Genomic DNA, 71,780 nt, shown 5'->3' with positions numbered 1-71,780 from the left:
GATTTTTTTTTTTTCTACACGAGTTTATCTTCATGAAGTCCCCTTGGCTGCTACCGTAATAGGTATTTAAGAAAGAAGGGCAGCATCTGGGTATAGTCATCTTTGTAATTCCCAGGGTGCCTAGCATTCTGCTGGGCAATTAGTAAGCATCGGTGGACGGATGAGTGAAATCTCGGCAGTGATTAACAAGTACAAGTTAATTGGAAAGGCGATATAATATAAATATTTATACGGATCTGTAGGTAGACGAAACACTGCTGCCCCACACTTCATACTAAAAATATGTCTGGCTTTTCCTTTCCTTGTGAAATCTGTGTCTCTCAATCAATGAATTTGCAATGAAAGGGTGGATCTGCTCCTCATTTGGGCCACCATGACCCCAACTGCCATCACACTGGGACTTCCCCATATTTAAGTCTCTATTCTATTTCTGCCATTATAGAAGCTGCACAAAATATTGCTTTCTGTCATTTCTCCCTCTCCTCTCACACACGATTTCATAATGTAGCTGATATCTTAAGGACAAGCTAGGAATTCGGTGCAACACATAGACCGAGAAAATCCTAACTGTGGTGTCACATTTAGGAGATACATATGAATAAGGTACAGTCTTTGCCCTTGAGAAGAATACTTTCTGGCAGAGGGTTAGTCAGGACACCGTAGCTGCAAATGAAAGAAGCTCAACTCGAAATAGATTAGGCAGAAAAGTGTGTTCATTGCCTTATGAATTGGGTTGTCTAAAAATGAACGTCTGGTATGGCTTGATCCAGATGCACAGACAACAGCATCAGTGTTCTCTCCATTCCTCCACTCCAAATATCTTTGTTTATTTTTTTTAAGATATTATTTATTTATTTGACAGAGAGAGATCACAAGTAGGCAGAGAGGCAGGCAGAGAGAGAGAGAGGAGGAAGCAGTCTCTCCGCTGAGCAGAGAGCCCGATGCGGGACTCGATCCCAGGACCCTGAGATCATGACCTGAGCTGAAGGCAGAGGCTTAACCCACTGAGCCACCCAGGTGCCCCCTTTGTTTATTTTTGCATGTGGACTCACTCTCTCTTGCTATAGACACTCTGTACAATGAGGAAAAGATATTCACTACCAAATGTACATTTACACATTATGATCCAAAGAAAGAGAGGTCATCTGTCTCCAAGCTTCATTTACAAAATCTCAAAGAAGATCTCAGGTTGACTCTGTGAGTCACATGCCAATTTCTTGGGCCTATCTGCGTGGACAGGGGAATACCTTTTATGATAGATCAGGCATGAGTGGTGGTTGGGATCTTCATTAGCAGATAAATGGAAAGAAAGGTATTTATGCCATAAAAATTGAGGATGTGGGATGGACATGGCTGATGGATGTGGGAAGAAGGAAGGGAAAAAAAAAAAACGAAAGATCAGTCTGAACTTTTGATTCAAGCACCTGAGACAAAAGCAGCATCATAAATAGAAATAGAATAGTTAGAAATGGACACTGTTTCAGTGGGAAGTTCATATGTATGTTAACCAGAGTTCTCCAGAGAAACAGAACCAAGAGGCGTGAGTGCGTGCATGCGTCTGTGTGGAGAGAGATTTTAGAGAACTGGCACATGATTGTGGAGGCTGACAAGCCCAAAATCTGCAAGGCAGGTGAGAAGCTATAGATCCAGTTAAGAGTTGAAGAGTTGATGCTGCAGCTCAGGTTCAAAGGCAGCCTAGAGCAGAATTCCCTTCAAAAGGGGGACTTTTGTCTCTTGGTGCCTTCAACTGATTAGATGAGGCCCACCTATGTGATGGAGGATAATCCACTTTACTCAAAGTCTGCTGATTTACATGTTGTTCTCATCAAAACATAGCTTCAAGCAATGTCTACACTCATATTTGAACAAATATCTCAGCACTGTGGCCTATCCCAGTTGACATACAAAATTAACTGTCACAATACATGAATAGGGAGGTACTTCTGGACTATTTGGGTGTGGTAGGAAGTGAGTTTGGGACTCAGAAGACAGGTCAGGAGATCCAATTGTCATCTACCCAAGAATGAAAGTAGAAGTCGCTAGAGAGGAATGATACATAATGGGGCAACACAGAAGAAAACAGGCTGAGGGCAGAACCTGGCAGAACCAGTCCTGTCTGGAAAGGAGACTGAAGTCTTGGCAAGGACCGTGGAACAGCAAGAAGAGCCTGTGGCCGTGGAGGTGGTGATGGAGACATCGGAAGCCAGGGAAGGCAAAGGGTCCAGGAGAGCCCTCAGCGTGGGCAGAGGAAGGCTCCTCCAAATGTGACCAGCAGAGCCCCGCCCACCAGGCCACACACTGCCCCGCCCCAGGTCCACCGCAAGAGTGAGGTGGAGAGCAAGCCCTTCACAGCCCAGTGGCCATTAGAGGGGGGCCGTTTTATATCCCTGGACTCCATAATAAAGACAAGAGACAAGGCTTGTATTTCAGACGTCTTTTTTACTCCATTTCTCTAGTAACGTATTGCTAAGTATCTTACACCACAACGGACTGGTGTGTTGTAAATGATTTGGGAATGGAAAGTCCCAGTACGTCCCCATCGAGAGCCTGAGGGGCCCTGGCCTGAAGGGTGGGCCACAGAGTGAACGGCAGAAGCCAAAGAGAGGAGGCCCGCTTGGGAGGTCAGGCTCCGGACTGCTCACTCTGGCCCTCTGGCCATGGCGAGCGGAAGAAAGAGAGCACTCGGCCTGATGCGGGGGGAAGAAGTGGTGCCCAAGGGAGGGCCCAGAGGAACTAGGGGGTATAGTGGTCCCTGCTCGCTCATCCACAGTTATGAAGGAGGAAAGTCCTGAGTTCTTTCACAACTCATTTGGCAGCCAACCCTGACCTGGCTTGGCCCAAGGTAATGCATATTCTTTTACCCAGCTTGGCATGAGTCTTTGTACATCTTCCTGCTGAAATACGAATGAGTTTGCCTACGGGAGGCTGGCCCCGGGCCCACTGGGAACTGTGTAGTCTGGGGGATAGGTCAGTCTGTTTTTTTGAATCTGAAGTATTCGGAATCCCATAACACGTCTGGCCTCTGGGTTTTTGAACAAGGAACTGTGGCTCTCTATTTAGGATAAGGAAGGCCTGAATGTACCCGGAAAGAGCAGGATATGAGAGATCCGGGTTAAAATGAGAGAAGGGGGAGTGGGAAGCTGAGTCCCAGGGTGGGCTTAGGGGAGAAGCAGAAGCACAGCCCTGACTGGGCAAGGAGGAAAGAGATTTGTTTTCCTGGTGACCAGAATGGCACGGGAGATGGCTTTTGAAGATATAAGAGTGATTTCGATGCGACGATATCTGGATCAGGGGAACATGTGGCCTCAATCTTCTAGAGGCAGAATGAGCAGAAGCCTCGCTTCTTCCCCCAGCTCTCTACCCACTCTGAAGACCAGAAGCTCCCGAGGCCGGTCAGAGCATGAATCACGAGAACCACCGGCACCAAAGTTCTAGAAACCCTTCACAACACCCCCTCTTCTCCACCCCCTCGTTTGAAGTCTCAGGGTGCCAGGACGTAAGCAAATGATGGAAGTTTACACTCAACCTCCGTAAGCCCCTGTGGTGTGAGTGAGGGAGCCTCAAGGTCTCGGGCAACCTCATTAATTAGCAGGGCTCCCCCTCGGCTCTTCTTCGAGGAAGAGAGCTGCTCTGCATTTCTCCGCTTCAGCGGGCGGAAAGGAACGCGCCGTCCACACTCCACATGGCAAGTCAAGGGTGGACGCCCGTGTCTCCACCGCCGCCCCGTGCCCAGCCCACGCTGGAGAGGCATTCCTCTCGCAGACAAAATAAAAGATTGCTGATAGCTGGAGCAGTTTGTTTGCTTTCTAAAACGAATCAAAGTCTTCAAAAGCTTGGCTTGAACAGTGCCGGCTGAGCTGTGTCCCCACACCACATTCCTCCAGTCCTGTCCTCCCCCCTCCAACCCCCCCCCCCCAGCCAAGTCCCCACATTACTCGGATTCCTTCCCCTCTCTCTTCAGCGCCAGCTGGCGGCCACTGAGGCTGGCCAGACAGGCCCAATGCCCTGGGACGGGGCCTGCTGGATGCTCAGTGGCCCCAGCTGGTGAGGGCAGCAAGGGACAGGAGGCCACCTTCCTTGGAGGACTGGGTTAGCTGGCTCCTTTCAGGGCCAGTGTGGGCTGGGGAGGAATGCATCCCCAAACCCTGAAGAAATGCTTTACCCTGTGCCTTCCAGGAAAGTGGTCATCTGGTGTTTAAAACCCCCACCCCACCCTGCTCCCTGATTCTTGCCCAGCCCACCTCCGCTTCTATCTCCCCCCTGCCCACCCTCACCTGGAGCTAGGCTGGAGGCTGGATGCGGAAGGTGAATTTTAGCGGCCAGTGTGTCTGGAGAAATAGACTGGCCCCATCCAGGCACGTCGGGCTCACAGTCCCTAAGCGTCTCTGTTTACTACGCCTGGACAGGAGCACAAAGCGGAGGGGCAACAGCGTATCATGTCACGTTATCACGTCACGTCGTAGATACAGATGCGAGGAGAGAACAGGAAGACTTCAGACTGGAGAATACATAAAGGAAGAACAAACGGGAGCAGGAAGGAAGCTTGGTGCATTTGTCCTCGCTTACCGGATACGTAGCGCATAGCAATGTCCTTGTGGCGGGTAGTGCCTTCTGGAAGAACAGGCCATCCACCTTCTGCCCAGGCGTGGGATTTCTGTCTACATGTCTGTGGCAGATCACCTTGACCTTTGTAAAGATCCGTGGTCTGCCGTTTCTAGCAGCAGAACAGACTTCAGTTTTGCATAATGAATCGTTTATTTGGACAACCTGAAGCGTGAAATAACAGGTACCTGACAACAAGAGAAAACGGGAGAGAGCCTTGCCTGCAGCCTGCACAATTTTACCAGTAAAGCCCTTTTGTGCCACCAAACATCATCCTTGCGCCCAAGTGGAAACATCGAAAGAGCGGAAATGTAAACTTTCACACATTCGTCTTTCTCATCATATCAGCCCTAAATTAACTCCCCAAATCCTTCACGTGGAGAAAATCCTAAAATGCTAGAATGGAGCCTCATCCTTGCCTATCGTATTTTACTAGACTTGAGCAAGGTTGCTTGACATATAATTTAATCTGTTTTGTTTTTTATTCTTTGCGGGGGGAAAGGTAGTAATTAAGGATTCCAAAGTTATAATAACACTATTACGGATGTATATATAAAACATCAAAAACTTCACAATTACAGTTTTTCCAAAATCACGTCCAGGTATCACCCCTAATCACCAGGGGCAATTTACAAGGGGTCTATGTAGGTTTTTAGTAGCGTGTTGGTGGTGCAGGATTTCACGCGTTCTTTCATAGGTTTATCGAGGACTGATGGGGTCTAAGACACGCCATTTTAGCACTTCACCCTCAGGAAAATTAAAAGCCACCTCGAAGAATCTGTGACAGATGGCAGAAGGCAGTGGGAGATGGGGTAGGGGAAAGAGGACGGTTGATTTTTTATAAAGGAAGGTCACAATGACACACTGTTAAACTTGGCTCAGTAAAACAGGGCGGTGAGACCTTGTAAAGTCGTCACAGTGTGGGAATCCACCACGTCGCGTTGTAAAGAGAACTCTGGAGGAATCATTCCTATTCTCTGCCGTTTAGAGTCCTACCCCTCCCCAGTGGATCGTCGTCACTGAGTGAGAGTAAGATGTCAGAGAGCACCAAATCAGAAGTAATTTGGGGATCATGAGTCAACAAGCCTTTTTAACAAACAGCACCTTCCATCTGCAGAAACAAATATTGTAAGACAATGTTTTGAACAACTCTTTCAGAAAACAGTCTGTCCTTCAGACACTATTGTTAAAAGGGAGGGGGTAGGAAGAAAAACTTAAAAAATAATCATAATAAAATCATTGTTAAGGGAGGGGGTGGGTGGGAAGGGTTAGGATTGGGTGGCCTTCCTGGGTCTCTTTCACCAAAATATCAGAGGCGAGAAAGCGAATGAACACTCCATTTCCCAGCACACGAAGAAACAAGTGTTCGAGACTGTATCTGGAGCATCTCTTGAATAATAGACTTTCATTCATTCCAAGAACTTGACCAGCTCAACAGATAAAAAGAAAAAAAAAAAAAAAGCTGTTGCCTGGGGCGAGAGATGTCCTTTCCCCTGCTGGTTGAAAAGTGACTTATTTTTTCCATGTTGGTATCAGTGCAGGCTGGGAGTGTGGACAAAGCACAGGCTCTGGGAAGATGCACCACAAGACTCAGTTGCCTACATAAATCCTTCCCCAAGTTGCTTGAAATCTCATCGCAGAAAAGCAGCTCTTTCTCCCAGGAGAACCAGTAAGGGCAACACCTAAGCACTAAATGACAAGCCATACATACAACACTGTGCACGCAATCATCTGGGAGATCTTTTTAAAAATGTGCAAATGCCAGGCTCCCACCCCAGGCCCACAGAGCATTCATAATTGCTTTGAAGGGGATCAGCTTTGGAAAGCACCGACCCAGGGCAGAGGTAGGGAGAGACCCAATGGCTAGGGAAGAGATCCGCAATGGAAAGGAAAGGTCTCATGAAGGAGACGGGGTGCAGGCAGGGGAAAGATGGGATCTAGAGAGGCACGATGATTAAGGGAGATGGTCTAGACAAGCAGGGCTCGATAAGCTGTCACAACTTGACAGCTGGCTTTTTAGTTGGGTTTAGTCCCACTGCAATGGACAAGCTACCTTATTGAACTGACTGACAAGCAGGGGCTCAGATAATGAAGACTCCCAGGGGATGTTGGGGGCCAGTAGGCATAATGGCAAGGAGCCAGAGAGCCTGCCTTCCCACACTAGACCCCCACCCATCCCCCTGTAACCTTGTGCAAGGTATGTGACCTCTCTGGGTCTCCAATTTTGTCACCTGTAAAATTAGGGTTGTCATATTAGAGAAATATCCAATGAAATCATGTTTGTGATATGTGGCACTTTGGCCTGGCAGCTGGGAGGGTTTCCATCAAGGCTGAGTACGTCAGGGGTCCGTTGGAAGACTCATGGTGGCTCGTCTTTGTTTAGGGAGGTTTCTGGAGATTTGCAGAATGGAAAAGTTGCTGCGTTGGATTGTTTTTTGAAATAATTTTGGTTTGTGTAGATTGTTTTCAAACTAGAAATGGTAGCACATGGCCCTAGAAGGGGTATTTCTAAATCGTTTCTCTTAGATGTGGAAGGATCTATACTTGAGTCTGAACTCAAGGATAGACATATTTTGCAATATTCTAGACTATGGGTCAGCAAATATTTCCTGGGGAGGGCCAAACAATATATTGGTGGGGGGGGGCAATTTACAACGACCCAAGCCTGCCATTATAGCTCAGAAGACACCCTATAAAGGAAGGGATGCCTGTATTCCAATAAAACTTTATTTATAGACACTGAAATGTGAATTTCACATAATCCTCACATCTCCCAAAATATTATTCTTTTTATTTTTTTCCAACCGTTTAAAATGTAAAAGCTATTCTTAGCTCATCGGTCAAACAAAAACAGGAGGCCCACAAGCTATAGTTTTCAGACCAAACCATGTCCAAGAGCCAGAACCAGAAACAGGCCTTGCGTTGGTTCTGAAAAGTTGCCTCTTATCTCCACTGCTTATCCATGTAAGCCACACTACTGCCTTCAAACTCAAGTTTTCTCCATTCCCTTCCTGAGTATCACACAGAACTTCCAGACAGTAGACATTCTTTGAAGTTACTTCTGTCCTCATATTCGTCCATTCATGCAGCAAGCACATGAGTCCCTATGAGACAGAAGCCTGCAGGAGACACAGAGATGAGCGAGATACCACTCTGTCCCTCTGAAGCTCACCTTGAAGCTGGGGCCACACAGATCAACCAATATTATGGTACAATGTGGAAAAGCCTTATAAGAGGGCCATGTTCCAAGAACAATGAGGGCATAGTGAACGGAGGGAGGAATTAGTTCTGAAAGGAGGAGGTGGGCAGAGTGGGGGTTGTTGACGAGGAAGCACAAAAGGGGTAGTGTTGGCGCTCGGCTTGATAGCAGACGTGTGAAGGGAGGACGCTAAGCAGAGGGACCCATCTGTGCGAAGTCAGGACAGTACAAGGGTGTCTTGGAATCGGTGAGTCCCCCCAGTCTGGCTGGAGGGTGGGATGGGGGGGTGGGGGGATGGGAGGGGATGAGGCCAGAAAGGAAGGGGGGGCTCAAATTATAGTCTATGCCAAAGTCGGCAGATTTTGCTTTTAAAGGCATTGAAGGGTCCCTAGAGATTTTTAATTCCAGTAGCCATGTGAGGCGCTCTGAACTCTAGAAATTAAACAGGTAGCGATGTGGAAGATAGATTCCAGCAAGGAGAGAAAGCAGGCCGGGAAATGACTGGAAAAGATCAGATGAGAGAGACAGAGGACGGACCTGAAGCAGAGATCGCTGTTATGAGCCAACATCGCGGCACCCTGTGCAAGGCAGCCAGCCCTCGGAGTAGCTGCGTCCCCTTCCGAGGGACTGCTCTAGATTCCTGAGCTCGCTTCCTGACCTCCCACGTTCTGACCTTGCCCTTCACTCTTAGCAGCCACATGGGTTCCTCCCAAGTCGTGCATAGGAGAATCTCTTCCCTCCGGCATCCTCTTGATTTCTTGCCGTATGCACACCCGGCTCCAGCGGTAGCTGGAAAATCATCTGGACGGTGCCTGGTGCCATGTCCCTTGCTCCTGCCTGTATCAGCATCTGGGGAAATAGAGCCCCTGGCCGGCCAGCAGGCAAGTGGCAGGGTTGAGGGCTGCCAGGGTGTTGGTGAGCACAGGGTAGCTGTTAAAGTAACAGCTATCTGCATTATGTAAGCTGCATTAAGACCACAGCTGAATATTTTAACCAATAGCCTGCTGCCCTTGAGTGTTTACACAAAGGGCAAAAACACTGAGAAATAGATCACATCATTCTCTGCTCAGATCAGGTCGATGACTTACTCCGGCGCTCAGGAGAGAGTGCGGCTGCCACCACCCACCTGCCTGAGTCTCCTCCACCCGAAGCCCAGGTCCCCAACTCCAGGTACACTGGCTTGGATGCTGGTCTTAAACATACCAAGTTCACGCCCTTTCCTCTGCCTGGAATGTTCTTTCTCCAGATCCTTGAGTGGATCCCTCATGCCATTCAGATTTCTGCTTCAATATTACCTCTCCAGAGGGGCTTCCCTGACCGCTCTCTAAAAGAAGATGCCTCCCCACCCAACCCTCATCTGTTTTCTTTTAGCAACTTTCCCTGCTTAATTTTTCTTCATGGCACTTATTACTCCAAAACTGTATTACATCTTCATTGACTTCTTGTCCCGCTCTCCCAGTAGACTGTAGGCTCTGAGAGGGAAGTGACTTTGTGCGTCTGGGCTGCTGTTATCACTTCCCCACCTGAAACAGTAGCTGGGAGGTGCTCAGTCGAGCTGTGCTAAGTTAGAAAGCCGTTCTCTACCTTTTACTGAATGCTTATCACACTTAAAATATTGACAGCAGTCTAACAGTCATAACAGTTGTAATTAATATAATTAAATAAATTTTGATATATTTATATATCATAATAACATTCTATAATATAGCAATAAAATAATATGTGATGAGTTTAAGACGAAATAATAACAAAATATTAATAAGCAAACATTAATTAAGATCTTACTGTGTACTGGGAACTATTAACTTCTAGGCACATGATCTCATTTTTTTCCTTAAGATTTTATTTATTTGTCAGAGAGACACAGAGAGAGTGCAAGTAGGGGCAGAGGGAGAAGCAGACTCCCCGCTGAGCAAGGAGCCTGAAGTAGGACTCGATCCAGGGACCCTGCGATCATGATTTGAACTGAAGGCAGATGCTTAACCCACTAAGCCACCCAAGTGCCCCTATGCATATTATTTCATTCATACTCATAACTCCAGCAAGTAGATAGTATTATTTTTTCTAATTTATATTCAGGGCACCGAAATCAAGACATTAAGAAAATTTGTTGAGATTCTAACACAGTTTACCCGACTCCAAGGTAACTAACACCAACCCGTACTGCCCTAAAATGAACTTCGGGTAGATTTAAGGAGTCTTACCCAACAGGAGAGAAACAGGAAAGCAAGAGGGCCACTTAGCATGAATTAAACTTTCTAGCAAGAGAACAAAATGACAAAAAGCCCCAGCAAATGCTTTGGGGAACCGTTCGAAAGCCCTGAAAAGGAGTGAGATAGTGTTCACGTACTCAATGGTACTCATCAAACGAAACGATTCAGCTTTACCGCTTAGGAAGCCAAAGGAATGTTATCTCGATCTTCTGGAGGCCACAAGACTCATCTTACAGATGAGAAGGCCTTTGACTGATCCAGGCAGACACCAGAAACAATTTCCTGCAAACTAATGATTCGCGCAGAAGACTGTGGGACAGTCAGGAAGATCCTTCGCAGTGCGGTATGCCACATGCTTAATTTGTGTTCAGAAAGACCTTGCAAAATCACTCAGGCTCATTTTCACTCCAAGGCTAAATGAGGAAAAGCAAAGTCCAAGCTGAGGCCCGAACGGGTGTGTCAACCTCATTATGACCGCTGGGTGGGGGGGGAGGGGGGGCTTCTGCTCACATCCAGGGAATCGGTGCCATATTAAACTGATCTAAAGCTATGAGCCCTGTATCTGGAAACCACTTTTGCAGGACAGCTGCTCTCCTGTTCTTTTTGTTTGGATCATAAAAGTAAAATTTTAATCCACTGGGAATTTGTGGGGGAGGGAAATCAAACTGATTCTGATCCAACTAGGTCAGGAAAAAAATACGAGCCGATTTTTCCATCCCAGTCGTGTAGTCTGGTTGGAGCCCATCCCACTCAGGGACAGCTATTGTCTGCAATCACCGAGTCTCAATCCTGAGACCCAGTGAAAAGGAATTTTCCCCTCTATCGGCTCTACCCTTCTGCAGAGTCGCTAAAGGTGACTGTTTTCTGTCTTCTCCTTGGTGATCTCTTTCTCTATAGAAATCATGAGGCTGAGCCAAAGATTCTGTGCTTCACTGGACAGACTGGTCTTTCTTAACCAGGCTCATCAAACAGTGGGCATTTTTTGTTCCCCCGATAATAAGTGTTGGTGGGTTAATGGGTCATCTTCAGGAGAGAGGTCAGAAGGAAAGCACTGCAGTGTTCAAAGCTGGGGCTAGAAATGCCAGCCATCAAAGGACACAGGGCTCAGTGGACAGCGATGATGTATAGGGCGTGCACTGGCCAGCCTCTTCGGGATAGGTCACATCTAACCTTTATCCTCCACAAAGCCAGAGGAGATCGCTGAATGCGCTTGACACTCAGCCCTCTGAGGCCCCGGTGAGAAGCCGGCCAGGGAAGCCCGGGTGCCTGTGCTAGGGGAGCTCCTTTTCACTGAGGGAGAATTGTATTCTGGTTCCTCTGCAGACTGACATCGCAAGGACTTTGAACATTGAAAAGAACAAAAAAAGCAAAGAGCCACGAAAAGGGGGAGGGGGGGGAGAGAGAAAGAGAGAGCGGTATCAGCAGGGGTAGTTAGTAAAAAGGGGCCCGGAGACAGAAAACCTTTTGTTCCCCGAATTCGTTTCATGTAGAGATCGGGAGGTGAATGGCTCTGAGATGAAATGGGTTCACGAAGGAGTTGGTAGGTCACGGAAGCACGACTGTCAGACCGCTCTGTGAATTCGGTTTCTTTCAAAGTTAGGTTAATCTGAAAAAGGATATCCTTTTCCCGGTTTGTTGTTGTTTGTTTGTTTGTTTGTTTTTCTTGGAGGGGGAGAACGGGGTGTAAAGCTCGAGAGGGTTCCCCACTTTGTTTCATTTTCCACCCTTTCTGCTAGTGTAAAAAGAAAGAACCACAGGACAAGCTGCTTTGTGGGTTTTCCGAAGTTAAGAGGTGGGCGGAGCTCCGCACTACCTTGGCCCGCCAGCCAATGGCGAGCGGTATGCAAATGATGTCGGCGCTCGGTCGGTCTCAATCAAAACAGTGAGCTCAGAGGCTGCTCCGGAGCTCGGCGCGCTGCGACCGGCAGAGCCGCCCGGGCCCGGGCCGTTCTCACTTTCATTTAGCAGTGCACTCCATGGAGGGCCGCACTCGCCAGGGCTTCATGCCGTCTCAGTAGTGTAGGAAACCGGCTCAACTCTCCGCCGCCGAGATGAAGTATAAGGTAAGCGGGCGCCTCTTCCGCAAGGTTTCCGCGTGCGCGTGCGTGTGTTGCCCACTGTGACAACGCCTGTGCAGGGACCCCCACCGCCACCACCACTTCTGTGCCCCGGAGAGATGGGTCTCCGTCACCGAGGCTGGCATGCAAGCAGGCAGGCGGACACCCAGTCTCTGAGCCCCACTCCGGGAGTTCACGGCATACCATGGTCCATCTCCCCTGAAAGTTTTGGGAATTCGTCTTAAAGGCGCCGCGGGAGCCACTGGAATTCGGAGGGTGTCTAGCTTGAAGGGGAATTCAAGTCTCCGGGGCTCCCCCAGGCCTGGCCTCCACTGTCCCGGAGCCATAATGAGGGAGGAATCAGAACCGCTGAGTGTCTCAGACTGGCTCTTAACAGCGGTTTTCAGCCTTTGCCTTAAGCATTTGGGATGAGAAGCAGTTTGCCTTACGGATTTTTGGTGGGAGAAATTAAAAGCCGCAAGTGCTGTTACACAGCCGATGGTGGAGACTTCTGACATCCTTAAATGATACTGGATGTAAGAACAAATAAGTATCTGCCATTTCTTGAAAATACTTTCATTTGTGTTTGAATGGGCTGAGGGTCTGAAGTGTCCAGCCAGCTTATTGTCCCCGTAGTTTACAGAATGTCATGCTACCTTCTTCTCCCGTGCATTTTGCTCCCTTGTTGTTGTGTATTCTTGGGGAAAGGATTATAACTTGCTCGGAATATCCTTATTTTGTTTAAGGCTCCCCCATCCAACCAGGCAAGCAGCTTCCAGACATACTGTACTTAGAAGCACATTGCAGTGAATTGGGTGTGACTTCTAGAATAGACACAAGACCTAATGCTTTTAAACAAACATGCTATTATTAAAATGACGGTTGGCGAGGTGGCTGTGCTTTCGGACTGACAATTTGTGTTACCTGTCTAACCTTCAGGTTTATGCTAGCCGGGAGCAGCTTTGCTTCCTTTCTGAATTATGTAGCTTCTGGCCCATCCTTTTTTAATGTGAGGTTGTAAATACCCGGTTCTGGCTAATAGCCACTGGCTAACCTCGGTGATAAATCTTTTCTTCAAAAGCTATAAATCTCGTTGAAAAGCTCTAAATCAAGATGTCGAAAGTCTTTATTAGAAGGCATGAGTTATGGTTCTCCGTGGAAAGGTTACAGCTATGGGAAGACACAGGTATCAGTTATCTCTGTACTATTAGCTTTCCATTATTATTATTATTATTATTCCATGATTTCTCCATAGGAAAGAGCAGAGGAGTGAATAATCCTGAAGATTCTTAATGCTTTTGACTTTAGGATGGAACCAGGAACAAATCCTTCTACCTGGCAGGAAAGTTCCCCTTCTTGAAGTGGTTCACCCCATATTTCCACAGTCCCTTATTTTGAACAGTGATTGGCCTAGAGAGTCCTGAGCCTACAATGATTCTTTCCCCCTCCTATCCCTATTGTTGAATGCCTTTAGTCTCATAATAACCACCTTGCAGGGAGAAAACAAAGAGAAAATATGTTCATACGTTTATGATTAGAAAGCATAAATGGTGGAAATCGACGCAGAGTACCTTGATCTAGAAAGTGACAGAAGTGACAAAGTCTAGGATCACTTTTTTTCAGTGATGTCATCGTGTTTCATTTTACTCTTATGGAGAGAAAAAGTCATGGCAACTGATGACATAAATTGGGATTGGCATTCATGGGGAAAAAACCCTTCTCTTTGCGAGCTCCTACCAGTGTTGAACACCCTGCCAGGTGGTGTAAATATATGGTTGTGATTGGCGCATGTTAATAGCTTTTTGTCACCAGAAGAAAACACTGATTTCTCTGATGGGCCAAATGCCAAATTGACACCTTGGGATGACTATAAAATAAACCAGTGACTGAAGAAATCTACTGTCCCTGACTTACAAAGCCTGTTCTCTTTCTAATAACAGACAGAGTTATTATTATCTCTATTTCAGGAGAAGATTTTGTCATTTTAAGTAGAGGACATGATGCAGAGGTAAAGGGATAATAAATAACATTAAGAGTTACCGTGATAATACAGGATTGTCATATTTAACTCTCCCAAAAACTCTGTGAGGTGGGTGTTACTCATTTTCAAATGTGGAAATTGTGGCACAGAGAGGCTAAGTGGTTCGTTGAAAGCCACACAGCTAAAAAGTGGGGGAGCTATTAATTGAACCAAAGCAATCTGGCTCCAGGACTTGTGACTTTAAACCACTATTAAAGAAAGAAAGAATCAGCTGTCACCTCCCTGAACTGTCCTGTGTGACTGCATTTTTTGTCCCCCAGGGAGTTTAAAACTATTTCATCTCCAGGATTCCTGCAGGATAGATTCTTTTTGTTGTTGTTGTTCAGCTATAACTCAACAAAGCAAAGTGTACCACACGTTTGGCAGTTATTTGTTTAATTGGAGCTACTCCGGTAGTAAAGCCAGATAATTATTCGATTGTAAAATCCTGGAGTCAGGAATTATCTTTGAAACCCTGTGTCGCTCTGCCCACTATAAATGTAGCACAGTCAGACTTCTGTTCACCTGAGAGATTTATAATTCAGCCGCTATAAGATTTTTTTTGAACCAGATTATCTGGTTTGGCTGCTTCAGGAAACATAACTAGAGGGCAACCAAACCCCCAGTCATTCTGCACTTCTCCGCAGCTCCAGGCCTGCCGGCTGGCCCTGTATTCAGAATAATCTTGAGAAGTGTGGAATGTAAGCTCTTCCTGATGAACACAGCAGTTCTGCGGAGCACACATCTAGCCTAGCCTGATTGCATTTCATGGTCTCTAGGTGGTGGTGTTCTGGGGAGGCTGCTGTTTCCTATGCACTTTCTGTTCCGTTTGTCTTAAGAGGCTTCAGTGCGGGGTTCTGTGATGGGAAACAGTACATCGGGCCGCCTGCATTCATTAAGAACCGTCCACAAGCCCGTCCCCATAGGAAGGCAGGTCCTGCAATGGGGATAGGGCTCCGTGCCTCGGTGGTGGTGGCTTGCCCAGGGAAGGCTCCCCCCGCCCTACTTTTTTTTTTATTTATTTATTTGACACAGAGAGACACAGAGAGAGGGAACACAAGCAAGGGGAGTGGCAGAGGGAGAAGCAGGCTTCCCGCTGAGCGGGGAGGCGGATGCAGGGCTCGATCCCAGGACTCTGGGATCATGACCTGAGCCAAAGGCAGCCACTTAACCAACGGAGCCACCCAGGCAAAGGCTCCCCTTCTAATGGGCTGGAGGCACATCGTCGCCACCATCCGCCAGGAGAGGGACTGCAGCCTGCATGCCCAGCTGTGTTTGATGGGAGGCCCCGAGACCCCGCCCACTTTGTGCAGGCCCAGGCCTGGTCAGAGCTCAGCTGGCCTTGCCTCTCTGATCTCTAATACCTGAGCAGTTTCTGTGGCTTTGCCCAATTTCAGAACCCTGGGTGCCTGCCCTAAAACTCTAAATTATGTATCGAGGCTACCAGTACACAAATTCTTTTTTTTTTTTTTTTCACTGAAGTATGGTTGACAACAAATGCACTCTTAAACGTTTTGAGATGGGGGGGAAGTACAGGCGGAGCTTATACTACAGATAAGAAAACTGGATTCGGGAACGCTCGGGAACGCAGCTCCGTGTGTTCTGGTCGGCTGTGGGCAAACAACGTGTGTGCCATGAAACGCTTTTGAGGGGGACTTTGAAAATCCTCTTATTGTCTTGAGCTACATGGAAGGAAAAATGATCGAGGGTCTTGAGGCGAGTGGACACTGTCATGTATGACTTCAAGAATCCCCCCTTCTTCGCTGTGACACGTCGGCTTTGAATTATGTCTTCTCTTGGATTTGTTGCCCTCCATCTCTGGTCCCTCACCCTCCTTTTTAAATCTTAGGTGAGAGGGGCACCTGGGTGGCTCAGTGGGTTAAAGCCTCTGCCCTCGGCTCAGGTCATGATCTCAGGGTCCTGGGATCGAGCCCTGCATCGGGCTCTCTGCTCGGCAAGGAGTCTGCTTCCCCCCCTCTCTCTGCCTGTCTTTCTGCCTGCTTGTGATCTCTCTCTCTCTTTGTTAAATAAATAAAAAATCTTTAAATCTTACGTGAGATCTAGGAATTTTAAAAGCACCTAAAGATGTTTTAATGGTAACTGAATTGTTGATGGATGGATGTATTTATTGAGCAAACCCATTGTGAGAGCTGCAGGACTTGCCCACGTAGAGATGAAAGTCTTTGGAGAACTAGAGGTGCTCGGCCCATACCAAATTTAGCAAGTTGCACAGTGCGGGACATACCAAGGATTCCTTTAGCATCCTTTCCTTACTGTAATATACATCAGTCCTTTTCTCAGAATTCATCAGTGGCTTCCTGTCTGCTGCTCCTCCCACCGTGCACCAACCCCCGCCCCCAAACTTCTAAAAAAACTTCCTGTCAACTTTTTCCCCTTTGCAAATTCCCTCCCCATCGTGTGCCCCTATGACCTCATCATCTCTTTTCATTCACCCAGTCCGTATGTGACTCTAATACCAGACTCGCATACAGCTCACTTCCCCAACCCACGTAGACAAGCCACCCTTTTTTTTTTTTTAAGATTTTATTTATTTATTTGACAGACAGAGATCACAAGTAGGCAGAGAGGCAGACAGAGAGAGAGGGGAAAGCAGGCTCCCTGCTGAGCAGAGAGCCCGATGTGGGGCTCGATCCCAGGACCCTGAGATCAAAGGCAGAGGCTTAACCCACTGAGCGACCCAGGTACCCCGACATGGCACCCTTAAACCCCACCCTGTTACCCCCTACCTCTCACCTCTCTTTTGACTCCGCCGTGGGAAAGCTTGGTCTCTGGCTGCTCCCATTCACTGGCCCCGTCTCTCTCTGGGTGTACCCTACTGGGTTATCCTGTCACCTCCCAAAGGCCTACACCTTTGTCTGCTCAGCTGACAGTAATCCCTACAACAGGCCTTCTGTTTTCCACCTCCGCCCTGCTCTGTTAGTGCTCCCCTACTTATTAACCCCTTCCAATTGAGTCACTATCAAAAGGATACCTGTAACTCCCATTGGGTCCCCCCACCCCGCTCCCTCCCAGAGGCATCCCATTTGAAGGAAGCCCCACTGAAAATTTGGAGGTCGAGGCAGACTGTTAGGCAAGTGCTCGAATAAAAAGTGTGACCTGGGATCTGTTACAGCCTGGAGGGGCATGGCCTTGACCTTATATGTACTTGTGGATAGAGTGGGGCTTTGGAGAAAGGCATTTCTGTTCCTTGTGACTTATGACTCGATAGCCTCAGGCAAGGCAAGCTCTCTGAGCCTCAGTTTTCTTATCTGTAAAACAGGGATAATAACTGTGTCGGACTATTGTTCTAAGGGCCAAACCAGACAATACATGGATGTAAAGTACTTATACCATGCTCCTGGCATACAGTAAAGGAGACCATGCCTCAGTCAGCCTCAGCTCTCTTTGCATTGACAGGTGTGGAAAGGGTAGTGTGGCCTCAAGACTTAGTGATCGGATTATGTCGAAATCCCAGTGACTAGGTAAAGGTGGTTGAGTATTGTCTAGTGTTCCATGGGCCTGGTTGTGTAGTGTGGAAATGCAGATGCCAGACAACGGGGGGTTGACCAGGACACTGATGAGCCTCCTTGCTAACAATTTATGAGTGACAGGACCTCCATTGTTAATAAGATTTGATATACCTGAAACTACAGGACCTTGCTCGTAGTCAGCACTCCACAGATACTGAATTCAGTGTTGAAGGACATAAAATATTTGCACAAAGAGCTATTAAAAAGAGGTGGGTGTTGTGGTTTTTTTTTTTGGCTTTGTTTTGTTTTGGGTTTTTTTGCCACTAAAAAGAGTCAATACTGTATGGCATAGTGGAAAGGACCCGGGTTTGTTGCAAATCCCACTTTTGCTACCAGGCCTCTGTTTCCTCGTTTATAAAATGGGAGCAATAGTACCCATCTTATCAGATAATGGCAAGGATATGGAAATCATACATTTTTGGCAATAGGCATGTGAAAATGGCAATTATTATAGTATGCATTATAAGACATATATAATATATAGATATAGAGGCATTATAGAGATAAAAATTTAAGAGGAAGCATTTGCTAGAATCACTTATCCATAACAAAAATATTAGTGAGTACAAGAGAAAGTCACCAGTGTACAAAATTGAAGGTAAAACACGAAGGAGGTTGGGGCACCTGGGTGGCTCAGTGGGTTAAAGCCTCTGCCTTCAGCTCGGGTCATGGTCCCAGGGTTCTGGGATCGAGCCCCGCATCGGGCTCTCTGCTCAGCGGGGAGCCTGCTTCCTCCTCTCTCTCTGCCTGCCTCTCTGCCTACTTGTGATCTCCCTCTCTCTCAAATAAATGAATAAAATCTTTGAAAACACGAAGGAGGTGATGTGGGGGGTTACAGAAGCTCGGGGAAACTCTATCCCTTATCCTACTGCAGGGGATGTAACGTAAGAGGTCTTGGTGATCTATCTTTAGATCGTTTTAGGGTTAGAAAGAAACCTAAACAAATTGGTTTGAGATGCCAGCCCCTGGGCCTGTGGCATTACTCGGCAGTAACATACAGATTTAATTACCAAGCCTCGTTGCCAAGATAAACAAAAAGGGCCACTGGGAAGAAATGCTGTATTTCCAACTTAAAGTGCAGAGGATAGCTGCTGGTTTCCTAGGTGATGGATGATTGCAAAGAATATGGGCATAGAAGGGGACCTCCCCTCCCACTCCCCCCCAAAAAACCCTGTTCATACTCCATCAACGGCACCCCCCTCCATCCAATTTACTTAGAACATTCCAGTCATCTCCCTGCAGTCATTCGTACTGGTTAATGAGGACGATGCAAGCCTGGGGAACATTACAGCTTGGCTACAAAAGTCTGTCTTCCTGAAGAATGGTCATTTTAAGGAAAATGGCCTTGGTGGTGACCGCTGCCATCATTCACTGGAAAGAGTGATTCTTTTAGAAGGTAGTTTTTAGTTGGCAGTGAGATCCAGGGGAACTGAGGCATATACTTTGCAGAGAATGGAACAGGCGCTCCAGAAAATATGCATGCGTTGTGACAGCGTGTGACAGTGATGTTTTCATGCCTGCAGTGGGGCTGGGGCCGCTGATCATGGAGATGTGAAACTTGCCAGTCAAGTGCTCTCGAGTACATTTGTCTGCCCGGGCCCCATTACAGACTGCTAAATACCAGTTTATTCTTTTAAAAAAGCTAGCATCTTCCCTTCTCCTCCCCAACCATTCTTGATACTGAAGGATGTTTAAGTAGGCAATTCGGAATCTTTCCTCCAAGGCTGGGTCCACCGCTTAGGAGGTGTCTTCTCTTTTTGTAAATCATGGTGTATATGTCGCAAATGAGACCTCCTCCTGACATTTCTAATATGGCAAGGTACTAGTTACATTTCAGCAAATGTTTCTTAATGGAATGTTGATACTTTCGATTACCAGAAATAAAGACTGAGCAACCATGACTATGCAAAGGTACAAGCATTGCACAAAGATGTTTGATAGGATCTGTGGAGTTGAAGTTGAATTCCTTTCTTTACTCCTTGTGTGTATGTGTGTGCATCAGTGTGTTTCCGGGGGGAATCACTCGGGAAGCTTGATAGAAAGTTGCAGGAAACCAGAAAGTGTATAAGGTTCAGATTTAAACCAGATCTTTCCTATTTATTAAAGCAATGTGTATTTACACAGAATGCTGTGCCCTTAGTATTTTTTTCTAATCTTTGTTTTAGTTATGTGGAAACTTTATGCTCTTATGTGAATTAGCCTTAATCTCATTGATTTGTAGTAGTCATTTCGTTATTGTTAACTTAGCACCTCACTCCCAGGGGGAATGTGGCTAACTGGGGACTCATCCAAGCTTCTCTGTCACCCAGCCCTGCGCTCTGCTCAAAGAACAAACTAGGATTCACTCCACCCCCACCCCCAATAACCATAACAAAAAAACCAACACACCGGGAAGCTGGTAAAGTGGACTCCTAGATGCTCCAAGCCTTCTTGGTGTTCACAGTCTTTAGTGTGTATCAGGACAGGTCAGTAATGTGTCGATGAATTGTTTGTTTGTTTCTTTCTTTTTTGGTTACCAGTCGTGTGTGGTATGAGTCCGAGTTTGGCAGGAAATGGGTTAGTGGACCAGCAGTGTTGCCTTACCATCACAACGGCAGTGGCATGAGCAAAATTCTGAAGCCGTCTTTTCCTTGAATGCTCCTCTGGGATAGAACTTCATGTTATTCTCTGATTCTCCAGCCTGCTACACCTGGAGCTAAGTGTGTTGAGCGGACCTTGAAATGGGGGAAGGGAAAGGACCAATTAGGATACAGTCAGCTCAACAGCATTCTTTCTCTTAACCCCATTCTCTGGGAAGCCAAGTCTTCTCCAGGATCTCACAGAGGCCCAGGCGGCCTGGAAATATTTCTCATTTCCTTATGAGGATCATCTTGTCAATTAGAGGGCATGTCCACTGACTGAATCAAAGACTCTTATCAATACCCATCTTTTTTTTCCTCCCAAATCCTAAATTCAACGAAGGCAGACCCATTAGCAAGGTATATACTTGCATGCCTACTTTTTATTTTTAGCTTAAAATATATATAACCTCTGTGGCTAGGCACCCATGTTTCACAGCCCAGCAACGGGACATATGGGAAAGATATGCCTGACAATGGGAAAGATACTTGAAACTGGGACTGTCTTGCAAAGTTCGGGAACACATGGCCACCCTAGACAGTCAATGTGAGCTGCTCCAAGGATCAACTGTGGAAGGTGTCATTGCTTTCCACTTTATCTCAGCTTTTGACGGGAAATTATCTAAGAGGTGCTTTTTCTGAATTCAGGCGAATTTTTCACATAATCAGTACACTTTACTGGTAAATAATTACTTGGTTCTTTTCTTTTCCCTTGCAGAAATAGGCATCTCTAAAAATGAAAGGCATTTTTTGAAATAACGGACTTGTGGGGCACATGGGTGGCTCAGTCGTTAAGTGCCTGCGTTCGGCTCAGGTCATGATCCCAGGGTCCTGGGATGGAGCCCTGCATCAAGCTCCTTGCTCATGGAGAAGCTGGCTTCTCTCTCTGCCTGCCACTCCCCCTGCTTGTGAGCTCTCTCCCAATGGCAAATAAATAAAACCTTAAAAAAAAAAAAGAAAGAAAGAAAAGAAAAGAAATAGGCCTTGTGCGGAGAACACCTGAGAGCGAGAAGCAGTGAGGGAGGTTGTATTTCAATTGTTCTTGCTTCCAGCCCAGCAGGGCGGCTCTGCCTCCTGGCCTGCGGCGGCATCAAGCCTCCTGCCTCCCTTATTAAGATCTTAATTACAGACGCAGCTTACTTCGTTGCTGCAAGGAAAGAATTTAGTTTCTCTGAACTGTGTCTGTTTTTTGGTGTGGCAGGTGTAATCATGATGAGATCATTTCTGGTTTGTTTTCTTTTCCTGGAGGAATTTTTTTTTTCCAAGGGGGAGGAGTACAGTTCTTAACGCACAATTTCATGAGCTCATAATAGTGCAGTAATAATAACCGTGCTTTGATTTTATAGAGACCCTTTCTTCTGAAGAAATCAGTGTTCTGCATATATAATTTCATGACTTCTCATGATATTAGAAAGAACGTGTTCGCTATCCCGATTTTGCAGGTGGGGAAACAGAGGCACAAAAGGTGTGATTTCTTGGCCATTACTCGTACAGTCTGAGGACTGAGACTAGATTCTCTTAATTCAGGCCGTTCCTCTATGCAGGACTCTCCCCTCAGCGCTGCTAACTTTTAGAGCTCGATCATTTTTCGTGGTGGGAGACTATCCCAGGCATTGCAGGATGTCTAACAGCTTCTGGCCTCTCCCCACCAGCCGCCAGCAACACACACGCATGGTGACAACTAAAAAATGTCTCCCAACATGGCCAAATGCCCAAATCCCCCCTAGTTAAGAATCACTGGTCTCATCTCCCCTACTTCCTTTTGCTTAAAAAAAAAATTGCCTTACTGGTTCTGTATGACAGAAGCACAAAATACAAGCATAGAACCATTCGCCATCATTGTACCATGACGGACGCCGAGCTTCATGTCACAGGCCCTCAGAAAAGGTGCAACTTCCTCTTACATGTGTGACCCCAGTGTGTTCAGATGAATGCCACAAAATGCTAAGAAGCATGAGGTCTCACTCAGGCCACGTGCAAAAGCATCAGACCATCTCTAAGGCAACCTTAGTTCTCTGAAGCCTTCCTCTAGCCTCTGTGTGTGTGTGTGTGTGTGCGCGCGCACGCATGTGCAAGTGTGTGCATGCGTAATGGAGATATATAATTTTATATTGACATATATAAATAGTGGAACATGCGTTCACAACGGAACTTTGAAGAAAGCCATTTTATTCTTATAAACTGGTATATAATACGTACATGTGGGAGCTTGTCTCTATACCTGGCCACTGAGCCATTTCATTTAGAGGTTTTTCTTCCAGTCCATGTGCTCCTGCTGCATTTCCTCCCTCTTCTAGCTGAGAAGCTACAGCATCTGAAGGTTCTTTCTTGAGACCCCACTGCAGGTGCAAGGCTGGCAGCATATGGTACCTTTCGGCCAAGTATACTGGTCCATTTTTGTTTTTCTATTTTTATTTATTTATTTGAGAGAGACAGAGATCACAAGCAGGCAGAGAGGCAGGCAGAGAGAGAGGAGGAAGCAGGCTCCCCGCTGAGCAGAGAGCCCGATGCGGGGCTTGATCCCAGGACCCCGGGATTATGACCTGGGCCAAAGGCAGAGGCTTTAACCCACTGAGCCACCCAGGTGCCCCTACTGGCCCGTTTTTAAAAACTCTTTGAGGACCTCAGGAGTGAAGTGGGATAACAATAATCAGGCGGCGAACCTAGGTAAGGGGACATCTCAAAGAGTTGTGGGGAGCATCCAAGGCACGTAGACTGGGTCTGGCTGGGGGGGCAGGCCGGGGTTGCTCGTGGGTGTACATATCGGTGTTGGTAGATTTAGATACGTGGGAATGGAAAAAAATAAGAAGATCTTTCCCCTCTTTCAAATACTTTATTAGATGTTATAAGTCTCGTGCTTTGACTTTTGAGAAAGGATCCTGTTTGGGGAAATAAACCGTAATATAGTGGGCTGCGCCTCCTACTCCTTTATAACTTAATTCTCATTTCACTTCCCCAAGTACCTGGATGTTGGAGGGAATCTGTCTAGACAGGCAGATAGATGTGGTCCAGTGCCAACACTGTAATGTTGGCTGAAATCCAGCTGGTTGTTTTATTGTTAATAAAAACCTATCTTTTGACTGAGTGGGTGTCAGGCCTTCATCATTATATGGCGCCTGTCAGATTTATCTAGGGACAGAACTCTGAAAAGAGTTTGTGCCTGCCCATGGTTTTGATCCTTTGCCAATATACTCTACTTAAATCTATCAAAACCAGGCAACCTGGGACAAATCCTTATGAATTCCAAGGCCTCATAGCAACAGTGCTAAATTCTAAGATGGAGAGGTTCTCAGGAAGCACATCCTGGTCCGGTGGAAAAAAATCCTACATTAAGAGGGGAGCCAGATGCTAGTTCTGGCTCTGCTTCTGACCTAATTGATAACCCTCTGGCTATAAAACTAGGTCGGGTTAGAATGATCTCTAGAATCCCTTCTTAGAGATTCTAGACTGATTGGTTCTGGTAAGGCTGTGGGGTAACTTCTGGTTCTAATACATAGAAGCCACGGTGTTCTTCCATCTTCTTTAAGACCCTCAGGAGTTGCTTTAAAAAATCTCAAAGACAAGGGACGCCTAGGTGGCTCAGTTGGTTAAGCGGCTGCCTTCAGCTCAGATCATGATCCCAGCGTCCTGGGATCGAGTCCCACATCGGGCTACTTGCTCGGCGGGGAGCCTGCTTCTCCCTCTGCCTCTGTCTGCCTGTGCTCGCTTGCTCTCTCTCTAACAAATAAATAAATTAAAAAAAAAATTCTAAAAAAAAAAAAAAAGAAAAAAAATTGATAAAAAATCTCAAAGACCACAGAGGAGTAGAAAACGGAGCTCCTGAAGACACGTGTATTATTTCTGATCCTGAGACTTCAGAGGAAATGCTACCTTCTCCCTCCAGTCAGGATTCAGATTCATCCTCTACAGTTGCCTAAGAAATAACACAAGTTGACTATGAAGTCTCACACACACACACACACACACACACACACACACGTGCTTCCCTAACCACTCATTTGTAATTTTTTTTAGATGAAACAAAGGATTTGCTCCAGGCTTTTCTTGGTTTTGTGGTAAACAAATCCCATCATACGGATGTTTTTGTCCTGCATCAAGCCTCTCAAGGGAAAACAGGTGGCATTCACTCTAGTCCAGAGAAGGAAGGAAAACCAGCACTTATATAAGAAGAAATTCTTATATAATCTCACATCTATGCTGTCCATATGATGTGACCAAATCCAGTCAGTTGGAAAATTCGTTCTGAGTTCCAAATATCCTAATTGGCCAAGAGCCTCAGAACTTCTCACCAACTCTGAAGGGGGTAGTGTCACTTTGGAACATGAACCCCCAAAATAATGCAGGGTTCTAAATGATGTCTCCTCAACAGGAATGGGCCAATAATGGAAGAGATGTTAAGATTTCCAAATCTGGGTGCTTTGGGTCTTGACCACACATGGGGTGCAGCCCCACAGTGGCCGTCAGGGCTGCTGTGTGTCAAAGAGTATCTTTGGGAGACAAGTGTCTAATGCCAGATTTCTTAAAGCACCTTTCATCCAGAAATGCTCAAAAGAGAATGCTCTGGGTGAAGTTCACAAGGCTAGAAAATCTAAGAAAATCTGAGAACCTGGGGCAGAGTAAATGACATGACTATTCAGAAGGTCCAAGATATTCAGGTAAGCTTTGTGACCAACACAGAGGTTGAGAAGGACTTTCCAGAAAATGAAAATCATTGGCTGACATGTTGTCTTGGTGCCAGAGAAATCTTCACAGCACATGTTGGATGCCCCTCTCGGGGTGTCAGAAGTATGACTAGGGAAATCCTCCTGCTGTCTTTCCGTGGCTAGTTCAGATCACATAATGAACACCGTGTCAGACTACACTTAAATATTGCTGAGAGAAAAAGCTGGAAGTGATATGTATCCTATCTTCTAACTCCTGAACTTTCTTGAAAAGTCTCACGTCTGCTATTTAACCACCTCCAGAGGATTCAGCTCCAAAAATTCAACAGCCCAGATCATCTGCTGAAAAAACCCAAGTGTAAACCAAGTGTTCCAAGAACGGAAACCAGACACTTGTAGATATCCATGGATTCTGACTATTCCCTTCTTGGGGGGAACTCCACATTTCCCTATAACCTAAAGATGATGGTGGGGGGAACCAAAGTGGTTTGATCGCCCTTAGACCAAACCTGATTTCTGCTAGCAGGCACAAGAGCACGTGAGCCTTCCTTTCCCGTCCCCGCTGTGTCCTGAGACTGACCTTGACGAGGCTCATTCCTTAGAAACTTCCTTTAGGACCGATTTTCTTGACAATGGCCGTTTCCTTCCCTACTGTGCCTGTTTCTCAGAATCTGTCCACTGTGCGTGTGTGTCTGTGTGAGTATGTGTGTGTGTGTGTGTGAATGTGTGTGTGCATGCCCACGTGTGCGTGTGCACCCCACCAGAGTCCAGGGCAAAAGTTTGGGAAGTTGGATACAGGAAAGTCATGCTGCTGAAGAGTGTGGCAGCCCCAAGGTCTTGGCAGGAGCTCCTACGTGATAAATATAGAATGAAGTAAAAATAATAAGGGGAAGTCGGGCCATTGATGATGCTATCAGTCCTAGCAGGGTGACACGTCAGCCATTGTGTGTCTCATTTCTCTTCAAAGAACAGCACGAATGGTCATGGAAATTATAAGTCACACCTCTCCGTATTTGGAAAAGCAGATAGTTTCCCTGGCAGTGGGAGTACTAATAAGCTTTCTTGACATTTTGATAGCAATGAAAAAAAAAAAAAAAAAAGGGCAGGGAAGAGTGGGGGATGGTGTGGAGACTATCATATGACCTAGAGCCCTCTGTACCCAGTGTTCTGGCTGGTTGTGCCGTATTTTATTCCCACTCCTCAGGCACAGCTGAACCAGGAACAGCAGAACGCAGCGTCCTGGCAAAGCATGAATGGTGCCCAGTCATGTGCTGCCCTGCAGGGAGAAAAAGCTCCTCCAGAGATGACTATTTAATCTGGCTGAGATGGTCGGCTCCTCCTGGCCTTCCTGTTTGCTCAGTCGTTGTGGACACGAGATTCAAGCTCCCATCTACGTCATTATCCTGTTTAATAGGGAGGGGCGGGCACTTTCCTGCCATTTATCTTTCTGCCCCCCTTAGTTCATCTTCCCATATCCATCTGAAAACTTTTACCAGGTGTCTTGCTGACGTTTCTAGAAAACCATTTCACCTTCCCTGTAGAGAACCAGGAAATCAGACTCCAGAATCCATTTTAAGTTGGCACAAACACTGAATGAGGTACATTTTTGCTCCGGACACTGGGCTCAAGTTCTAGAAGGGCCAAAGGAATAGGTCAGCCTCCCTGAACTTCAGGAGCTCACAGTCTTGAATGGGATATGACAGGTCATACTGAGAGAAATCGGATGACAGAGAACTGGAAAGGGAAACCAGCAGATAGGTTTGGAAAGATAACGCTTCTGGAGAAGGTGGAAGGTAGATTTTGAGGTGGGAGAAGGTGAATGCAGGAAGATCAGTCGAGAAGCAATTGCTGGGCTCCCAGTAGGAAGGCCTGAACTAGGAGAGGCAGTGAGGAGGAAGACGGGGGCCAAGTGGATTGGGTTCCAGGTTGGGAAGAGACTCTGCAAACCTCTGAGCCTCCTATCTTGGGCAGCTGTGTGCGTGCTGTGAACTAAGAGAGATAAAGCAGGAGAAAGGGGTTTTACACTTGGCCAGTTAGAGTAGAAGACACCTATTAGCCAGTTGGAGATATGGGACCGGAGAGCAGAAGTATTTCGGCTGGAGCTATGGTTCTGTATCTGTGTGTTTCCTCTAGAGACTGCGGATGCAAAGAAGAGCAAAGAACAAAGGAGGGATCCCTTTGGAACATGATTAGTGTGTGAAGAAGCAGGTAGATGAGTGGTCTCAGAACAGAGAAGAGAAAAAACCAGAGGTGGAATCATGGGAGCCAAGAGAGCCTCAAGAAAGACCAGATCAATGCCAGAGGCTACTGTAATTAGGGGCCCCTCAAAGAGGATTTATAACTCTAATGCTGATTTCCAATCCTAATTAGAAGCGCAGCTTGGGTAGCCCGTGCATTTGACTTTGTTAAATACTGTTCCGATTCTGGAGCTGGAGGTGGGACTCCTGAATTTTTGCCCCAGCTCTGTGACCTTTTGGCCAGGTGGCTTGGCAAATCATTAACTTCTTGAGCTCGTTTTTTTCTCATTTGTAAGGTGAAGGAGCTGGAGTATAATTGTTTGAAGTTTCCCTGGCTTTGAACTTCTGTGCCCCAACTGTTCTGGCCCTTGGCCAAGCCCTAGCTTCATCTCTAACTGCCACCCTCCCAGGCTCAACCATCCAACTGGCTATAGAATGACTTAGCTCTCTTATCTCTCCTAGATTTGTTTCTCTGTTGACCTTTCCTGCCCTAGAGATAAATATCCTGGAAGCGGGTGGGAGAAAGGGGCGATCTTGAATAGACAAACCCCTTCTCCTGGGTTTTTCTAAGATAGTCAGATAAGCACCCTTCTGACTTTGTGGCCTTAAGGCATCACACCTCCCACCCAGAAGGAGGAGGTCCCTCCACCTTCTTCTAGCCAGACCAATTAACTCTTGATCTGCCTATCAACTCCATGCACTTTTTTTTTTAAAGATTTTATTTATTTATTTGGTGCCGAGAGAGAGAGAGAGAGAGAGAGAGAGAGAGAGAGAGAGAGAGAGATATCACAAGTAGTCAGAGAGACAGGGGGAAGCAGGCTCCCCGCTGAGCGGAGAGCCAGATGTGGGGCTCGATCCCAGGACCCTGAGATCATGACCTGAGCCGAAGGCAGAGGCTTAATCCACTGAGCCACTCAGGCGCCCCAACTCCGTGCACTTTTGAATGAGGGGGTCTGTCTGATGTTAATTTTGCTGTTTCTTCTCAGATGAATGCTAGCCCCCCAAAGCACCAGGATTTTTCAAAATCCAAGCACCTCACCCATTTTTTGCCCCCACTTTCTCATAGCTCAAACTCTGCTGGAATCTAAAGAGGTATATCCAGGAGTCATCAGAATAGTAGGAATAATAATAATATTTTGTCTTGGTCTCTGGAGGGCAATGAATAGTTTCATTATTGCTGTTTGCAGGCAAATACTCCACAAGAGGTTGCAGGGACCATGACTCGTTATTAATTCAGAGAAATACTGCAAGATGCAGTTCTGATATGTCATTGTGAGCAAGAGAAATATCAGCTGTGTATGAATGTATATTTATATGTATTTAATATTATATGATTAGTAAATTAAATAATATAAAATTAATAAATATTGTATTATAAAATATAATATATGTAGAAATACATATATTACATATTTATATGTACTATTATAATATATATATATAAAATAGCATAATTAGAGCAGCACCCAGCCTTGATGGAGAACTGACTGGAGGCTGAGTGGGGAGGGAGCCTAAGTCCAAAGAACCATCCAGCAAATTAATCAGTTGTCACAATAGTTTCCTAAGCCTCCAGCTGTGTTAAGGTACTTGACTTGGATTAACTCATTTCGTTTTCACAGTAAACCCGTGAGCTGGATGCCCTTACCCTCACTCCCATCTTACCCGTGGGAAGTGGAGGCACAAAAGGAAATAATCTATTTATTCTATAGACATGACAAGAATTGTCGTCTTCAGAACTTCGCTATATAATGGAGTTGAGCCCAGTTAGGAGGACACTGTAGTCGAGCTAAGATGGTTTAGCGTTCTGGAAAGAGAACCCTCGTCTCTGACACCAGCAGTGGGGTTTTGGGCAAATGATCAACTGGCCTCCCCGGGCCTGTGTCTTTATCTGTAAAACAGGGAGGTTGGGCCCAGTTATTCTCTGAAGGTCTCTGGAAGTGCGTGTAACCTTCTGTGTGGGAGAGCCCGGGGTGTAGACGCGGACTGTGTAGCTTGCAGAGATAGAAAGTCCAAGGCTGAGAATACCTGTCAGTGCGGGAGGCGTCAGGCCAGCACTGGGTGCGTGCCCCCGACGGTCATGCCAAGCGAGCTCCCCTCCTAAACCCTCACCTCCGTGGGCGGCAGGGAGGACGTCTGGGAAATCAGGGACCACCGTCAGGGGAACTCACCTAGGGTGCTGCCGTTGGCCGGGACAGCGGTCTCACAGCTCCTGGGGCACGTCTGAGGCATTAGCCTGCTGCTTCCCAGGCGGTGGGAGGGTCACTGGCACGGGAGACGAGCAACATCCAGAACGACTCTCACGTGGGATTTCGAGCCGCCTCGCATCAGGCACGGTCCGGTGCCCCACTTCAGGGCCGCATGGAGTCCCAGGGCAGGGACCCAACTCCACATGCCTCCAGCTTATCTGTGCTGATTAGGTCGGAAGTCTCTTGCCTCTCTACTGTTTTCTGTTTCTTTTCTTTCCCTGCTCCGTGGCCGCTGGAATCGTACCGACACCCACCCTCCGCTTCCACGGAACTGGTCCTAACTCTATGACTTCGGATTGCATCCGGGGCTTTCTTACCAGCCATTCCTGGCACTGAATGGGGCCCCAGAGCGAGGGACAAAGACCAGCGCTCTCAGCTCTCTCCCTACTCTAATCACAACACAACCCCAGTGGAGCGACCTCCCTCCCAGATTACTTTGGTGCAAAGAACCAGAATCTTGTTGTCCATAACTGTGACTTTTCTTTAAAGTCACACAACTCAAAAGATGGAAGAAAAGAAACAGATTTTAGGATTATGACACATCCTTAAGTGGTTCCTCAAGCTGGGATAGGGATGCTGTGTGATTTTCTCTTCATGTACGTGAATTTTTGTTAGGAAAAACCCCAAAGCTTGCTAGCATATACATACTCAGCAAAACCACCTCGATCACAAACCCCGCCGTTTCCCTTGAACTTCCCTTACTGCTCACCTGTCTACATGACAGACTTTTTGGATCTCAGAGTTGTCAAGCACAAGAACTTCAACTTGATTCTTAAAAGCATCATCAGGCTCCCTGGGCACTGACTTCTAGGGCTTGATCTCCTTTTCTCTGGTTGAATAGTTGCCCTAAGAGGATTAACAGTAAGAGTAGGACCCCCTCCCAGGTACTGACTAGAGGGGAGCTGCCTTACATAACGCAGCACCCCTGCCCCAAGAGGGGAGGCCCAGGACACAGCACAGGCCTGTGGTTATGGGGCACAGAACAGGGGGAGATGATTAATATACGTCAGTTCTAAAGGAATGAAAAGCACCGGGCTGGCAGATCAGGTCCATGTTTCTAGAGAAGCAAATCACATGTTGGGGGCGGGGGCAGAAATCCAAACAACACCTGCCAAAAATTCCACGAATATGTAAAGTCCCAAACATGCTCCACCCGATAGGCAGCCCCTCCCCCCACAACTGATCATCCGTCCCAGTGACTCAAGTGCATCCAGACACTTCAGTGAAGCAGCAGAGAGATCAGGTTTAGTTTTCCAAGTGCTTGTGATGAATTTACGGCATCCCGACTCCTCTGTGCGCTGGGAAGGAGCGGGCGCGTGGTAATGGCTGCCACCACACCGTGAAACATGACTAACGCCAAGAAATGAACTCTTCCGAGCCTTTGAAAGGCTTCCAAGAATGTCAGCACGTACTGCTTGCCCACTCTCTGCCGAATGCCTACTTTGGCTGTCTGCTTAGTACTGAATGTGCCAGACAGGCCTTCGTACAAAGGGAGAGAGTGTTTTGGGCCCATGAAAGGAGAAGGCAGAGCCTTTCTGCTGTGAATGGTGAGATTCAAGATGTAGGGGGGGAAAGTGGCCAGGTGAGGAGGGGCCTTGAGGAAAGGTATGAATCGAAGACCAAAGAAGAAAGAGGTGGCATCTACCTACAGGTGACAAATTCTTCATAGCTCCCTGCCATCCAGTCTGGAGATGTAGACTACGGCCACCTATACCCATGCTTGATTATCATGGAAAAAATGCTTGTCGAGTCTCCCTGTATCCAAGGACTCCTTGATCGGCTTAGAACAAGAATTTGTAAGCCCTGCCAAGGCGTATATAGTCTACTTTTGTTTCCATTTGAACGCCAGATATTAATGCCATGTGTACCATTGGTTATTTGGGATTTTCTCAGGCTCTTTCTGCCTCTAGTGTATGAAAAGCTTGAGAAATGTCTGGTGTGGCACATCTGAAGGTTTTGGAATATTTTATTCTTTAAGCTGGCTTTAAGAAAGGAAGAAAAGTGTTTCTGTATAGTGAACTCTTTACCAGTGCTACTCATAATTCCTTGGCACAGCATCTGGTGTTAGAGGAAAGAACGCTTCGCCGAGGAGGCAGTCTGATGTCATTGGTGGCAGACACAGGACGTATGTATCTGTGTTTTGTCTGCAACATCTGTTTTTCTCTTTACAGGCTATTGTTCCATTTGTTTTTCGCTCCCTTCCAGGAATCCTGCCTCTCCATAAGAGCAAGGGCTCTCGGTGGTTAAAGGCCTGAGCTAGCATTCTAACATGATGTCCCTCTGTTCTCTTCTTCCTAGAATCTTATGGCAAGGGCCTTATACGACAATGTCCCCGAGTGTGCTGAGGAGCTGGCCTTCCGCAAGGGGGACATCCTGACTGTCATAGAGCAGAACACAGGAGGACTGGAAGGATGGTGGCTCTGCTCCTTACATGGTCGACAAGGCATTGTCCCCGGCAATCGGGTGAAGCTTCTGATTGGCCCCATTCAGGAGACCCCCTCCAGTCAGGACCAGCCTGCTTCTGGACTAATGCACCAGACCTTTGGCCAACAGAAGCTCTATCAAGTGCCAAACCCACACGGTGCTCCTCGAGACACCATCTACCAAGTGCCGCCTTCCTACCAACATCAGGGAATTTACCAGGTCCCCACGAGCCACGGTACCCAGGAACAGGATGTGTATCAAGTACCACCGTCAGTGCAGAGAAGCATTGGGGGAGCCAATGGGCCCCACTTAAGCAAAAAGGTGAGTGAGCGGCCGACTGGATTTGTGTTTCTGCTTACTTGTTTCCATTGCACTCAGAGTGGTAGAAATGTTCCCAGAACAAAAGCTTGAAACTCTCAAGAAGGAAATATATCTTCCAAAGAGTAAGTATACCCAAATACCTGGACTTGGGCATTGGTTTTGCATCATTTTTCCATTCATTGGTCAGCAAAACTTTGTTCCCATGTCATTATAAGTTCTTGTGTCATTCCAGATCATACTGGACCATTAAGTTGTTTCTTTCTGGTAGATCTGCTTTTCGGCCTAGGTTCTATACTCAGTTTCCAGTCTTTTCTGTTTCCTCCTTGAGTGGTACAAGGCACCAAATTTCGCACAAGTACAATGATGCAGAAAGGACTCTTCTTTCGCTAAAAGCTGAATCATGACCCCATTGACCTGGCTGCACAAAGAACCCACCAGAAGTAAATGGAGCAAAGAAGCTGGAAGTGGGTCATGGCAACCAACTTTTCTGTAAAGTTGTTGGTTTCAAGGTTGTCCAATTAAAACACAGGGACACTAGTGAATTTAGAAAAGAGCCATCCTCTTGTCCTTCAAGTAATTCCAGTGGATGAAAACAGTACAGCTAAAATATTTAGGAAACCATTATGTTAAAAAGAAAGGGGGGGGGCGAGGAGGACCTCTTCAGCACTCTGTATAATTCCAGATGTCTCAACAATTTGACATAAATAGAAATTTGTTCATCAAATTCATTTTAAGCATTTAGTATATGTATTTTTTTAAGATTTTTTTTTTTTTAAGTAATCTCTACACCCAACCTGGGGCTCGAACTCACAACCCCAGGATCAAGAGTCACCTGCTCGACCAACCAGCTGAGCCAGCCAGGCAGGCACCCTTCATTTAGTATATTTTTGATGCTTGTGATACAGCGATGAACCAAGGAGTGAGCAAAGCCTTCGTGATGCTTACATTGTAGTGGGGAGATAGGCAAACACTGTAATGTCAGGTGGAAACACCTGGAAAGAAAATAATGTTAGTCAATGTTGGCCAACACCAAGATCAGGTTGACGTAAGCACTACGAGGGAGGGCTTTTCTCTTTCATTGACTGGCAAATTCCAAGGGTCTGCAACAAGTCCTTTGAGGTTTGGTATCAAGAATGGACTGATTTAATGGAATGAGAAATAAGGGAAGACACAGTTAGATACAAGAAGGAGCTTGCTGGCTCCAAGAACACCACATATGCCTGTGTCCTGCCTCGAGAAAATCTGATACAAAGGCTGAATTTACACACTCACGTCAATTACGGAATATCTGTTCTCATGATAATGGAATTCTCTGTTGGACAAAAAATGGGAGGGAGAGAATCACTGTTGGATTCCTTAAAATAACAAAACCAGGAATGTATTTTCAAATCACCTTTTATACAAAAGGTACATATGACCAACCATTGCTCAAGAGCGCCTGTGTTGCATAAGCCAGGCGCATGCATGCGAGGAGGAATTCCTCAAGAAGTGGTGACTTGTTTTGCCCAGGATGATGATCACTGTCTGGTGGCAAAGTGACTCCGTCATGACCTTTCAGAGTCCTTCTTACCCCAGGGACTTCAGATTCAAAGGGAAAGCCAAACCAAGCCTCTGTCTCCAGAGGAAAAAAAAAGAACAGTTGAAAGGTGTAACTATAAATAAATAACTTCTCTCATTCTTAGTCCTGGTTGTTTGCACCTTAAAAATAGCTCTCCCTCCTCGGAGCTCGTGTGAGGCAGACGAGGGAGACCAGAACAGGAAATGCTTGGCTGAAAGGTGGTGGGCTCTAAACTTTCATCACAGTTTATTTTGGCACAAGGTGACATGTTTTCCTTTTTAGACTCAACCTTTTTAGTTCCAAGTCTGAAAAGTACTTCGGACTTCTTCCCATTTTATGCGCTGTCACTGTATGGCAGATTCGCTCCTTGACCCTTGGTCCTTTTCAAGAGGTCAGACTTGGACCACACCTTCCCTTAGATGGAGGTTGGAGTGTGCGCTTGAACTCAATGTTTTGTTTGTTTGTCTAATTCTAAAATCAGTGAAACATTTTATGTTTACCCAAAGGTAGGTGATTCCTATTGGAGGAAGCCCTTCCGAACTAGACCTCTGCCAGCCTTTACAGGGGGGACACTTTACCAGAACTGAGAAGTAGATAATGCCCGCAGTGCTAAGCTTTGAGCCAGGGGGGTCCGAGGTGGTAACTTGGTGGCAAGGATGGGAAGGGCAGGACAGAATGGTCCTGGCTCCTCCGGGCTCAACACCAAGTGTTCTGCAGGATATCCAGACCTCACCTTGAAAGTCATCTGAGTGCCTCTGGTCCCCTAGGCTGACCCCCTCCATCATGTCTGCTGGGCCACTGGCTCAAACCCCCATGGGTATGAGGAGGAAAAACCTCTTCCTTCCTTTCCTCTCCCTCTCTTCTCTCTCCCCCTCCCTCCCTCTCCTGCTTGCTCTCATTGTTGTGCTTTCTCCCTCCCCATTTCTTTCACTTTCACCTTCTGTCTGTCTTTCCTTCTTCCTTCCTCCCTCCTTCTTAGTGGAGATGGCTTGGCCGCTAAGAAGTCATGTTAACCTTCTAGATAACAGTTGTTTAAAAAACTTCTATCAACGGGCGCCTGGGTGGCTCAGTGGTTTAAAGCTTCTGCCTTTGGCTCAGGTCATGATCCCAGGGTCCTGGGATTGAGCTCCACATCGGGCTCTCTGCTCCAAGGGGAGTCTGCTTCCTCCTCTCTCTGCCTGCCTCTCCGCCTACTTGTAATCTCTGTGTGTCAAATAAATAAATAAAATCTTTAAAAAAAAAAAAAAAACTTCTATCAACATCTTCCTCTGTGAAGGGAACTTCTCAGTGGGTGAGAATCACACTAATGACTTAAGCCAAGGCCCGAAGAGTTCATCTCAGTACAGCAGTAATCGGGCAGGCTTTATGGGTTTTTGTTTTTGTTTTTGTTTTGTCTTCAGGCTTTTTTTTTTTTTTTTTTTTCAGTTCTTACTGTAGCTGACTTAGTGAATAGCGCTGTACCCATTTTTCTGCTTACTTTCCTTTCTATAAAATGGTGGTAAGCCCAGGACTAGACATTTCTGGAAGGTTAAGCTGTAGTCCTTACAAGCTATTGAAGAAGAAAAGTAAGAGGCGGTGGATCTTGTCCTAAAGCATGAAAGTGTAGTTTAAAATTTTTAGAGACATAAGAGTCATTTGGAGAGGTAGGGAAGGTGAGCTGAAATGCAGATCTCCAGGCCTTTCCCACCCGAAATTCTAATCCTGGGGCCTGGGAATCTGCCCTGGAGTGAGCTCATTGGCTAGTTCCGGGGGGGGGGGGGGTGACCCAGGACTGCATTCTGAGAACCTATTGTGAAGTGACCATGATGGGGATTTGGATATGTTCCAATCTGATTGTGATCCGGGACTTTCCATAGTTAAAGATTCCCTTGATGTAGCTACGGGCTGTGGGCTTCGGGAGTTTTATCTGCCACAGTTTTTTCCATGAATGAATCATATAGGAGGAAAAAAAAAATGTCTGCCTTCTATCACTTTGACTTTGCTCTTTGGGAAAGTGCAGCTTCTACCACCTAAGACACCTGTCCTCGTCCCAATCCCACTAAGTGCCATGCATCACTCATTATATCAGCTGTTAGAAAAAGAAAGAGAATCATGTCATCCCCACCCTTTTATGAAACAAGACAGCGTGAGTATTGTGCAAAGAGCATGGGCTCTGGGGTTAGGCTGGCCCCTGGCTCTCTTCCTTCATAGCTGTCAATCCCTTGGCAAGTTCCTCGACTTCCCTAGGCTTTGATTTCCCCATCTGTAAAATGGGAACAATCCCAACCACCTCACAGAGTTCTTGTGAGAATTCAGTGGAACGACATGCAGGAAGGACCTAGCCCAGGGCTTTACCACGCGGGGGGGGGGGGGGGGGGGGGAGGGGGGGGGAGGGACACCCTTTGGTGGGGGTGTGGCTTAGTTCGTCTCCTCTCCCTTGTTTGTCCTTCCTTTCTCAGAGTTTGTTTTGAAGGGCCTCAGCCCTGTTTGTGTTTCTGACTGTGCATCAGATATGCAAATATTTTACTGCTAACACAGGGGCTGTTCCTTGGAGTGCGTGGCTCTCTCTCTCTCTTTAGTTCTGTAGGAACTTTGCACAGAGTGGAAAAGAACTGACACCTTTCTTAACTTCACTGGTCAATTTCACTGGTCTTTTGCCCTGTGGGTTCTGGATGCAGTGCTGTTTTATCCATTAGGCATTACGGGACAGAATGCCCAGGGATGTTTGAGAGCCCCCCTCCCCCCCCAAAAAATTTTTGACTCCAAAGTAGGAAACACAAAAACTGAAAAATGTAATTAATAAACATTTAGATAAATGTGTAGGAAACAACTATCATGTCTGCCTCATTAATTGCTACATTTAGAGCTCAGAGCTATTTTATTACACTTGAAAACAATTTGTAGGTTAGATTCTTCTTCCTTTGCAAGGATTTCTAAATATGCCCTGGGATTGCCAAGAACTCACAGGCAATTTTAAATTAACTGAGTTACTCGCAGTCCAATCATTTGAAAAGCTAAATTATGTCTATGTTTTAACGATCTCGATTCTTTAAAAGCAAAAATTCTACTTACTAAGGGGCTGTGGCTAAGAGTGGAGCTCCCAAGGGTCCAAAAGCTGAAGGGCCTCAAAGGTCTGAAAGAGCCTCATTTTTCTACTTCAGCGGTCAGTAAAAACTGGCACCTGAGTTCATCCGTTCTGTGCCTTGATCCGCATGGAGAATGATACGTGTTTCTCTGATTATTTTTTGGACACGTCACTTTTATTCCTACTGATGGAACTGAGTTTGTTTTGCATCCTTCTGACGATCAGTTTTGAGTGAAGTGATAACCTCCATTAGGGCAGGCAGGAACTGGGGCTGTCCTTTACACGTGGCATTTCCATGTGTGGCATTTCCCACTGTAGGCCACACACAGCAAAGTGGCAGCACATGGATGACAGCCAACGAACACGGATCACAGCCACTGAACGAATGAACGAGGCAGCAGCAAGAAATGAAGCATCTGATTTGCGTTGACCTTTGAGTAAACTGAAAAGTGGTTCTGATCTTATCACCCGTCAATCATCACACATGGTTCAAATCTTATCATCCAGCTCATTTCCATCTCTTGATGTCTGTCAGATTCTACTCCGTAGTTATCCCCCTAAGAAGGGAGTTGGGGGAGCACCTGGGTGGCTCCGTGGGTTAAGCCTCTGCCTTCGGCTCAGGTCATGATCCTAGAGTCCTGGGATCGAGGCCTGCATCAGGCTCTCTGCTCTGTGGGGAGCCTGCTTCCCCCCGCCTCTGTGTGTCAAATAAATAAATAAAATCTTTAAAAGAAAAAAAAAGGAAGAAGAAGAAGGGAGTTGGGGAATGCCACCATCTCTTTTCTATAATCATAACTATCTCTACACAACAAGTGAGCATTCAAAGCATGACTGATGTAAAGTTCAGCGTGTCTGAGAACCTACCTTTTATTATTTATTTTTTTAAAGATCTATTTATTTATTTGAGAGAGAGTGCACATGAGCATGGGGTGGGGGGGGCAGGGCAGAGGGAGAGGGAGAGAGAATCTCAAGCAAACTCCCCCACTGAGTGCGGAGCCCCCTGTGGGGCTCAGTCTCACAACCCGGAGATCATGACCTGAGCTGAAATCGAGTCCGACGCTTAACCGAATGTGCCACCCAGGTACCCAAGAGCCTACCTTTTATGCATTTTTCCCAATAGTCACAAGATTAGCTGACTCTTCCGTGGTCACAGAGAGAGGAGAACGACACTATTTTTACTGGAGAGCAGAGCTTCCTCTGCATATTCTGTGATTTACCTAGAATGACTTTTCTTCCCCATTCTTTTTTTTTTTTTTTTTAGATTTTATTTATTTGACAGACAGAGATCACAAGTAGGCAGAGAGGCAGGCAGAGAGAGAAAGAGAGGGAAGCAGGTTCCCTGCTGAGCAGAGAGCCTGATGCGGGGCTCGATCCCAGGACCCTGAGATCATGACCCAAGCTGAAGGCAGAGGATTTAACCCACTGAGCCACCCAGGCACCCTTTCTTCTCCATTCTATCTGTAAACCCTTACCATACTTTAAAGCCCATGTCAGTGTTCATCTCCTCTGTTAAGCCTTCCCATCTGCAACCCAGCCATTTTCTCTCCTCCTCCATTTTCTCCCCCAAAATATGTTACCCTCTTCACTTAATCTCAAGGGAAGCTCATGGGTTCATTAAAACTGCAGTGGCCATTAGATGGGTATGATGGGGTAGGCTGGGGTGGCACTCAGAAAGCTCTACATTTATCTAGACCCCATGACATCATCTTGAAAGACCATGTCCTACCTTCCAAATTGGGACACAGCCAAATGTTAGGAGGAAATGATTAAAAGAGTTTCACCAGGTCTTCCAAGCCCATTCCTGAAAGGTAACATAAGAACCAGAAATAGATTTGCTATAATATCTGTACCTTCTTAGACACTGAGTCATCACGAATTACACACATATGGACAGACACGCACACACGCGCACACACCCCCTCACCCAAAGTCATGGGTTAGAGAACAGAGGACTTCCCTTGTTGGGATTTGAAGGATTGTGAAATCTGGTTGTCCGGAGCAACACTCAGTTACCAGCCAGCTAACTGTTATATATTCACAGTATGATTTGTCTACCAACAAGTAAAAATAGATTTAGAGGAAATGAAAGCTCCCCGAGAAGATAAACTCTGACTACACCTCACTTTCCTTTGTTCCCTTCCTATGCACACACACAGACCCCTTGAAAATAACAGGGAGAATCAGAGTTGGACAGGGCACAGAGGACGTCTGGTTTCTTCACTTATAAACTCCATAAAGTAGGACTATGTTTCAGAATCGTGCGTCTCTCCATAAAGATAATCTGAATTTAAATTATTTTCCCCCTCAATACATGGCTTTTGGGGCTGTGTGGAGAAGTGAACGTTCATTTAAATTCCTCACCCTCAAGAGTCAAGATGCATTCTCCAGCTTACACGGAACTGGAGGTCCTTGAGCACTTAGGGGCAGGACTTTATGAGCTCACTTTGAAAATGAGAAGTCTGTCCTCCCAGCGGAGCCACCCACGCCAGGGGAATGAGCAAACGGGAACACCTCCCTAAAAATGTACAAAGCTCTTTTTTGTTTGGTCAATGCCAAGGCCGCCTCACTCGGTCGCGGTTTGTCATAAAGCTCACAGATAGTGCGTATTTCTGAGAGTGCATCAGTAACTTCTTGTCAACCCACACCAGAGCAAACCGAAGTAATCGTCCTTCCTTCTTCAATGATTTCATGCTGAGTGACTGCCCTTATCAGGGCGATTGGGTCGGATGTTTTGTGTGGTGTGATAGCTGGCTGAGTGGATAATGCCGAATGAGGGAGGGAGAAAAAAGAAAACATCTATTTATTTGATTTGATGACAAAACTCAGCCTTCATATTGGTGAAACATAATGTGCCTTTAAAAGCAGGCTTGTTTGAGTACGTTGTGGAAAATGCAGAGCGAGATCCTATCAGGAGTGGGCTTGGTTCTGAATAGTGCCGTACCCGGTTGTCCAGGTGGACTTCTAGAAAGGTATGCTGCTCCTGCTAAGGAATCATGGTGTGACTCACTTAAGTCAGTGTGTCTTCTCTCCAAGTTCTGTGTAACTCTGGTAACATGTGACGAGTACCAAGGGACTCGTTAAAGCGACTCCCGAGTAGGTTGATTTTTGAAGCAAGGAATCTTCAGCCATGCCATAATCACCTCTGATTTGTTTGAGTAGTTTTTCTTGGGTTTTCTTCAAGCGGGGTATGCTTAAACCAGTGGTTTATCATACCAGTCATTTATTTTCCAATTTACCACCAATTGTCTGTGTAGCCCTTCGCAAGCTATGAAGTTACTCATTTTTCACGATAGTTTTAGGACGAAAGCGGGGGTAACCCGAAAGTGCTCTGGGGTCCTAGCTCCATGTTAGGGACCTTGTATCCATAATCTCATCTGATCTTCTCAACAGCTTCATAAGGAACAGGGGGTGTTCCTTACACCCCCCTCTCTTTACAGGGGAGGGATCCGAGGTGTGAGAGGTGAGTTCACTTGCTGAAGGACATACCTCTGGGAAGAGGCGGCCTTGATATTTGAACTCAAGTCTTTCTGACTCTGAAGCTAATGATTTTTACATCCAGGCTAATGGTTGATGTTGCCAAGTCCTAAAATAAGAGGGCTTGTTTAGGACGTTTCATGAGCAATTCCAGCTCATCACAATCCTGGGTGCTAAACAGCGTCGTCTTGGCCAGGAAGAATTAAAGTCACTTCAGAAGGCTCCCATCCAAGCTGGAGAGCAGCCCCTATGCTGAGGGAGTGGGGGTTGAGGAAGGTGGAAATGCCCGCCACCCAGCAGCAGTGGTCTGTTTCATGGCAGGCTGATCCGGAAGTTCCCAAGCAGATGATTAAGGTGATGTGAAGACCTCGCTGTGTTGGCTTTCTCTACCATGGCAAGCACCATCTTTTCAAATGACTTCCACTTGGTCCAGATGGATAAGTTCATTTAACCAGACACCGTAGCCTCCCCTTATCCACAGTTGTGTTCTCATGATTTCAGTTACCTACGGTCAATCAGGGTCTGGAAGCAAATGATCCTTCTTCTGACATACGGTCAATGTCTGTGTCACTCACTCACTTCCCTTCATCACGTAGGCATTTTATCATCTCATGTCATCACAAGAAGGGTGCATACAGTACAGCAAGATATTTTGAGAGACCATGTTCACATACAGTGTATCATTATAATTGCTCTATTTTATTACTGTTGTTAATCTCTGACTGTGTTGAATTGATAAATCAAACTTTACCATAGGTATGTATGTGTAAAGGGAAAACACGTAGTATATATAGGGTTCTGTACTAATCACAGTTTCAGGCATCCCCTGAGGGTCTTGGAACATACCCCCACCATGGATGAGGAGAGATTGCTGTCTAGTTAAATCTCCCAGAATGGGCTTGCCAGGGAAAGGGGCACCCCCTAAATTTAAGATACCCAGATTTCAAGTTTTGCTTCCCAAACAAGGAAGTGAGTTTCTCTGTGAAACCAGAAAAGTAGTAAACTTCTAATCTGTCTTGCTAATGTAAGCAACGGGACATTGACAAAAGTAGGTAGGGGTGGACCTCGGGACCCAGCAAACCAGGTTCTTACTTACTTCTCTGCCATTAACCAGCTGATTAACCTCTCTGAACTCCAGTTCCCTCAACTGTGAAATGGGGAGCAGGGTTGAATTATCTCTAATGGTCTTTGCTAAAATTTTATGATCCAGATATCCTTTTCTGATTCTTTCCCAGAGTCACTTGAAAAGTTTAGTAAAACTGCTTGATCTCAAGATTCTTAAAAAAAAAAAAAAAAAAAAAAAAAAGACACTCAGGCATTGATCTAAATTTCAACTTGACCCCGTAAGTTTTGGCCAATCTTCGTACTCCTCCTGTAGGATGCGGTCCGCCTTCCCATCTGGAAACCGCAGTCGCCTCCAGCAGATGGAGCGGTGGCGATAGAAGGCAAGGAGCGGGAGGAACGAGGGGGGAGGGGTGGGGGTGGGGAGAGATGCTGAGCCAGCTCGCAGCCCCATCCCTGTACCTGAGAACACGTCCCACAGAGGAGCAGCTTCTTCAAGAGAACTATCTTCCCTGCTTTGGTACCAAAAGCTACGAAAACGTTTCCTCCTAGAACTTGTTATTTTTCTGTCCATTGTCCTCTGTTTAATCCTCTCGGATATGGCAGAAACCCTTGTTGGGTCAGGTGTCTCTGGAAGCAACAGCCGTGCCCGCAGCACCACGTTCTGCCACGTGATGGGTCTGTCATCTCAGCCACTGCGTCCTGTCTCCCAGGGAAACCCTGCGGGGTCTCCTGGTCAGGAGGAACCCAGAGCTCCCAGCATTTGGGTCCAGAAATGCTCGTGCCTTCCCCCCCTTTCCACAATCACAGCCCCTTTCGGCTGGTCTATGGGCATCCAAACTCCATTCCAAAATCCAGACCTCGTGCTTAGTGTCCTGTTGAATTTATTTGGGCATCCAAAGAGCCCAAACGCTGGTGCCTTTTATAGTTCTCCAAGAACATCTCGGTCCATGGGATTTTAAAAAAAAAAAAAAAAAAAAAAAATGACTTCGCTGGACCCAGCTCTGTCACCACGGGTCCCATTCAGCTTTGTGCAGAGAACGACCTCAACCGTGGCAGGAGCCCAGACGTCATTCCCCGCCGTGCTCTTCCACATTAAACGCTTCGAGCTGCTCTTTGACGCTCGGTCACTCCATAACTAAATATTGCTTTAGCACTTGCTGCACAAAGAGCTTCCTGAAAGCAGTAGGGGAGGCGTGCTGGAGGCTGGACAATCGGGGCACTGTTTCCATGGAGTGGTTTGCCTCCCGAATGCTGTGTCTAATGAAAGTGACCCAAGAGCCCTGTTCCACTTCGGAGCCTTCGGTTGTGACTTTTTCCTCATTTGGAGGAAAAAAAAAAGAGAGAGAGAGAGAGAGAGAGGCTGACCATGATTTCGATGGGGCGAGCGAAAGGCTGAGTTCTAGCCTAAAAATCAGACAGCGAAATGTCTTTGAAGGAAAGTAAATCACCGCCCAAGAACAGAGGGGGAGAGACCACGATGAGCTCAAGAGAAGCGTTAGGAACGGTAAGCCACGCACTTGGCCCACGAGGGTGTATTTTCCGGGCCAGACTCGGTTTTCATTATATTGTTGCTACGCGCACAGTAAATGAGCTCACTGCTACACCCAAGCTGGGCAGAGAGCATTTATAGAGAATTAATAAACCCAGTGGAGGCAACATGTGGCTTTTCCTCTGGTCATAGAAAAGAAACTAGCAATCTTCGATCTTAAACAGACGAACCTCTGTAACTTCGCTGTTTCTGAAAGCTGGATCCCAGTTCTAACGGGCAGGCAGTGATAATAGTGATGTTTCTCTTCCTAAGGGTTTTTCTTTAAAGGGAAAGGGTCACACAGTTCATAGGCTTTAAGACAAAGAGGTTATTATAAGATCTAATAAACACCATGGTGGCTCTCTGAATGCTTTTTAAGGGCATTTATATGAAATGAGTTCTTTCCAGCGGGCAGTTTTTGAAATCTAAATTCTCCTGTTAATGCATGAAATCCAGAGATAGTATAAATTAAACTGGGGGGTTAGGGAGATTAGAGATAGACAGGAAGCGATCTGATTTTACTTTCCGCCGATGCCAAGAAAAATGCAGATGGCCGACTGCTGGTCGGTGAGGCCTACTTCTGAATTCAGACAATCTTAGGTACTGTTAATGGCAGAGTTATAAATCTGGACTGTAGTTATTACGGTACGGTGGCACTTTTTAACTTCTCATAAATGACTCATTATACTTCCTGAGCACCACCTGGGTTGCCTAGGCCTTGACGAGGCCGTGGGGCACGATGCCAGGAGCCGGGTGCCCACGTTCCTGCTCTGCAAGATTGATGGGTAAACTCGGGGGGTCAGTTATGGAGGCATTATCTGGATATCAAGAAGACACGATTGTGTCGTTCTGGCCACTTCTGATGTTGCTTCGGGATGGAGAGACGTAGACCCAGAGAATTAAATCATGGGACATGGAAACCCAGGCGGTTACAAAGACCCCTCTGTACCCTCCCAAGTGGGATTTCTTGTTAAATTCTGTTAAAATTATACAAGATTCTGTTTCTGTGATTTTTGTAATCGTTGAAGCAGGCATCTATCAAATGTAGAAGTATGGCCCATAATAATGATGAGAATACCCTAGAACCTGTGCTCCCGGCTCCCCGTCCCATCTCGGCCTCTTATCCGTTCCACCCAGTTCTTTCTGTCAAACAGTAGGATTTTTCCTCTTCCTTTTTACTGTTTTTGTTCTTCTTTACGGTTGCTGGTAGCACGGGAGGAGGGAAGGAACGAAAACAGGGGTGGGTGTTGGAGGAAAGAGACAAGAAGTGAGTGGTAGGGCTGGCGTCAGAAAGAAGGAGGGCAGAACATGGCGGAGACCCTATTAGTCGGCTTTCCTGGGACTCTCGGGGGCGGGGAGGGTCTGCCCAGGCACAGGCTGCTCCCCTCCCGTTTCCACAGCATGTCACTGAACAGGAGGCATGCAGCCGAGAGGCTAAGGTCTTCCTAACCTCAGGGCCTTCACAGCAGTGAGGCTCCACTCCCAGGCACCCCCCAGCGAGCTCCACCCTGACCTTGGCCCCAGAGATATCACGTGAGCAGGAGTCCTCTTGAAAGTACTTTGCTGCTAGACTCCCAGCTGGGTATGTGCCCCGCTTCTTAGTGAGGTCCTCTTGACAAACCCAGCTTGTGATCTCCCACTGAAAAGGCCTTGTCTGAGGAGAAACCCAGTCAAGGGTCCTGGGTTTGGGACTTTGCCATCTTTCTCTTGGATAAACAGCTTTATTTCTATGCCTCATAAAGCATGTTTATCTCTTGGGGTTTTCCGCTGGAGTGTCTTGGGCGGTTAGGATGATCGCTGTGACAATGGCAATACTGAGAAGACCAGAGTAAAACAGTAACCCAAGTAGATCTCCTGATGGCCGTGGAAAACCAAAGTCTCTTGTCACTGGCTGATTTGATGTGAAATTCCCATCGCCTCACAGACCTCACTGGGAACACTATGCATTTGTAAAGATTCATTTCTTTCGATTCAACTCATATCTAAGTGATTAAATTTAGTTGGCTCCCATGGTTTAATCACGAAACACTCTGAAAGCCAACAGCCTCGAGATCTGTGGTCACTAAGACACAGACCACGTCCTCCTCATATTGGGAAGAAAGCAAAAATTGGCTGTTACCCTTTTCTGCTGTCTTGTCTCCTATATTTCTGGGTATCTTTGTAGAATGGACACTGGATTTGCAAATATTTGTAAGAAATAATTGAGGGCCCATAAAGATGTTGTCTACTTCCAGAGAGGATTTTATTCCCTTCTGCCAGCCTCCCGGCCACACATAAATCTGATTTCGGGCTTTGAGATGTTCTTACCAACCCTGATGAGCGAAAACCTGGCTTCAGCCTGTGCACGGGTGGCTTCCCTTCTAGCACCTTCTCACTTTTACATCCAACCCAAAGTGGGGTCCCAACCTTGGGGAGCCCTAGGGTCCAATATTCCCCCACACCCAAAGACATGGCAAAAAGACACAGTATGGCCTCTTAGACACACCTCTCTCATATCAGTCAGTGCCCCCCACCCCCGGAAAAAAGCAAGTGGGCTTACCTCTGTGAATTCCTTCTCTGCTCCTAAAGTCAGACCTGATCATTCTTTCTTTTCTTTTTTTTTTTTTTTTTTAAGATTTTTATTTATTTATTTGAGATAGAGCAAGAGAACAAAGCATGAGCTTGGAGAGGGGGACAGAGGGGGGAGGCAGAGACAGACTCCCCACTGAGCAGGGAGCCTGATGCAGGACTTGATTCCAGGACCCTCGGATTATGACCTGAACTGAAGGCAGACACTTAACTGACTGAGCCACCCAGGTGCCCCTCTTTACTATCTTTTAATGCTTTGAGGTGATGAAGACGATTGTTAATATCTTTTCCTCATTCTTTAAAAGCTGTCTTCAGTAGGACGATTGATCTGAATTCCCAGGTCCACAACTTAAGTCCAGAAGTAAAGCTGTATAACCCAGCAATTATAATAGAATTATCGTAGACAATTATAATAGAAATAACGAAGACTTAAGGGGTTTGCTGGATGCCAGGCTCTTGATGTACTTGATCTCATTTAATACACTAATAGCCTCTAAGTGTTATTATTTCCATTCAACTAATGAGGAAACAGGCTTAGAATGGACGGATGCCTTGGTCATGTTCTCACACGTGGTAGAGTCGGCTCTGACCTGAGTCTGGCTTCTGTTCTCAGTCCCTCCCCTCATCAGATCAAATCCTTTCCATGAGCTAAAGACCTATGACCTGTGTCAGAGCTCCCGTTCCTTTCCGTCGTGTTTTCCTTCTGACACTGAGGTAAACGGCGGAGTTTGTTTTGATTTCTTTTTGCAAAACTCCCCCGTACGTTTCTGGCTGGTGGTTAAGAAGAATGCAGATGCCCAAGTCACACGCAGACTCGAGCCTGGGGAAAAGGAAACCAGCTAGCAGCCCTTCTGGGCCTCCGAGTGGTTCACACCAACCAGTCGCGCAGGTGATCGTGCTTCCGTGGTTTCTGATTTCTTGATTTTATCTAAAATTCGCTCTGCTTTTTTTTGCCATCATCACTTGCCCAACCTTACCGTGCGTGGCTGAGAAGAGCCCGTTCCGCTCCTTCTCCCGGGGGTCCCACTCATCCTAGAGCTAACTCACCTAGACACCAGCTTTGTCCTACACGGGCAGGTCTGTCTCCTGTCCCGTCCAGTTCCACACCGTCTTGCGTAAGAAGAGCCTCGAGTTTTCCTTTAGTTCGTTAACGTATCCAGTCAGTGCATTCATCCAAGCCTTGCTACAGTCAAGGCACTGTGCGGGGCCCCTGCTCTGTATCTACAAATGAAGAAGAAACGGGCTCTGTCTCCGCCATGCCCAGAGAAGAAATGGGAGACACCGAAACAGACCACAAGTGATTAGTTCCCGTAGAGACGGATGCATCAGGTGCTTGGGGCGTTCCAAGGAGAGAGGTGTTCTGTCTGGAAAGTCCCCATGGGAGAGAGACACTCAGCCTGGCCTTGAAAGTTGAATAAAATGTGACTCTGAGGACAGGAGGAAGAGTATCTTGGACAGAGATACAGCGTGAGTGAAGGCATAGACGTGCGGCACACGGGGCATGGGTATAAAATGGTGGACTTCAGTCTTGCCAAGGAATGGAATTGCTAAAGAGCTTTCTGGGCCCTGCCCTCAGAGACTTTCAAGGGATTGAGGGAAGAGGGCAGAAACACATAGATGAAGGCAAGACGGGCCCCCTGAGGGCCAGAGACACGTTTAGTTTGGCCAGGACACTGTTTGAAATATTTGAGCCAATTCTGGAAATCAGATTTCACGTTAAAAAAATCCAGATTTCTGGCTTCTCCTGAAAATTTGAGAGACTTAGCAACACGGGGCATCTTTTCTCGGGGTGGCAGCTGGCTGGAGCTGGGGAAGGGCTGCTTTCCTTCGGGAGGTTGTGGGTTCTGTCTCCCTAGCATGAAATCCCAGCTTGTTTCTCCCTCCACCTCATCTGCTGGGCCCCGAAGGCATCCAAGACTCAGGCCCTCGCTGAGCTACAGGTTCAAGCCCGGGCCAAGGACTGGGGAGGTGTGAGTGGCCCGGCCCAAGGGCCTCTCTTCTAGCTCACTGGCTCACACGTGCTGGCTGCTGGGGGGGGTCCCCTGGCCCCCCACTGCCACCCTTCTTTAAAATTTTCAGCATGCATGGCTCTCGAAATTATGAGACATTGGAGGTATTTAAATCATCTCTAAAAGCAGCTCTTGGTGCCCAGGCTCTGACACCGAAAATGGTGAAAATCAAACACATCAGAGTGGGGGGATGGGGGAATGCGCATGCACATGTGCACACGTGTGTGTGTGTGTGTGTGTGTGTGTATTTGCTTGTTTTTAGACAAGCACATAATTAGAGCGCTAATGTAACCCCACTCTCTGGACTTTGGATGCCACCCCCCACCCCCGGGGAGATTTATTAAATGGACTTTTTCTTTCCTAAATGTCTACGTCTGGCCTTCTTCTCTTCTCAAGTGTCCACCTTCAGATTCTTTAGTTAGTTGACAAGAAGAGTATACTAACACCTGAGGACCAGTCAGATTCCTCACGGGGCAGAAGATCCCGTATCCGGAAAATGCACTTCCTCTGCCAGGGTCCTCAGGAAGGGGATTGCCTTAGCCCTTGGTCCTGAGAGCCCCAGGAATCCCCCTTTCTAGCCCCATTTGCATCAACTCTAATGAACTAAGAGGTCAATATGGGAGTTCCTTGTAACTATAAATAAATACACAGAAAAAAAAAAAAGGAAAACACAAAAGAAAAACCAAGGGAGGAAAAAAGGAAATGAAAAACCTGACTTTGTTTCACTGAGAAAATTAGATTTGAAATGCCCTCTGTGTAGCGATGCCATCGATGCCTCGTCTCGCAAACACCCAGGAGAATGCTTCCGAAATTTACATCCCCTTGGCTAGACCTTGGTGTTCCTCGGAGGCTGAGGTTCAGTAATTCCGGGACAGTAGAAAGGTTTTTGTGTACTGTGTCAGGCAGGAAGAAAAGGTCTTGTGACCGCAGAACTGGATACTCTGTAAGGTACAGAACAGTCAGCACTTTCCTCCGAGGAGAGAACACGCAATTGGCATGAAAGTCACCCAAGCGATGGGTTGAGGAGGAAAATGTCCAAAAGTAGAAGACTTCAGCTCCTCGTGCCTTCAGACGTTACAGAGTGGATCGCAGTCTGCCCTGGCTGTGTCCGACCAGAGGCAAAATGCTGGTCCCTTTTTAAATGCTGTTTGTGGACCGACGTGAATTAGATGGTACCATCGGGAATGCTGGAATTGGGGAGACTGTATTTTGTTGGCTTTTTCCCCCTGTGGTTTTCACCATCTGTTTCTTTTAACGCATAAACAAGGAAAATGACTGGCTTGGAATGCAAAGTTTTTAAAAACCAGATGACCACAGGCATCCTCCCAATGAGAAAGAGAGAGCGAGTTGAGGTTTTGTGACATTTGTCAGGAAGTGAGAAGTTAAATACCGGGAAGCACTAATGCCCCTGCCAGGGAAGGTTCCACAAAGGCAAGGAAGAGCTTTGTCGAGGACCCCGCCTTTCTGAGGTCTTGCCATATGTTTACATCTCACCAAGGACTATTTTCAGATACTGGCACCGCCCCCCTGTATCTCCCAGCACCCCCTTCCCATCTTTAAACTAAAGATGGAACCACTCAGCTGGCCTTCGGCATAACCAGCCTTGGTTCTCCATTAGCATTATTACCAACTCGGCAACCTTGGGCAGAATCCACTCTTAGAAGCTTTCAGACCGCACAAAAGCTGTGTTGTGTGCAGGTTCTATTATAAAGCCAAAATAGAGAGCTATAAATAGAGAGGCTGATGAGATACACTCAGAGAAGATCCTTCACTTCTCTCCTGGACAATAGTGAGTGAAAAAAAAAAAAATCATATAAGGGCACTAGGAACACAGCGCGTCTTTCTTGAGCAAAGGGCATGCTGCTTTTTAAAAGGACGATTTGCTAGGCCCAGTGCACTGTCCACTCTGCAAATGGTTCTGTATGCTACATACCAACAGAGTTTAAAGCCACAGATTCCTTTTCTTAAACCCGAGGCAGTGGAGAGATTTGATGGGATGGTGACTGCAGTTCTAATCTCCTTTACGTCCATGGCAAGAAGTAATGAGCCGCAGGCACTAGGGAGGGCATTGGTGCCTTTGGCTGTGTTCCATCCACTGCAGCAGAAGATGAACATGAGCATTTTTCACATAGTTTTGTAGGCAGCCTGACGCCAGAATTTTCACATTAGGGAAAGGATAAAAGATGACGACTTCTTAAGGAAGAGCCAGCTCTGCCTCATTTACAATGCCCATTCTCCTAAAAAACAAAACAAAACAAAAAGTAATGAGCAATACTACGGGGGGGCTATTAGTCATTCGGGGGGAACAGGGGTTCGGCAGACACAAGACACTGGTCATTTAGTAGCCCCCTGGAGGATTAAATACATTTCCATGTGAGTTTCAAATTAAATACATTTCCACTGAGTTTCACTTCAAGAGAGTTCTCTGCCTGTGCTTAGGACACAAAGAAGGATGGTAGACGGGAAAATGCGAGCCTGCTGGGTGAGGTTCCTTTTGTTGGCATTGCTTCCAGATGCCAGAGTTGTGATGAGTGTGTTCGACTTCCCACATCCCTTGGATGTAGGTACTGTCTGGGATGTCTGCTCCCCCGGTGGAAATGAGAAAATGATTCGAGACCTGAACTCTGTTCCCGGTGGCTCCCGACTCCGTCTGTCATTTGTTTCAAAGGTTGGATTGAAAGCTCCTGGAGGCTTCTGAGAGCGGCACTGCTGAGCTGTTGGCTTCATAAAAGTCCTCTAGTGACCTATGGAATTTGAGTTATAATAATAATAATGTCACATGAAGAGGCGTCCTGGGGAAGGCATGAGAGGAATTTTAAGTAGCTCAAGTCTCTATTTGCATTATTCGCTTTACAAATAGTTTCAGAGCCTTTAAAAAAAAAAAAGTGGTTTTTTTTTTTTTTTTCATTATGCTGTGGTTTGGGTGCTTTAAAGGGATGATCTAGGATCATAATTTAAAATTTCATAATTTAAAAATGGTTCTCCCTTAAGGTACATCCTGGGAATTGAAACTTGGCCCAACTTTGATATGGTTTTGTCATCAGGAGGGAGAGGAATGGAGCTATTTCAGGGATTTGTCCTTTACTGGGATTCAAGAGGGGATTTAAAAGTGTTGTGCTGTAAAAAAAAAAAAAAAAAAAAAAAAAAAAAAGTGTTGTGCCCTGACATCTCCTTGTCCCCTTCCTTCTCTCTCTTCCCTTCCATGTTTTTCTTTCTTTCTTCTTATGGGGGAGAGGTGACTGGGGAATGCCTGGTTAAGAGGCTGGGGCTTGGAATTTTACCAGTCTGTGTCTTCCTGCCCACAGGTGGTAACGCCCGTGAGGACGGGCCAGGGCTACGTGTACGAGTACCCAGCCAGATACCAAAAGGACATCTACGACATCCCTCCTTCCCACACCACGCAAGGGGTATGTACCAGCACCCGGGGTGGGGCAGGGGGAGCGTTCCTTCAGGGCTGCGAGCAAAGGGAAGTTCACTTCGTAGGCATGTTTCACTTGAAGCTAGCTCTACAGAAGCCATTTCCAGCAATGCTATTTAAATTACGTTTTCTGGATTTGCTTCATCAGGAAATCCTAGGCCTTTATCTGACAAAGCTTTTGTCACTTATCATTCTCGTTCAGGAAATGTAAAATTTTAAACTATAGTTTAAAGCGCAGACAGTGGGGCGCCTGGGTGGTTCTGTGAAGTGGCTGATTGTGATTCAGGTCATGATCTCAAGGTCCTGGGATCGAGCTGCGGGTCCTTGGGGCTCCCTGCTCTGCGGGGAGTCTGCTCTTCCCTGTCCCTCTCCCCTCCCCCCGCTACTCCGCTCATGCTCACTCTCTCTCTCTCTCACTCACTCTCTCTGCCTCAAATAACTAACTAAAATCTTTAAAAATAAATAAAGTCCAGACAGTGTAGATACTTCACATCAGGTCATTTTTATACTCAAATCTAAGTCGAAGAACATGAAATCTAAAAAGAATTCTACCAACCCCTTATGACACAGAGCAAGGGTATACATAACCTGGCAAATCAGTCCCTAGTGAAAGGCTTAGTAACGTAAGAAGTGACACGTATGCGACATTTCTGTTCTGGGTAACGCAAGTGTTTCTCTTCAGGTGTACGATATCCCTCCGTCATCAGTGAAAGGCCCCGTGTTTTCAGTTCCAGTCGGAGAGATAAAACCTCAAGGCGTCTATGACATCCCTCCTACCAAAGGGGTAAGTGAGCTACCACAGAGCAGCAAAAAAGGGGTGTGTGTGTGTGTGTGTGTGTGTGTGTGTGTGTGTGTTTATTGCAGTAATACAAGAAGGACAAACCAAAGGGGAAAAACTAGTCTTTGTGAGAGAGTGAACGGGAGGAAGGGAAGGCAATAGGCAAAGGCAATAAGCCTAAGGGTTCTGGGGGCACCTGGCTGGCTCAGTCAGGAGGCATTCGACGCTTGATCTCGAGGTCGTGAGTTCAAGTCCCCCATGGGGCCTAGAGATTACTTTTTTAAAAAAGGGAAAGGAAAGAAAAATCTCGAAGTCTAAGGGTTCCATAGTTAGGGCATTCCATTAAAAAAGAGGTAGTCGATAAGGAGAGCCAGTGAGAAGATAAAATAATTCAGTCTGGCAAGCAACGGACATATCTCGTATTTATGAGAAGTGCTACAGCATCCTCAGTCCATAGTTAGGGGTTGCTGTGTTTGACGTCCTCTCTTGTCCTCTGGGGCACGCCTTCCCCGAAGTAAAGTTATGCCTACTGTGCAGAGAAGGGAACTGTGTGTCAGAACATGGAAGCAACTATTCAGCGTGTCACAGCCAGGAGACCTCGGGTCTCCCGATGCCTCGTCCTGTGTGTGAAGGCACGGTCTACCTCCCTGCCTGGATCAGCCAAGGAAGGAGACCCAGGAGGTGGTCAAAAACTCAGGCCTGGGACCCAGGGAGGTCAACTCAGCCAGGAGGGGTCCACACACAGGCAGCGCTGAGGCCATGGGAAGGATGCTCCTGTCCAAGGATGAGGGAAGTGAGAGCAGAGCCGAGCCTTGGGAAACAGGGGCCGGAAGTGAGTGGAAGGTGGAAAGCCAGGAGCCAGCGATGAGGACTGAGAATTGTAGCCTCGTTCTTAGGTCCTTTTCAGCTTCTGCACGTTCGCATGAGCCAGCTGAAAAAATAATGGCTCTTTTTCCATTTGTTTTTCAGGTATATGCCATCCCACCCTCTGCTTGCCGAGATGAGGCGGGGCTTAGGGAAAAAGAGTATGATTTCCCCCCTCCAGTGAGACAAGCTGCGAGGCCGGACGTCAGACCCGAGGGCGTCTACGACATCCCCCCAACCAGCACCAAGCCGATGGGGAAGGACCTTCACGTAAAATACAGCTGTGATGGAGCCACGGACCTGGCGACACGGAGACCCCAAAACGTCTCGCTGAACCACCCGCCGTCACAACTGGGACAGTCCCTGGGCCCCCAGAACGACGCCTATGACGTCCCCCGAGGGGTTCAGTTCCTGGAGCCGCCGGCAGAAACCAGTGAGAAAGCAAACCCCGAAGAGAGAGACGGTGTTTACGACGTCCCTCTGCACAACGCCCCGGACGCCAAAGGCTGTCAGGACGTGGTGGATGGTATCAACCGGTTGTCCTTCTCCAGCACGGGCAGCACCAGGAGCAACATGTCCACATCTTCCACCACCTCCAAGGAGTCCTCCTTGTCGACCTCCCCGTCTCCGGACAAAAGGCTCTTGCTGGATCCGGACACGGCCATCGAGCGGTTGCACCGGCTCCAGCAGAGCCTGGAGATGGGTGTGTCCAGCCTCATGGCGCTGGTGACCACGGACTGGCGGTGTTACGGATACATGGAGCGCCACGTCAACGAGATCCGCGCCTCCGTGGACAGGGTGGAGGCGTCCGTGAGGGACTACCTCCACTTTGCCAAGGGAGCCGCCGCCAATGCGTCCTGCCTCCCCGAACTCCTCCTGCAGAACAAAATGAAGCGGGAGCTCCAGAGAGTGGAGGACTCCCACCAGATCCTGAGCCAGACCAGCCACGACTTGAACGAGTGCAGCTGGTCCCTGAACATTCTGGCCGTCAACAAGCCGCAGAACAAGTGGGACGACCTGGACCGCTTCGTGATGGTGGCGAAGACGGTGCCTGATGACGCCAAGCAGCTCACCACAACCATCAACACCAACGCAGAGGCCCTCTTCCGGCCGGGCCCCGGCGGCTCGCACGCCAAGAGCGGCTCCGAGAACATCACGAACTCCACGGAGTACCCGCACGCGGCGTCCCAGGTGCAGCTGCTGCTGCCTCCCGGGGACCACAAGGCCCAAGCCCTCACCAAGCCACTGCCCCCAAGCCTGGGCAAGGACCAGCCCCCTGACTGCAGCAGCAGTGACAGCTCTGAGAGGAGCTGGATGGACGATTACGACTACGTCCACCTGCAGGTAAGGAAAGCCGGCTCCTACGGCCGGTGCTCGCATTCAGGGAGCCTGGGGGGGACACGCGGACAGCCGGTGTGCTGGACGGCCCGGGGCGGGAACGTGGTTCACGGTTCACGAGCAGAATTCGTAGCTCACGTATGAAGGCAACAGCACTGGCCCGAGAGTGATCCACTGATCGAACCTCCCGGGGCTGTCATTTCTTCATTCGCAAAGTGAATGGAGCACGGGGTTGGGGTGATCCATTGATATGCCTCGGGCAAGCAGGAAGGGACTCCCCAAATAGGAACATGGTTCTCTCACATAATCACACCAGCTCAACCTCTGTTCGCATTTTTGATAGCGTTCTGCATGGTATTTTATTTGTAAAAGGAGGGAGGTATTTTTAAGGAAAAGAAAGAAAGAAAACTCCAGACTGGAGAAATTCTCAGAAATCCCTTCAGTTCTGTAATGTGTGTTTGTGTGTTTAATTAATTACTTAAGCCTCAGGCTTACCTTGAAGAACACTGGGCGTTTGTCAGTTGACCCAGAATGTCACCAGCACATGGGAAATAGGGCAGGCACAGTCTGCCTCCTACACATGAAAATTCCACCACATTGACCTGGGATCCCTTTCACTGCGGGGAATTCAAACTTTTAACCAAGATCCATTATTTAGAATTTGCTATCTCCTTCAGCCATTCCTTTCATCTGACTGAGAGGGATGGGTCATCCTGAGGACTGTTGAACTAACTACAGTTCCCTTGCACACAGGAGACTGGGGAAGGGAGAGAGCCGAGCCCTGCCTCCCACCCCGCACCCCCACTGCTAAGGAAAGGGGCGGGATAGAGTAGACGGGGGCATTCACCATTCCCGTAGTGCGTCGTTCAGCTCTGAATACTGGGAAATGCTAATTTGGTGTAGAGTTGTAGATGATCCAAAGAAACCAGCAGTGCGGTGTAGACCCCATTTAGACCTGCGTTAGATTTATGGGTTTGCATATAATCTGTTAGAGAAGAACCCTGAGAAATAGTACTGGGTGAGGAGGTTTGCAGGGGAGTGTGGGTATCCCAAAATGGGAAAGTGGAGTGGAGATGGTGGCACCCCCCCCCCCATGAAAACGGATTTTAGTTTTCAGTCCTGCCCTACACAGGGACACTGGAAGTCTGGCAGGGAGTGCGCGCTCCCTGTCTGGCATTCACAGGGCCTAACAGGGCCTCCTAGGGCCAAGGCAATGGAAAACTAAAGGGTGTTTACACATTTGTCAATGAAAGTGTTAGCACAAGTGAATCACAGGGGTGATGTAATGTTTTCTTTATGTTGAAAAATAACAGGGGAAGGAGGAGTTTGAGAGGCAACAGAAAGAGCTGCTGGAAAAAGAAAATATCATCAAACAGAACAAGTTGCAGCTGGAGCATCATCAGGTAAGTCAGCCAGGACAGGACCTACCTGGGATTGAGGATTTCCCGCTTCATAAGGGAGGTAGCCCTTCAGAAGGTCATCATTTTGGTCCTTCCAGCATTCTTGGGCGCAAATAAGCTCCAAGGCTCAGGGTGCCGGAGTGGCTCAATCGATTAAGCGTCCGACTCTTGGTTTTGTCTCAGGTCAGGATCTCAGGGTCGTGAGATGGAGCCCCATGTCGGTTCCGTGGCTCTGCGCTCAGTGTGGAGTCTGCTTGGGATTCTCTCTCCCTCTCCCTCTGCTCCTCCCTGCGTGCTCGCTCTCTCTCTCTCTCTCTCAAATAAATAAATCTTTAAAAAAAAAAAAAAGCTCTGGGGTACCTGGGTGGCTCAGTCGGTTGAGTGTCCGACTCTTGATTTCAGCTCGGGTCATGATCTCAGGGTCATGGGATCAAGCCCTGAGTTCCATCTGGCTTCATGCTCAATGGGGAGTCTGCTTCTCTCTCTCTCTCCTCTCCACCTCCCTACTGCCCCTCCCCCCCACTCTCTCTCTCAAATAAATAAATCTTTAAAAAATCGTAATAAGAAGCAGCAGCTCCAAAGCTTATAATAGGGAATAAGAACAAAGAGAATGTTTATAGCTTTAGTAATCCAGCTGGTGTACCTAGTTTATGTCTAAATAGCCATTTTTCCAGGCTACTTCTGTACACCTAACATGTTAGGACTTTTTGGGTTAAGGCTGTTGGTCTCAGAAGCAAGGCCCAGTCAAGCTAGACCAAGTAAACAGGTTTTATAACAAAACCATAGTAGGGGAATGTAGGAAGAGAAAACGCAGATACAGCCAATGAGCCTGATCGCAGATAAGTCTGATGAGAGCTCAGACTGTAAATTCTCTCTCCTTGGGCTTTCTTTTCTCTAAATCTGTTTCCTTCTCCTCTATTATCTGACAGTTTCCTCTACTTGTCTACTCATTTGGCTCCTACTGAACTTCACAGAACCCATACATGGCCACTCAGACTCCTTCCCACAGATGGCTTTTCAATTCACCTCAGCATCTTTAGCTAATAGTTCCCTACTGTGGTTCATCAAATTACTAAAACAAAACAAAACAGAGAGAGAAAGAGAGAGAGTCTGATTGGGCCATCTCTATCTATCTATCTCCTACAACACAAGTGTATGGCTTGGCTGTTCTTGGTCCAATCTAAAAGAATGAGGGCAGAATCAAATGTGTTCAAGATATATCCAAGCCCTCAAACAAGGGATCTGGGCCAGGCAGGTTCACTCAAAAGCTGGGCATGAGCGGGGCTGATAATGATGAGTCTTGCTGGTAAGGGGCATAAAAATAAAGAGTAACGGATTGAGGACTTACATGCCTTTTAAGCTGAAATGAAATGTCACATAGAGACATGAACTGTCATGTTGCCTCAGGAAACCAGAGTTCCTTTTTTTAAAAAATGATATTTTATTATTTTTTTAGAGAGAGAGAGCACAAGAGTCGGGGGGTGCAGCAGAGGGAGAAGGAGAGAGAGAATCTCAAGCAGACTCCACACTGAGTGTGGAGCCCGATGAGGGACTCCATCTGACAACCTGAGATCATGACCTAAGCTGAAATCAAGAATTGGTTGCTTAATTGACTGAGTCACCCATGCGCCCCAGGAAACCAGAATTCTAGTCCTTGCTTTCTGACCGGCCAACTCTATGACCTTAGGCAAGTCATTTAACCTCCATGAACTTCAGTTGCTTCTGTATAAAATGAGAAAATTCCCCCATCTCTCTAGTAAGACGATATATTTATGAACACATTTGCAAAAGCATAAGCGAGATACTGTCAAACATTGCCCTGGATCCGTTTATGTCTGCTTTGGCATTTGGCCAAGGAGGCCTGCAGGGCTTTAGGGAACTTGTTGAAACCATAGTAATTTCTAAGAAGAAAGCAGATTCTCTCGAAAAAGTTAGCTCACGGTGCATTTCTTGGAGGCGAAGCTGGATGAGGTTAGCCCTACTCTGACTGAACTCTGTCTCAGAGCAGAAGATCACAGAGTCCTAAGCTCAGGTCACAGGTAGTCCTTACCTGCAAAAGAAGGGTTTTCCTGAGATTTGGTGGAATAGTATGAGATTATAACTACAGTTTAAATAATACACCAGCCGGGAGCAGTAAGGAAAGAAGGAAGTTAACACTCCTTGAGTCTGACTATGTGCGAGTTTCTTTTCTTTCAACAGCTCTGGGTGGCTGAGTGCTCTGATGAACAATTAGCATTCACATTCCCTTAGAGATTCTGCACATGTATTTATAGCTGTTAGTCTCTCCTGCGGTGCTGCCTAACATTTACAAATCTTGACTGCAAGAGTAGGAGAAACAGAAAGGGGTCATGGATGGTCAGTTACCTAAGAGTCTGGAAGGGACAGAGTCAAGGCTTTCCCAGGGGAGGAGCCAACTGTCAGCGATTTACTTGATAAGGAGATCCCTTCATTTGATTATCCCTCGCCTCCACTCAGTGTTCAATAAACATTTATATAGAGATGACGATATACCAAAAACCACTCTAAGCACTCGGTAAATGTTAACTCATGGAACTTTAATAAAGGTGCAGGTGACCGCTGAGTATAACAGCTAGCTGCCTTCCAGCCTTAGGGCAGAAGAGACCAATATCCAACCGCAGTGGCCGGAGCTGGGGGATTCCTTAGCGATCCTCTTTTTCAACCTACACATTTTACGGTTTAGGAAAGCAAAGCCTCCCATCTAGGGAGCACTAACCACTGTCCTTGAACCCCAAGCCCCGGTTAACTTCCAAGATGGCGCGCACTGCCTTCCCCTTCACGAACTCTGCTTTTCTCTCCCTTGCAGCTAAGTCAGTTCCAGTTGCTGGAACAAGAAATCACCAAGCCCGTGGAGAACGACATCTCCAAGTGGAAGCCTTCTCAGAGCCTCCCGACCACAAACAGCAGCGTGGGCGCTCAGGATCGGCAGCTGCTCTGCTTCTACTACGACCAGTGCGAGACCCATTACATCTCCCTCCTCAACGCCATCGACGCCCTGTTCAGCTGCGTCAGCTCGGCGCAGCCGCCGCGCATCTTCGTGGCCCACAGCAAGTTTGTCATCCTGAGCGCACACAAACTTGTGTTCATTGGGGACACGCTGACAAGGCAGGTTGCTGCCCAAGACATTCGCAACAAAGTGATGAACTCCAGCAACCAGCTCTGTGAGCAGCTCAAGGCGATCGTGATGGCCACCAAGATGGCGGCCCTCCATTACCCCAGCACCACGGCCCTGCAGGAGATGGTGCACCAAGTGACAGACCTGTCCCGGAACGCCCAGCTCTTCAAGCGTTCTTTGCTGGAGATGGCCACCTTCTGAGAGGAGAAGGACGGAAAGGGGGACTGAGTGCGCTTCTAACGAAAACTGGAAATGCTATCTGGTTTTTTGTAAATGTTATCTATTTTTGTAGATAATTTTATATGGAAATGAAATATTTTAACATTTTATGGGTTAGACAACATTCAGAAATTCAGGGAGCTAGAGGGGGATTTTTTTTTCCCCTGTGTGGTTCTTACGTAAACACAGAAGCATCTAAGGCCTAAACTTTACAGAAACTGGTTCACGTGAGTGTGTATGCCTGTGTATTCATGTTCGTTTGTAGATGTTTGTCCAATACATTCCATTAGAAAACATGAATGAAGAAGCACCTTAGTAAGCACGTCCTAATGCTGCATTTTTTTCCTTCTTATTTTCTTTATTTTAGAAAACATACCAGCTAGGTGTAATATTGCTCTACATATACTAGTGATTATTCTGAGCCTGTCATGTCCAAGTGTGGGAAGCACAGTATACGTGAAAGTGTTCACCTTCCAATAACGAGGCATGGCATGACTTGTTCTTGTTTGGACACTTCTTTCAAAATTGACCATCTTTGGCCCATTGTGGCAAAATGCCTCACTTCTGATTGAAAACACCCTTTTAAAAATGAGAGAAGATTCAGGAAGTAGACGTTAACCCAAGCACCCCTATTTTAGAAGTATGTGGAGGCCAAATCCCTGGTTAGGGCTGGGTTGTTTGAACACAGGACATCACGATAAAAAGAAAGCAAATGTTTTCCCCGGGGCTTTTTGATCATCCATATTTATGAGTGACTTGGCCGTGAAGTTTTCCAAAGGGTGTTTTTAGATTTGCAAAAAACGAATTATTTGCAGCAGGAATTCATAAAGATGCATCAGACTACAACTGTCCACAAAAAAGAAGGGATGGTTCCACCTGCCAATTATAAGTAGAGGCTCTTCTGACTCTCAACTCTTAGGTGCTACTACCTCCATTACCTGAGAAAAACTGACCTGTTCCTGAGTCACTTAAAGGTTAGAGCCACCAGGCTATACCCTATTCTAAGGGAATTCGTTATTTGATCTTGCAACCTCCTTAAAACATGCAGCTGCTGATCCAACACTCAGCACATCCAGTCTCTACATTTCTGTTTGGCCTTGATCCTGTGTATACAGCCCACCACCGTCTTCCAGCCCATCACAGCACCCATTCCGTGGTCTGTCCCTTTACACCTGCTGGTGTTGGCACAGTAAAGACACCCATGAGCCATCTGACTGGCCTTGGGGCAAATGAGATACTTCCTACCTAGTAGGTAAATGTATTCACATATTAACAAGTCAGTAAGCATGTTATCCACAGGCCTTCAAGTCCGGTTCTTATTTAATGGTTCTAAACTAGACCATTTGAAAACATTTTTATTTGCCATGTATGCCTTGACTTAATTAAGCTTACTTGTTTTAAACAACCAAATCATTGGAACAGGAAAGGATTTAAGAGAGAAGAATGTGTGATCTAAGTGTGAGGGAAAAAATCAGCAAAACATCACAGAAGGTGCTTTTCAAAAAAAAACCGTATCATAGTTCTCCAAGCTCTGTTCTGTCCAGAGATGATTTAAAGTTGTATCGTTTCATGACGAGTAAGCGTGTGGGGAGAAAGGAGACTGCTAAAAACCAATTCAGTAGGAGTTGAAAGGTGCCCCCATAGAGTTTGTGTATAGTGTGTTTCTTAGGAGATGACAGACTTGTTTTAAGCTAAGTGGTGACCTTTCACGTTTTTAAAACCAAAATTTCAATCTGTATTACTCTCTCCCCCATCTTGTATGTAAAGGCTATTTTTTAAATCATTAAATTTTTCGATCTCAATTTCTGCAGGCACTGGGTTTTCTTTTCCTTTCTCTTGTCTTTGTCTCAGAATTGCCTGTTGGCATATTTGGGCACTCCTAATAGAGGAAGTTAAATTATGGTTATTGTATCGGTAGTATAGGTCTGGATTTTTTAGAAAAATTGAGAGTTGTTTATTTTTTCATTTTGTATCACTTCAGAGTGTATTTACCTTTGAAGAAAATTCTGGGTTCTGTGAACATTGCGAAACCCAAATATCTGGAACAAGGCTTAGCTTCACCAGAAATCTTATACATTTAAGCGATGGGTAGAATGATTTCTACTATCACAATATGGATGTTGCCATTCATGAGGTTTTAGAGTCAAAGAGAATGACTTAATTCATTTTGGAATAGACATAAAAAAGAAACAGTTGAAACTATTTGAAGCAAATTCGAGATTCATAACCACATAAATTACTTTTAATGCTTAGCCTACTCTTTCACACAAGTATCTTTTTTTTTTTTTGCTTTTTTTTTTTAATTTTATTTATTTATTTGACAGAGAGAGAGAGAGATCACAAGTAGGCAGATAGAGAGGGGGGAAGCAGGCTCCCCACCGAGCAGAGAGCCCAATGCGGGGCTTGATCCCAGGAACCTGAGATCATGAACCAAGCTGAAGGCAGAGGCTTAACCCACTGAGCCACCCAGGTGCCCCTCACACAGGTATCTTACTGAGATTTACGGCTAAGGTATTTGAATATACCTTGTATTATTTTGCCCACATCTGTAAGTGTGAATTGATTTTCAAGAAAAGTGTCAAGGCACTTCATTGGGGAATAGAAGTCTTTTGAAAAAATGGTTCTGGAACAACTAGATCTCTCCATGGGGAAAAAATGAGTATGTACCTTACACCCTACACAAAAATGAAATGGGTCATAGACTTTAATGATTCTAGAAGAAATCATTAGAGAAGATCTTTCGAGATCTCAGGTAGACAAATGTTCCTTAGATAGAAAAATAAATAAGAAAGAAACCATAGAAGAAAAAAATTTATAAATTGGACTTCATAAAAATTAAACTTCTGGCTCTTCTAAGGAGACTGTTAAAAATATAAAAAGGCAACCCACAAGCCGGGAGAAAATATTTGCACCACATACATCAGCCAAGAACATTTATCAGAATGAGGAGACAAAGACAGTTCTTTAAATGGGCAAAAAATATGAAAAGAAACCTCACTAAAGAAGACATATGAATGGGCAATAGGTAAATGAAATATAAACACACCAAATAAAGTCACTGAAACAAAAAGGCAAGCCGTATGAACTTGATGGACAAGAGAGCTATGGTACAATGCTTTGGAAAATAGATGGGCAGTTCCTTAAAATATTAAATCTATGCCTACCATACCGCCTAGGAATTCCTCTCCTAAGTATTTACTCAAGAAATAGAAACATATGTACAAAGACTTGAAGAAGAATGTTCATAGCAGCTATTTATAACAGCCAAAAGCTAGAAACAACCCAAATGCTCATCTGTGTGAATGAATAAAACCACTGTGGTACATCCACACAATGGAATACTACATAGAAACAAAAAGGAACAACAACAACAAAAGAAATTGAAACAAAACCAACACGAATGAATTTCAAAATCATTACAATATGTGAAAGAAACCAGACAGAGCAGAATACACACGGTGTGTTTCCACTTACACAAAATTCTAAAAATGCAAACTATGGTGCCAGGAAGCAGATCTGTGGTGTCCTGCAAAGAGGAGGGAGAGGGAGGGATTACAAAGGAGCTCAGGGAACCACTTGGGAATGATGAAAATGCCCATTTTCTTGATTGTGGTGATGGCTTCTCAGGTATACACATGTCAAAACTCATCAGATTGGGGGCACCTGGCTGGCTCAGTGGGTTAAAGCCTCTGCCTTCGGCTCAGGTCATGATCTCAGGGTCCTGGGATCGAGCCCCGCATCGGGCTCTCTGCTCAGTGGGGAGCCTGCTTCCCTTCCTCTCTCTCTGCCTACTTGTGATCTCTGTCAGCAAATAAATAAAATCTTAAAAAAAAAAAAAACGCATCAGATTGTACACTTGAAATATATACAGTTTATTCTTCTGTTAATTATGACTTCTTTTTTTAAGTAAGTAGTCTAACCACTCCAATTAGAAGTCAGAGATTCTCAGGCTGGATTTTTTTTTTTTTTTAAGCAAGACTACACAATATATTATTTTTTAAAAGTTTTTTATTTATTTATTTGACACAGAGAGCGAGAGCAACAAGCAGGAGGAATAGCAGGCAGAGGGAGAGGGAGAAGCAGGCTCCCCACTGAGCAGGGAGCCCGACATGTGAGGCTCTATCCCAGGACCCTGGGATCATGACCTGACACAAAGGCAGACACTTTACAGACTGAGCCACTCAGGTGCCCCTAAACTATATACTACTTAAAAGACACCTATATTAAATAAAAATACACAAATTAGTTTTAAAAAGCAAAGGGATAGAAAGAGAAATATCATATACATTGTGATTTTAAAAAGAAAAAGCTGGAGTGGCTACATTGGCAGACAAAGTAGAATTGAGTACAGGGAGGGACAAAGGAGGGCATTTCATGATAAAATAGTCAACTCATTAAAAAAGTTGAATATTACTAACTGTGTACATATCTAGTCACAAAGTTTCAAAATATATGAAGCAAAAATTGATATAACTGAAAGGAGAAAGGGAAAATCTGTAATTATAGGTGGAGATTTAGATACTCCTGTCTCAGTATTTAATAGGACAAGTAAGCAAATACCAGTAATAATTGGTCATAACCCAGCGATTTCAATCATAGGTATTTACCCAAAATAAATTAAAATCTACATGTCCACTTAAAAAAAAAAACTGTTTTATTCATCATAGTCCCAATGAAGACAATCCAATGGCATCAACAGGTGAGTAGATAAATAAATTGTGGTCTAGTCATACAATGGAATAATATTCAGCAATAAAAAGGAGTGAATGGCAGTAACTTCTCTGACATCAGCCATAGCAACATTTTTCTAGTTATGTCTCTCCTGAGGCAAGGGAAACAAAAGCAAAAATAAACTATTGGGGGGCACCTGGACGGCTCAGTGGGTTAAAGCCTCTGCCTTCGGCTCAGGTCATAATCCTAGATCCCGGGATCGAGCCCTGCATCGGGCTCTCTGCTCGGCAGGGAGCCTGCTTCCCCCTCTCTCTCTGCCTGCCTCTCTGCCTACTTGTGATCTCTGTCAAATGAATAAATATAATCTTTAAAAAAAATTAAAAAATTAAAAAATAAACTATTGGGACTGCATTAAAAAAAAAAGGAGGAAAAAAAAACCACTTCTGCACAGCAAAGGAAACAATCAACAAAACAAAAAGGCCAACCTGCGGAATGAGAGAAGATATTTGCAGATGACATATCCAATAAAGGGTTAGTATCCAAAATATGTAAAGACTATATACAACTCAATACCAAAAAAACAAATAATACAGTTTAAAAATGGGCAGAAGACAGCTACAGACATTTCTCCAAAGAGATATAGATGGCCAACAGACACATGAAAATATGCTCAACATCACTAATCATCAGGGAAATGCATATCAAAACCACAATGAGGTATAACCTCACACCTGTCAGAATGACTAAAATCAAAAATGTAAGAAACAACAGGTGCTGGTGAGGACATGGAGAAAAAGGAACCCTCATGGGACACCTGGACGGTACAGTCGGTTGGACATCGGGCTTTTGGTTTCAGCTCAGGTGATGATCTCATGATAATGAGATTGTGCCCCAGGTCAGGCTGTGAGCTCAGCAAGGAGTCTGTTAAAGTTTCTCTCTCCATCTCCTTCTGCCCCCCTCCCTGCTCACTCTGTCTCTCTGTCTCTCTCTCTCTCTCTAGTGAATAAATAAATCTTTTAAAATTTTTTAAATTTAAAAAAGAAGAACCCTTGTTCTTCTTGGTGGGAATGCATTCCCTTGGTGGGAATGCAAACTGGTGCAGCCAATGGAAAACAGTATGGAGTTTCCTCAGAAAATTAAAAATGGAACTACATTATGATCCAGTAATCACACTATTCCAAAAGAATACAGACAACACTAATTCAAAAAGATATATGCACCCTTACATTTAATGCAGCATTACTTACAATAGTCAAATTATGGAAGCAGCACAAGTGTCTACTGATAGATGAATCAATGGAGAAGCGTGGTATATACATGTGTGTGTGTATATACACAATAGAACATTGTTCAGCCTTAAGAAAGAATGAAATCTTGCCATTTGCAACAACATGAATGGAGCTAGAGAGTATATTGCTAAGTGAAGTAAGTCAGAGAAAGACAAATACCATATGACTTCACTCATACGTGGAATTTAAGAAACAAACAAACAAACAAACAAGAAAAAAAGAGATAAACCAAGAAACAAACTCTTAACTATAGAAGACAAACCGATGGGGGGGGGGAGGCTGCAGAGTGTGAATTAAGTAAAGGGGATTAAGGGTACACTTATCAAGATGAGCACTGAGTCAGGTATAGAATTGTTGAATCATATTGAACACCTGAAACTAACATAACACTGTATGTTAAAAACAAAAAATGAAAAAACAAAACAAAACAGGCAACCAAAACAAAAAAATTAATAAAAAGGAGTGAGCTAATTAAACACTAACAGGATGAATGGATCAACCTTAGAAATATTTTGAGGAGAAAAAGCCACCCAAATAAAGAGTAAATATAAGAAGCTCTAGAAAACACAAAGCCAATTTATAGTAACAAAAATCAAATCAATGATTTCCTGAAATCAAGAGTAGGAGTTGGGAATAATCTGGAAAATGTGCAAAGGAACTTTCTGGTGTGATCGGTATATTTTATTTCAGTGCTGTGTATTTATACTGGAAATTCTTTGCCATGTGCACTGTCCAATGCAGTATACAATAGTCACAGGCAGCTTTTGAGCATTTGAAAGGTGACTAGTACAACCAAGGAACAGTTTTTAATTTCAGTTAATTTTATTTTTTTTAAAGATTTATTTATTTATTTGTCAGAGAGAGAGAGAGAGGAGCGAGAGTGAGCACAAGCAGACAGAGTGGCAGGCAGAGGGAGAAGCAGGCTCCCTGCCGAGCAAGGAGCCCGATGTGGGACTCGATCCCAGGACGCTGGGATCATGACCTGAGCCGAAAGCAGCTGCTTAACCAACTGAGCCACCCAGGTGTCCCAATTTCAGTTAATTTTAAATAGCCACATGGGATGGGGCGCCTGAGTGGCGCTCAGTAGGTTAAGCATCTTGTCTGCCTTCAGCTCAGGTCATGATCTCAGGGTCTTGGGATTAAGCCCCGAGTCGGGCTCCCTGCTCAGTGAGGTCTGCCTGTCTCCCTCTCCCTCTGCTCCACCCCCACTTGTGTGCTCTCTCTCTCTCATAAATAGATAAATCTTTAAATAGCCACATGTGGTTAGTGGCTTAAATCTTTAAATAGCCACATGTGGTTAGTGGCTACCATATTGGAAAAATATTTTATCTACACCTTGAATCTTAGGACAATTACGCAAATGCCGGTATTTGTCAAAATTATAATATACATGCAAAATGGGTACGCATTATTGTAGGTAAGTCATAGCTTCATAAAGTGGATTTTAAAAAGAGCTAAAGCAGGAGTACCTCAGTGGCTCAGTTGGTTAAGTGTCTGCCTTTGGTTCAGGTCATGATCCTGAAGTCCTGGGTTTATTAAGCCCTGTGCCTGGCTCCCTGCTCAGCTGGGAGTCTGCTTCTCCCTCTACTCCTCGCCACCCAACCCTCACCTGTGTTCTCTCTCTCTCTTTCTGAAATAAACAAAAATCTTAGGAAAAAAAAAAAAAAAAGGTAAAGCATTTCCCAACTAACTCTAGTGTTCCGTTTTTTTCAAACCAATATTACCCGTAATTCACAGAAACACAGGAAGGCCCACAAAAATAAGGTCAAGTCAGAAAGTTCAGCCGTTAGTGTCAACCCTGGGGCTAGCTCAAGAGCCATCAGGAAGACAGAGGCACTTTCCTACTCCCTTAGTCAGTAAAAGTCATAAACCGCATCTACATTCTTTATAGTTTTTGAGGAAATACGACAAAAGAACTGTTGCCATTCGCCAGAGGACATGAAAAACAAGGATTCATTTATTCATTGGACATTTCCTGCCCGGCCACCAGGGCCAGTGGGATGGGCTGTCTGTGCCATCAAGGCAAAAGCAAGAGGTCCCAGCCCAAGGAGCCTCCCGGATCTCCCAGCCTCCCAGCCAGGGTCTCTACCTGCTCAGCAAATGTGTGAGGCTCCAGCAGGGCAGGAAAGCAAGGGAAGAACCTGCTCTCTGCTTTTCTTTGTTGGAAACCAAAAGTAAACATGCCTTTTCAACAATTTAAGGCAGATTGAATTGGGCAAAAGCCCAACGGAAGGTCAATCCTGTATGAGGAGCTTTAAAATAAAAGTCACTTCTGAGATGGGAACCAAGAAAGGGATAGAAAAATAAGATGCATATAGATAGAAAGAGAAATATAGTGCAAGACAGACTGTCTGGCCTATCCAGGGATTTAATGTAAGAAGAGGTGCTTAACACAGGGGAAGCCATCTTGAAAAGGCCGCCATCTTGATTACAGACAAACGCCAGCTCTGTTCTGAAACCAGCTCTCTGCAGTGTGGAAGGGAGTGAGGAGGGAGCTTGAGGATCCAGAAAACTCAGTTAGGAAGCTCTTGTATCAGTTCTAGCAGAAAGAGCAAAGGTATCCTGGACTAAAAAGGAGCCAGAATGAGACAGATTCCAGGTGCACAGGAGAGGAACCAATGTGATTGATGCATTACACATGGCGCCCAATGGAGAGGGAGTGGGGCTGAGGGTTTCTGGTTGGCGCATCAGACAGACGTGGGCCCCTACCGAGCTAGGAAGCACCCAAGTTCTCCACATCTCCACAGAAGCAGCCTGGGGAGAGCATTCTCCCAGCCTAGCACTGAACCCAAGACGGGGCAAAGAAAAAGAGGGTGCTGTGCGAGCAACGCTTTCCAAGAAACGCCAAACCGTATCAGGAGAAGACTCCGGGAAGCCCATCTCCTTTCCTCCCAGCTCCTGAACGTGTAGGCACATGCTAATTTTGTGGCTGAAAACCAGAAAAGAAAAAACAACCTTGAGAGGGTTTTAATGAGCATACGGGGGAGAAACCTTCAAAAAGGGGCAACGGGAAAAAATGTAGCACACTGACTTTTATCTTGGGGTTTTCTGTTACCAGTCCCTAAAACAAATTCCTCTGCAGCCTGGAGGGAAGAAAGAGCCCAAACCTCACAACACGATTTAAGCCCTCTCCTAACAACTATAATTAAGAAAACTGAGTTAACAGAAAAGGCACCCTCATTTGCCTCCTCGCGGACAATTTTCCAGGGAGACAAGAGTCAGCAAGGAATGATGTTAAATGAAAACATACCCCTAATTTTCTCTGGCCTGCCCAGCCGTTAGGATACCATCAGACACCAGACACGATCTCTCCCTCCCCCCGGGCAGCTACCATGAAAAAGCAGTTTATGAGTCTCCCTTTATGACCCAGGGAGCATAATAGAGGTTTTTCAGATCAGCCTGAGTCCTTTGTGATTGAAATCCCTTTTAAAGAAGTTACAGTCTCCAAGGACAATGCTTGTGAGTGGGACATTTTAAACACTGCAAAGAGAAGCAACGGAGTCCAGAGTCTTGCACAATGTTGAAATACCAAGACAAAGAACTGGTGTGGGTGTATTTTTAGGGGGATGTAAAAATGTAAATGGACAACTTAGTTAAGGTTGTCCTCCTCCCCCTGCCCCCCCACCCTGGGGCAATTATTTCCACCTATCTGTCTAGACATCCAATCAACACTAGGGAAAAAAAAGGCAAGATTTGACAAAAGAAGGTTTTAGTTGAATAATGGGTCCCCCAATCCTGTTTGCAAAAGGAAAATCAACAAGCAAGAAAACAAAAGGTCTGCAAAGAACATTCAGAAGAGGGCCTGTGGGGGCCTGTTGTGCGGAGGAAAGCGTTCTAGAGAAAAGTTATCTGGTCCGGTTGCTCAAAAGGGGGACTGGGCTTTTATGTTTACACTTCCCAGGCGGCTGCTCTTACTAGAAACTCTCTCCCCCTGCCAGCCTCCTTTATCTCCCTGCCACTGCTCATGGCCTATGCTCATTCACTCCAGGTAACTGTGTCTTTATCTGGGCACTGCCTTGGAGGGCTCTGGAGCTTTTCATTTGTGCCCAGCATTTTGCTGATCTGAAGCCAAGTTCACTGGGGAGCCCTCAGGGTAGCCTCACACAGCACCCCCTTGTGGTTTGTTGGGGAAACAAAAGCCGTAGGAGGACAATGGGGTTTCTCTAGCAGGTTCTGCCACTAACACGCCTTTGAAATACAGACGCTAACGCAGACCTCGCTCGATGTGGTGAACACAAGCTTTTAACCTAATCCTGGAGGGCTCTGCAAACACTGTTATTTCTCTGTCCGCACATCGCCCTGCTCTATTGTATATTTCAGATCTAGGGCATCTTGGGTTCTTCTCTTCCATCTCAGGGCCTGGGTCACAAGGATTTCAATCCATGTGTGCCCACTGGCTAACTCGCCAAATGAATGACTCCACTCCCCGACTGCCCCCTACCAGAGCCGCACTGGAGAAGCCCTTTGAAACAACAGGACTCTTAAAGATAACAAATAAAAAGTGAAATCCCTCCGAAGGGATTTTCCCTCATTGCCTTTAGTGCCATCTTGTAGTGGCGTGGTGGTGGCTGGAGGGCTGTGATGTCTCTCCCTGAGGTGGGATTTCATGCTTCATAGCTCCAAGACACTCCCTTGCTTGCAAGGTTGGTGTAATGAGATCAAGTCCTCTGTCCCCATATTTAGAATCCGTGGCTTTGGATAACTGTGTTGTTAAGTCACCCTCTGTGCTCTCTGAATGGGACTTGGCACTCCTGTTTCTTCCCTATCCTGGTACTCAGACCTTGATACCTCACAGCGCTCACAGACCTTTCAACCAGGCGGCCTATAGGTAAAAATCAGTTACAGAGAAAACTGACAGAAGCCTTATGGACGGACGAAGAGCTCTGTTACCAGTAAGCACAGTATAGGCCGATCTATTCATGTGGAAGCCTCAGGAATGCTTTGTTTCTCCTGAGGAACTGATCAGCCTTTTGTCATGGGAGTGGGATTTTTGTAACCAGCTGATCACATTCTCCTTTCCACCTTTCTTACGAAGAAGTTCGGAGACAAATTTGATACCCAGTGTCAGTAACTTTTTAGTGACCTACAGCTTGAGGGTTTCTGGGCTCTAACTTTTCCCTTTGCCCAATCTTTTTTTTTTTTTTTTTAACCAAAACCATTCCCCAGCCTCTCTTTTTAGCCTACTATCTTAACTATCATATGTATTCATGGGAAATATTTTGACTGTGTGAGATCTCAGATGCTCATGGGCTCCGCTTCTCATTCTGCAGAGTCAAGATGCTCTCCAGGAGGATGGGCTGGGCCAGTCCTACTGGGCTCACAGCCAACCTGCCCGCTGCCAGGGTCCCGGGGTGGGACAAGTTCTCCCGGCTCTTCCTGACACCCTAAATCAATCTTTCACTGCAACTGCTCCCAGGCTGGGATGCAAAAGCAATCCAGATTTCCACTTCCGCTGCTGGCCGTCTTCCCTCCAGGACCCAAAGCCTTTTCCTGAAATCCGGTGTCCAACATTACGGGTAAGAATCCCATTCCTTGTTCTTTCAGGAGGCATCTCAGCCCCTTTATGATTTCACTGATGCAAGCTTGATTCACCAGCGCCCAGAAACACTGAAGTCCCAAAGCTCTACCTGCGAGCAGTGTCTCAGCCCTAAAAAAATGCCCTGGGACACCTACCTGAAAGCTTCATAACAAAAGATGTGCAAACTTTCCAGCTGCAGGTGAAGGGAGCACGTATCCACGCTCTGGTCACAGTCCCACGGAGGGAAGAACTATATTCTACCTTTTTTTTTTTTTTACTATTTTATTTATTTATTTGACAGAGAGAGAGATCACAAGGAGCCAGAGAGGCAGGCAGAGAGAGAGGAGGTAGCAGGCTCCCTGCAGAGCAGAGAGCCTGATGCGGGACTCGATCCCAGGACCCTGAGATCATGACCTGAGCCAAAGGCAGAGGCTTAAACCCACTGAGCCACCCAGACGACCAGAACTTCATTCTACCTTTACACACATACACTTCCCCCCAGTGACTGGTGCTTCCCAGTGGCAGAGAAACATCCTTCAGTCTCCCCACAGACCACTTATTAGCTGCAATGGAAAAATAGTAATTATATGGTCGAGAACTCAGACAACCACTGGACGGAGCCGGGCGATCAAAACACTACCAGGGACGCGCAGACGGACACCGTGTGTCTCCAGGGATGAGATCCTGAGACAGTCACAACATCACCTCTGTGAGACCGAATCTCCTTGCCTAATCACAGTGAAACATCAAACACAGATGAAGAACGCTCGTTTTGTTTTTCAAAGGCGAGAGGGGAAACACACATCCTCTGCAAAATTGTCAATGTCACACAAGACAAAGGAAGGGGATGGGACTCTTTCAGATTAAAGGAGGCGAGAGAGACCTCACAACGAGAAGGGACACCTGGTGCGAATCTGGATCCGTCCCATCTTGGAGAAGATAATCCAGGGCCCAGTGCAGGGCTCAAACTCAGCGACCCTGAGGTCAAGACTTGGGCTGAGACCGAGAGTCGGACACTTAACTGACTGAACCACGCAGGTGCCCCCATAAAGGACCTTATCATTGGGTTAATTGTCAACATTGAAACATAGAAAGTAAATTCACAGAAGTATCTCATCGATGTTAAATGTACTCAAATCGATAAATACGCTTATTTTGTAAAAGAACAGCCATATTCCCAGCAAATACACACTGAAGTATTCCAGGGTAAAGGGACATAGCGTAGACGTGTGTGTCTCAGAAAAAGAATATTCCAAGTGCTGACCATGAGGAATCTCAGGAAACTGTGCTATTCTCATTCCTACAGATTTTTTGTAAATTTGGAATTATTTCCAAATAAAATGCTTTAAAAACAACAACATTTCGATCTTACCTCTGAGAGCTTGGCCTCAGCAGTAGAATCTGGGTTTAAATCTCATCTCTGCCCCTTAGTTGTGCAATCTTGAGCTATTTTACTCTCTGCAAGCCTTGATTTCCTCATCCATAAAATGGGCATAATTTTAATTTTTAAAATTTACATATAATGTATTATTTGTTCCAGGGATACAGGTCTGTGAATCATCAGTCTTACACAATTCACAGTGCTCACCATAGCACATACCCTCCCCAATATCCATCACCCAGCCACCCCATCTAAAATGAGTATAAAATAATAGTTTCTGTGTCATAGGCTCATAACGAACTTAAAGTTACAAGTTAATATGTATAAAGCATTTAAGAACAAGTATTGGCACACAGTCAGCATCATACAATTGTTTG

The 71,780-nt window shown here is 46.1% G+C and overlaps 1 protein-coding gene across 1 annotated transcript; it reads left to right on the top strand.

Moving 5' to 3' along the window:
- Nucleotides 1-11,916: 11,916 nt before the first annotated feature.
- NEDD9 (neural precursor cell expressed, developmentally down-regulated 9) lies at nt 11,917-60,339 on the top strand. Its single transcript, XM_080807208.1, has 7 exons — nt 11,917-12,077; nt 31,682-32,128; nt 50,700-50,801; nt 51,495-51,596; nt 52,560-53,798; nt 55,106-55,195; nt 58,017-60,339. The coding sequence occupies exons 1-7, from the start codon at nt 12,066-12,068 to the stop codon at nt 58,524-58,526; spliced, it is 2,502 nt and encodes an 833-aa protein (XP_080663334.1). The 5' UTR covers nt 11,917-12,065; the 3' UTR covers nt 58,527-60,339.
- The last annotated feature ends 11,441 nt before the right edge of the window (nt 60,340-71,780 follow it).

This window comes from Martes martes, assembly GCF_963455335.1.
Source record: "Martes martes genome assembly, chromosome: 6".
Taxonomy (NCBI): domain Eukaryota; kingdom Metazoa; phylum Chordata; class Mammalia; order Carnivora; family Mustelidae; genus Martes; species Martes martes.
The sequence above is the reverse complement of the archived record's forward strand: the minus strand, read 5'-3'. Positions and strand labels throughout refer to the sequence as shown.

Coding starts and splice junctions, on each gene's coding strand:
- NEDD9 (XM_080807208.1), top strand. Junction 53,799..55,105: donor ACGACTACGTCCACCTGCAG/GTAAGGAAAGCC, acceptor GAAAAATAACAG/GGGAAGGAGGAGTTTGAGAG. Junction 55,196..58,016: donor TGCAGCTGGAGCATCATCAG/GTAAGTCAGCCA, acceptor TCTCCCTTGCAG/CTAAGTCAGTTCCAGTTGCT.